Source organism: Antechinus flavipes, chromosome 1 (genome assembly GCF_016432865.1).
Source record: "Antechinus flavipes isolate AdamAnt ecotype Samford, QLD, Australia chromosome 1, AdamAnt_v2, whole genome shotgun sequence".
NCBI classification, from domain to species: domain Eukaryota; kingdom Metazoa; phylum Chordata; class Mammalia; order Dasyuromorphia; family Dasyuridae; genus Antechinus; species Antechinus flavipes.
The window spans coordinates 708,932,022-708,992,726 of NC_067398.1; the positions used below are offsets into that span (position 1 = coordinate 708,932,022).

At 45.2% G+C, this 60,705-nt stretch overlaps 1 protein-coding gene across 1 annotated transcript; it reads right to left on the reverse strand.

Annotated features, from left to right (window-relative positions):
• Nucleotides 1-8,301: 8,301 nt before the first annotated feature.
• On the reverse strand, nt 8,302-33,427 carry TRPV4 (transient receptor potential cation channel subfamily V member 4). Its single transcript, XM_051973006.1, has 15 exons — nt 33,010-33,427; nt 27,590-27,762; nt 26,431-26,583; nt 24,503-24,643; nt 24,106-24,404; nt 21,699-21,878; nt 20,438-20,596; nt 19,727-19,819; nt 17,841-17,914; nt 16,789-16,954; nt 15,887-15,953; nt 14,915-15,231; nt 12,312-12,439; nt 10,666-10,787; nt 8,302-9,478 (listed from the first exon to the last, which is right to left on the reverse strand). The coding sequence occupies exons 1-15, from the start codon at nt 33,393-33,395 to the stop codon at nt 9,321-9,323; spliced, it is 2,616 nt and encodes an 871-aa protein (XP_051828966.1). The 5' UTR covers nt 33,396-33,427; the 3' UTR covers nt 8,302-9,320.
• Nucleotides 33,428-60,705: the final 27,278 nt, after the last annotated feature.

Sequence of the window (60,705 nt, forward strand, 5' to 3'; positions counted from 1 at the left end):
AACTGGGTCAGACAAAACGATCGGTCCAGAATTCTGGGGACAATAGCTTGTGTGGCCACAGCGACACCTGGTGTCAATTTGGGGGAAGTTCCCGGGTCTCTGGAACCTTTCCTTTTGCTCTTGTCCACGAAGGCCTCTGGGCCAAAGCTTTGGCTAAGGAGTCTCTGGACTGATCGCCTCTAACAGGGAGAAAGTGGTGGCCAAAGACTTATTTATAAATTCCCAGAAAGCCACGGGGTTCGGCATGAAAAGCCCAGAGTTAGGAACTCGAGCTCCAGCTCAACTTCGACTAGGCTCTCCGGGTCTGGTTTTTCACCTGGCAAATGGGTATAATCCATTTATCCATAGAACAACACGAGGTCAGTGAGTCTCGAAAGTGTTCAATGTGAGAAATTATGGCGAAATGAGCACTAGTTCTGAAGTCAAGGGACCCATGTTCAAACCCCCAAACTACCTATGTGACAATAATAGCATGTGTATGTAAATAAGGATAATAAATAATTATAACATATACAAATATGTATGCACATATATGCATATATGTAGTGTTTTAAGATTTGCAAAGCGTTTTATAAATATTATTCCAATTGATCTTTACAACAACCCTAGAAAGGAGATATTATTATCCCCATTTTACAGATGAGAAAACTGAGTCTGTGAAAGTTAAAAGAACTTGCCCAAAGTCCCACAGTAAGTATCTGAGCCTGTGGATCGATTTCAGGGAGTCCATGAACTTGGAAGAGGGAAAAAAAAGACTTTACGTCTTTATTTTTATCTATTTTTTACATTTTTAAAAATTTTTTACATTTCTTTCTACTGTGAAAGAAAAACAAACCATTATTTTGAGAAAGGGTCCAAGGACTTCACCAGCCTTTGTCAAACAGAATCATGACACACGACAAAATTAAGAACCTTGGCACGAGAGAATCTGGAAGGTTTTAGCCAGCACTAAGAGCCTCCATTCTAAGACTGACCCTGCTTTTGGCATTTTACATGTTAAGGCCCCACCCAAGCCCTGACATCCCTTGTTTTGAGACTCCTCCCAACTCTGACATCCCTGTTCTAAATCTCTGTCCAGGCCTGATATTCTCTGTTCTAATCTCCCTCTTATCCCCAACAGCCCCTGTTCTAAGGCCCCTAACATTCCCTGTTCTAAATCCCCTCCTAGCCCCCACATCCCCTGTTCTAAACCCCCTTCCAGCCCCTGTTCTAAGTCTCCTCCCAGCCCCAACATATCCTGTTCTAAGCCCCCCCCCAACCCTGACATCCTCTGTTCTAAGCCCCCTCCCAGCCCCCGTTCTAAGCCTCCTCACAGTCCCAACATCCCCTGTTCTAAACCCTATTCCAGTCCCTGTTCTAAGCCCCCTCCCAGCCTCAACATCCCCTATTCTAAGCCCCCTCCCAACCCTGACCCCTCATTCTATCTCTGCTTCCTACACTGCCTTCCAGCTGAGCAAGCCCCGCTCTCCATCTACCCCAAGACCCCACCTCTTCTCCTCCAGCTCTGCCATTCCTCTTTTGTCTTCCCTGATTTAGAGCTTGCTTGAACAAAGGAGTTTTTTTTTCCCTCTGTTTGCCCCAAAGACTCGGCTATATATTTTTTTTAAGGAGGCGGGGAGAAGGGGGAGGAAAAGAGCCAGATTTTGTCTATTTAGTGCAATTTGTGACACCGGGAAGTCAAAAATAATCATAATAATAATCCAGGGAAGAAGAATGAAATGAAAGAGGAAAGAAGACCAAAGGCATTTAACCCGAAGAACAGAACAACAGAAACGATCCGAATCCCACTCATTATCCCGGCAACAGGCACAGAATGGTTTTCAGACGAGAAGAGACATTGTGGCTCTCTGAATGGGGGGGGGGAAAGCATTTGGGGGAGATTAGCAGCTTGGTTTAAAATTGCTTTTGATAAAAAAAAATTTCCAGGCATTCATCTAAAACAATAATAACAGCTAATAATAACAGGAGTGCTAATAATGAGTTATTCACGGCCATAAGAGGCAATTGTTCAATTAGGATCCGAGAGTTTCTTAAGGCTGTCTCTTCTGAGGCACTCCTTTTGTTTTTTGACTTGGGGAACACTAATTACTCCCCTCTTGTGCTTGAAAGTTGAAGGAGAGGGGAAGAAAAGGCCCCCTGTCAAATATGACACACGACAGCTTTATCATTATTAAACACACACACACACACACAATCTGTTGAAATCAAGGTAAGGGTATGATCAAAGCAGGAAGGCTGTGAATGGAAGCTGCCAGTCTCTCTGTTTGCCCCCTTCAACTGGAGAAGTGTCAGGTGAGGTAGTCAGCCTCCTTCTAAAGAAACTGTCTTTCTTCTCCTTTCTCGCAGGTCCCTACCTGTCCGCCCCCCTGAAAGGTCAGGCTCAGGTCCCCTCCAAAGACCCCCAGCAATCACTTTTCAATCACTTGAGTCACTGGCTAGATGCCAGCTCAGAACTACTGACAGAGCTGGAACTAAGATTAGGTCAATGGAGCATTGCCTTCTGGGCACTGATATTTAAAGGACGCATTTTCCTGGGATGGAGGATCCAGAAGGGATTTTAGAGATATATGATCCAAGCTCCTCCTCACTCTCCACACTTATTTTACAAACAAGGCCCAGAGATAGTGTCACGTGTCAAGAGTCAAACAAGGAGTAATTGTTAGAAGCAAGAGCTCTGAGCCGATGCTCTCTCACCCCTGGACGATGTTGTCCATCCTTTATCAGTAAAGAGATAGAGCGGAGCACTGATTCAGCAAATTTGGGGCAGGAAGTGCTGCAGATCTGTGATTTCATTGGCCGGAGGGTAGTCTTAGAGAGAAAACTCCCTTTATCAATACAAAATGGCGTGGGTTTGATTAGTTAAGCCTTGGAGAGCTCCTGGGGCAAGAGAAGAGAGCTGACATAGCCAGAACTCACCACAGACAGTATCTGAACCCTGATTTTATCAGGTTTTCCTGGATTTGTGGCTGTATCTCTGTCTGTTGGATCACACTCATCAAGTTTGGGGCTTTTCATTAAAAAATTGGTGGTTTCATGAGTGCAGGGAACTCCAGATAAGGTGATTCAGACACAGACTTTGAACACCTTGGCAGCTGAAAGGGAAATGATGGACTGAAGTGAGAAGTTTCAGACGGAAAGACCAATTGAAAAAGGATTATTTAGTCCGAAGGGATTGTTTTGCAACTCGGGATACACGAGTGGAGACAAGGGGCCATCCATGAGAGATACCATGACTAGAAACAAGATTTGCTAATAAACAGATTGGAGGAGTCGGGGTAGCGGGAGTGTGAGAGAGAGGAGTTAAGGATGATACAGAAGTCTGTGTAATTGGAAGGGAATGGTGGAACCTTCAACAGGAAGAGGGAAATTGAAGGAAAAGTTTTAAGGGAATCATGAATTCAGCATCGGGCATGTTGAATTTGAGTGCCAGTGGGAAACCCATTTTGAGGTGTCAAGAAGCAATTGGTGATATTTGTATCACTGGTGCTCAGGAGAGAGGCTAGGGCTTGATATACGGATGTTGAAGATATCCAGCATCATTCCTTGTTTAACTCACCCATCACTCCCTATTAAAAAAATAAATAAACCCATTGGCTCCATTACTTCTAGGTTCAGATAGTAATTCTTTTAAGAGAAATTTTAAAAGAATTAAGAGCCTTTCAAAGACCCTCCTAATCCAGCCCCTTCCTACCTTTCCTGTCTTTTTACACCTTACTCCCCTTCCACATTATTACTATGACCACATTATTACTTCCACATAATCTATGGTCCATGGCATTTTCTTGTTCCTGACACAAGACGCTCACCTCCCAAGTCCAGGCATTTTCACTGGCTGCGCCCTATGCTGGACTATTGTTCTTCTTATTTCCTTCAAACTCAGTTCAGGTTTTTCTGGTCCCCCTTAATGTAGTGCCTTCTTTCTGTTTTGTCCCAATGTCCATATGTGCTTTGTAGCTAACTGTTGTCTTTCCCATTAGACTTGAAGCCTCTTGAGGGCTGTGGTTGCCCCTCTTTCTATCCCAAGAGATTAGCATAGTGTCCAGCACACAGTAAGTGCTTAATAAATGTTTACTGGTTAATGGGTTTTACCAAACCAATTTTCTTTCTTGTTATGTTTTCTTTGCTACAAGGGACAGAGGCAGGATATATCTGTAAACGAAAGTGACATAAAAACAGGATAACAATAACAATTTTATTGGCTTTGGGGAGCTAAGGGTCATTAAAACAACTATATCCTTCCCAAAACAATCTTTTTTTCTGTTCACTTTGAGCCTGGCTTATTCTCCATCTGCATCACTATCAGTTCTTGATACATGGACTGATAGACAAGCTCTATGGTTTATCCTTCCAAATGCAGAGTGCTGGACTGATCATAGACTGATCCTCTCCAAGTCAAATATTCACATTCAACAAAAGCAGCAACCCCAAGGCAAAATGACTACCAGAAGAATTAATGTCAACAGATAGAGCTCGAGGGGAAGTCTGCTACTAACTTGAAGGGACAGTTGGGCCAACACACAGTTGGCAACGATGGAGCAGAAGAGGACTGGGCAGCTTTCTGAGATTTAGTGTGCAGTCCCATATTTTTTCATTTGGGCCAGAACATTCATAAACATCAAGACTGATGAAAATGAAAATTATAAGCAAAGCTTAGAGAGATGCAGGACTCTTGGCTCAGTAAGAAGGCAGATGAGGTTCAGTTTTATGCTTATAGTAACAATCCAAAGTGCTTTTATGATGCCCTGAATGCCATTTATGTTGAAGATACCCAGCATCATTCCTTGTTTAACCCACCCATCACCCCCTATTAAAAAAATAAAGACATATGCTGCATCTCAAGTACTTAGTGTTGATGGAATCATATAATGATAATGACATGATTCTAGACAAATGGACCAAACACTTCTATGGTGTTCTCAATTGACCATCATCAATCAATGCTGAAGCCACTGACTGTTTATCTCAGATTGAAATCAGTCACTCCCTAGCTAAAGTTCCAACTGAAGAGATTCTGAATGCCATTAAGCTTCTTTCGGGTGGCAAAGCACCTGGTGCTGATTCTAGTCAGCTGAGACTAACAAAGTGGGGAGGTCTGTTGCTCATATAAAAGCTGACTGAAATTTTCCAGACAAGAATCGGGATCTCCTAAGATTTCAAGGACACCTTCGCTGTCCATCTCTATAAAGGTAAAGGGAAAAGATCATCCCGTGATAATCACAGGAGGAGTGTCTCATTCATTTCTGGCAAGATTCTTACCAGGTTCTTCCTTAATAGGTCAATCCCTCACCTGAAAGATGATAATTTACCTGAAAGCCAGTATGGCTTCAGAAGGAGCCAAGAAATTGTAGGTAGGAGGTTTGCTGCTTGACTACTCCCAGAAAAATTCCAGGAGCAGAACAGGGGTCTGTATACAATGTTTGTATATCTGACCAAGACCTTTGATACTGTCAGTCATGAGAATTTATGGAAAATTATGTCAAAATGTCATTGCCCAGAAAAGTTCATCCAAGTCATAAGTCAGTTTCACAATGGCATGCTTGCCTGGGTTCTGGACCACGGATTATGTTCTTGCACTTTCCCAGTCACCAATGAAGTGAACAAAGGCCGTATGCTAGCTCCCATGCTTCTTAGAATACTTTCGTCAACATGTCAAATGACTTCAATGGGGACATGGCATCAGGGTCAGCTACCATACCAATGGCCAGTTCTCCAGCTTGAAAAGGCTACAAGCCAAAACTAAAGTGGTTATTTGTTTGTGGATGATTGTGCATTCAACACAGCCCCTGAGGCTGAGAGGTAATAAAATATGGATCAATTTTGGCCTAACTATTAACACCAAGAAAACCCAAGTCCTCCATCAGCCAGAACCAATCATCCATCTGTGGAACCATCAATTATGGCAAATGGAGAAGTTCTGAATACTGTGGATAAGTTTACTTACCTTGGCAGTATGCTTTCCAGTGATAATGAGGTTGACACACATATTTCCTGAGCTAACTCAGTGTTTGGGAGACTCCAAAGGAAAGTGTGGGAGAGGAGAGGTAGTAGACTATTAAACCGAAGGACTACAGAGCTATCGTGTGGACTTCATTATTGTATACCTATGAAACCTGGACAGTGTACCAGTGCCATGTCAAGAAACTGAATGACTTCCCTTTGAACTGTCTTAGGAAGATTCTGAACATCATTTGACAGGAGAAGACACTAGACACTGAGATCTTTCTCAGACTAAACTGCCAAGAACTCAAATTCTACTGCAGAGAGCACAACTCCATTGGGCTGGACATGTTGTTCATATAAACTTACTGACACTGGGCAAACACTCAGAAGATGGTCAGAAAAGACGATACAAGATCGCTCTCAAGATCTCAAGAACGAATGGAATTGAAAACCTGGAAAGTTCTCCATGAATACAATGAAATGTATACAAAGTAACAGCAATGATACAAAGACTGTCAAGGGTCTCTCTTAAGAACACTGGAATTGAAAACCTGGAAAGTTCTCCATGAATAAAGTGAAATAGACTGTATACAAAGTAACAGCAATGATTCAAAGATACTGTCAAGGTCTCTCTTAAGAACACTGGAATTAAAAACCTGGAAAGTTCTCCATGAATACAATGAAATGTATACAAAGTAACAGCAATGATTCAAAGATACTGTCAAGGTCTCTCTTAAGAACACTGGAATTAAAAACCTGGAAAGTTCTCCATGAATACAATGAAATGTATACAAAGTAACAGCAATGATACAAAGACACTGTCAAGGGTCTCTCTTAAGAACACTGGAATTGAAAACCTGGAAAGTTCTCCATGAATACAATGAAATGTATACAAAGTAACAGCAATGATTCAAAGATACTGTCAAGGTCTCTCTTAAGAACACTGGAATTAAAAACCTGGAAAGTTCTCCATGAATACAATGAAATGTATACAAAGTAACAGCAATGATACAAAGACACTGTCAAGGGTCTCTCTTAAGAACAATGGATTGAAAACCTGGAAAGTTCTCCATGAATAAAGTGAAATAGACTGTATACAAAGTAACAGCAATGATACAAAGACCCTGTCAAGGGTCTCTCTTAAGAACACTGGAATTGAAAACCTGGAAAGTTCTCCATGAATAAAGTGAAATAGACTGTATACAAAGTAACAGCAATAATCTGGGATGACCAGCTGTAAATTACTTTGTTATTCTCAGTAGTACAATCATCTACAACTACTCTGAAGGACTTATGGTGAAAAATTTTGTCCCTACCCAGAGAAGGAACTGATCGAGTTTGAAGACAGATCGAAGCATTCTCTATTTTTCTTTTTCTTTGTTTTTAATTTAATTTTTCTTGAGGGATTTTATTTTCATTAGGGTGGCAAATCTATGTTTTCTTTCACAATCTGACTTTTATGGAAACATTTTACATAACTTCACATGTGGTTTCTTAATTGTGGGTGAAGATAAGGGAGAGAACCCAGAACTCAAAAATCTTAAAAACAAATGAAAAAATTGTTTTGAATGTTACAAGAGAAAAATATTAAATAAAAAAATTAATTTAATTTAAAAAATTTTTTGTAAAGCACATTGGAATCCATCATGGGACATAGGAGACATTGGCACGGGACCATCCAACATGGAGTGCCTTCATCACAGAAGGTATTGTGTTGTATGAGTAAAGCAGAACTGAAGTAGCTCAAAAAAAGGACGAGGTGTGAAAATGGAGAGAACCCACCCCAAAAGGCCACAGACTATTTGGGCCTGACCTGAGTATTCCAAGCTTGTATTGGCTTGATCATCCCCAGTGGGACACACTGTAACTTGACTCTAACATAGTGACATTATTTTGATCCTCTTTGATAATTAAGGACCACAACCAGTCAGCTCCCATTCACCCCTTCCATTGTCTCATTTGCCATCCTCATCCACATCACCATTATCCCAGTTCCCATGTCAGTCTCCAACATCATATCCCAGTTCCCACTCTCATTCTTATCCCCATCACCATTAGTCATTTCAGTTGTAATCTCCATTTCTACCATTCATCATCCCATTTTAAATCCCCATTATCTCAGTTCTCATCCCAAGAATACTCCCATCATATTTCCATCTCCATTTCATCATCACAGTTATCTTCATCCCCCATCTCACCTTCTGCCTTTAATCTCAGTTCCCATTCTCATTCCATCCTCTCCAGTTTCCATTTCCTTTATCCTAGCTCCCCCTCCCCATTCCACCCGCATGATCCCCCTTACCAATCATCCCTACTACTACTATTACTCCAACCCCTGTATCACCACCATCATGACCACCATTACCAACATCATAAACTAATATTTATTGAGTACCTGCTCACATTGTCCATCCACCAACCAGAACATACAGAGGACACAGTCCTTGCCCCTTGAAGTTCCCTGGCTCTTAAGCAAAGCCATCGGCTGTGTCCGTACCATGTTGGCAAGTGGACATTGGGACATGGGATTGGTAAAAGTAGGACCAGGCGGGGCTCGGAGCTGGAAAGACCTCCACGGAGGTCACAGCTCCTTTGCCCTCTAGCCACAAACTTCCTTCCTGAGCTAGAAAAGAGCAAATAAATAGGCTGAGAGTCTGACCAAAGCCAGGGAAGGGGTGGGAAGTGCCTCCCTGTAGCTGACTCAGGGACAGAGTGCCCCTTCTCCATTGGCCACACCATACTGACCGGTAGAACTCCATGGGAGTGAGAAGAGGCTGAGGATGGGCTTTTCCAGGGCCAAAGGGGCTGGGACCTCTGCTGAAAACCGTTTGCCTTCTTTTCCTTGACTGACCTTCCCCACTGTGCTTAATGTGAATATGGGACAGGGTTCATAAGTGAACAAGAAAGAGTCATGGGCTCAGAGGGTTTACAGCTGCAAGGTCATCTAGTCCACCCCTAACCTGAGAATGAGAAGTGATTTGGCCAACGTCACACAGAAAGTACCAGAGCCAGGAGGCAACCCCAGATTCTCCAGCTCCGGCTCTCTCCATCGTACCATGGTCTGACCTTTCACACGGCTCAACCAGAGATACCACTCGACACTCTCAGTGCCCTCCAATGTACGGCATTGCTGGACCTCTCTTTGTCCAGACCTCTCTGGAGTCAGGGCCAGGAAACTAAGAAGTCCTCGTGGAAGATTCCCTTGGAAATGCTGGCAAACCCTGGGCCAGCACAAAGAGGGTGCCGAGAGGCAGATTACCCAGGGAAGAGCTAGGGCCAGGCAGGAGCCAGCAGGGAATTGCTCTGTCCTTTCCATGCCAACCAGCCAATGCGGGTGCTTGAGTTCCTGGCCGGGCCCTCCCCGAGGCTCCCAGACCCCACTAGAGCGGGGCATCTTCTGTCCTCCAGTTATGAGGGTAGCTCTGTCTCTGAACAGGGGCAGCAGAAGTGCCCATATGGTCCAATGGCACCACCACATCGTCCGAGTGGGCATTCTTGTTCAGCTCAACAACTCGGGGCACCACCGTGGACCAGCGATCTGAAGGAGGAACACACAGAGACAAGGCTCACTGAAATGGGGAGAAGAACAGATCTCTCCAAAAAGGAAAATGCAGGGATCTGTCCTTGGGGGACCAGGGACGAAGGGGGCAGAAAGCTAGACCAGATGCCAGAGGGAGGCAAAGTCATTGGCTCCCAGACTCACCGACTGTTAGAGGTGGAAGGACACTGAATGTAAATTTAAGAGCATAGAACGTGAGAATCCTGAACTTGGAATATCAGAGTTAGAGGGATCTTAAAACTTAGAATGTTAGAATAGCTAGAAAGGCCCTCAGAGTATGAAATGTCAGAGCATATGACATAGAATATTAGAGCTGGATGGTACCTTAGAATACAGAATGTTAAGGCTTAGAATTGAGAAGGTAAAAACAGACTGTTAGAACAGGGAATGTCAGGGCTGGGAGGGGCCTTAGAACAGGGGATGTCAGGGCTGGGAGGGGCCTTAGAACAGGGGATGTCAGGGCTGGGAGAGACCTAAGGACAGGGCATGTCAGAGGTGGGAGGGGTCTTAGAAAAGGGAATGTCAAGGCTGGGAGGGGTCTTAGAACAGGGGATGTCAGAGGTAGAAGGGAGCTGAGAAGTAAGAATGATAGATCCTGGTGATCCTCTATCCTAGGGGTTCCCCCCATTTTTGTCCCAGACTCCTTTTGCCAAGTCTGATGAAGCTTATGTCCTCTTCTCAGCATCATGTTTTTAAATGTATAAAACAGAATACAGAGAATTAGTCAGGGAAAATAATGCTGTAAATTTCTTCCCATCCAACTTGGATGTGAGCAGGTACTCAATAAATATTAGTTTATGATGCTGGTAATGTTAGTGATGATGATGGTGATACAGAGGTTGGGGTAATAGTAGTAGGGATGATTGGGAAGAAGGATCACATGGGTGGGATGGGGATGGGGAGCTACGAGAAAGGAAATAGAAATTGGAGGTGATGGAATGAGGATGGATCTGAGATGAAATGCCTATCCGTAAACTACTCAGGTGAAGGTCTGTGCACCCCAGGTTAAGAACCCCGGATTTGACCCCTGGTCAGTGGGAGAGGGAAGACCAGAATTTCAGAGAGTAGGACATTTAGGCGGAAGAAGCCCCCCCCGCCCCCCGTCTCCTCCTCTCTCTCCCCACCCTCATCTCCCCTCCATCTCTTCCTGATTCCCCTCTCCTCACCCCGGCGAAGGCGGCCCACGGTGTGTGAGAAGCCATAGTACTGATAGGTCTCGTTCTTGCCTGGATCCTCATTAATAATTCCCAGATTTTGGTTCCAATGAGACCAGTTCACTTCATCAACCCTAGGAGGACAAAACAAAATGAAAGAGTGGGCGCCTGCTTGTCTCCCCACCCTCCGTGTCCATCCAAAAGCCACTTGGTCCCTCCCTGGGGCCAATACCCTATGCCAACAATTCTTCCAAAGATCCTATTGAAGTGAATTCTGAAACTCTCCTGAATCTATCGCTCTCCCGAATCTGTTGCTTATTTATCGCTCCCGATTTTACCTTTTCATTTTGCCTGTAACCTCTTCTCTTAAATAAAGGGACCTTTTGATGTCCGTGTCAATTTGTCCCACTTGATTTGTCAAGATTTGTCTGACCTCATCACTATTAAACAGCATTTCAATGTCAGTAAAGCGCTTTACAAAGAATATCTCATTCGATCCTCACAAAGGGAGGCTTCATTTTACAGAGCAGGAAACTAAGGCAAATGGTGAAATGACTTGCTGAGAGTTAGACAGTTGTGTTTATCCAGGCCTTTCTGACTCCAGGTGGACATTCTATCCACTGCACCACCAACCTGCCCCCAATAATAAAGGTTTATTGATTGCTTATTGATTGATTGAAGAAGGTCTCAATGGAATGGGAGAGAACACATACAAACAACCATATGGAAACCAGATCCATACGGTAGCTAATTTGGGGATAGTAAGAGGGCAGCCACTGGAATTGAGGGGAAATTACAATTGGGAAGGAAAGGCTTCTCTCGAAATGGAGCATACATTGTCAAACATAACCAATACATTGTTGTAATTTATAATAAACTACACTAATGATCAGGTGTGGGCTGCTCGGTGGCCCCATAGTAGATAGAGCACGCAGCTCAGGAAGTCCTGAGATCAAATCCAGCCTCAGTTGCAAACAGTTACTAACTGAGTGACCTTCAGACAAGTCATTTCACTCTGTTTGTCTCAGTTTCCTCATTTATAAAATGAGCTAAAGAAGGCAAAGGCAAACCACACCAGTATCTCTGCCAAGAAAACCCCAAAGGAATACCTGAAGAATGAGACACAATTCAACTGAACAAAAAAAATCCCTTCAATCCTCAAGATAATATAAGTCTCCCTATGTCATTCAACAGATCCAACAATTCAGTAAGATTGTAGTAAGTACCAGCTGTATGCATGTTCTCCTGGAGGAATAAGGAAAGGGGTCAAAGAAAACTGGCTGCCCAGGTGCACAGTAGGACTTAACGATGTCCATTTATTCAGAGAAAGTTACTTGAACTGCACAGTCTATCATGGGATCAGTTTTGAGAGTCAGAAGGGACAAATTTATGAAGCTCCAGACCTTTTTTGGAGACTAGCTGGGTTGAAGAGAAAGGACTCCATCAGTTATACAGACTTTTTATGCTGTAGGGAAGGTCGATCCTTGGGGATAGAGGGGCAGGGAGGAGAGTAAGCTCACTCTTCTCTCCAGTAGAAAGCAGAAATGGATAGAAAGCATCACAGCAGAGCATCATGGTGACTCGGCCCACGGATGTGCAATGCAAATTTTCCCAGGCTCCCCCAGGCTGCCCTGGTAGCAGAGAAGTAAAGCAGTTACCTGAAACACCACCTCCGGTCTGGTGTGCCATCCGAGCTCTTGCCCACAGTGACCATCTCCCCAGAGCGGAAGGCCTTCCTCACAAACACCGGGAAAGAACGCTCGATGTCCAAGATAGTGGTGGCCCACTTTGAAGTGAAGAGGAAGGAGGAGAAACAAAAGGAACCATCAGGTCATTGTTGGGTGGAAGCATCCTTATTGTCATGGCTTTAATATGCTTAGTTAAATTAGCCCTCTGCCTGTCAGCTCTACTTGGAAGAAACAGATCAAGGCCAGAAAGAAATGAAAGTGAGGTCCCATAAGACATCCACACACGTTGGTTGGTCCCAATGAGCAAGAACCATAAGATTTATGGCTATAAGAGCCTTAAACCAAGAGAATGGTGACCTCAGAAGACCTTTAGTACACAGAACCAGAATGTCAGAGCTAGAAGGAGCCTCAGAAAACAGAACAGTGAAGCCCTTAGAACATAGAAATATACATCTCGAAAGAACTTGAGGACATAGAATGTAGAATGCAAGAGCTGGAGGGAACCTTAGGATAAAGAGCTTAGAACGTTAGAGCTTAAAGTGATCCTAGAATACAGAATAGCGGATGATCTAGAGATTGACACTGAATGTTAGAACTGAAAGAGATCCTAGAACATAAGTCAGATCTAGAAAAGCCTGCCTGCAAAACACAGAATAGGATGTCAGAATTGAAAAAGGCCTTGGAGACCATTTGGTCCAAACTTCTCATTTTACAAACTAGGAAAATGAAGCTCAGAGAAAAATGACACCCCTAGTGAGGTCTTCTGCCTTCAAATCAGAGGCCTCTTTCCACAGCATCAGGATAGAAGTCATTAGGACTTATAGGGTGGTATTGGGTTTTGTCAAGAGTTAGGGGTTCCTAACCTAACAGGAGAAACACCTAAATACACTGAGCCAGCTGATCAGTTTGGAAGATGATACTTGCAGAAAGTACTATGGGAAAGATGGTTGCTTGGGAGCAAAAGATATGACAGCTATCATAATCCACACTTCCACCTTTCACAGTGCTTCTAGCTGAGGAAGATCTTCCCATAGAACATAGGCCAGAGAATGAGAGAGCTGAAAACTCCTTAGAACAGAGACCAGAGTGGGAAAGTTAAAGACTCCTTAAAACAAAGATCATAGAATGAGACAGCTGAATAGGCCAGAGAATGGGAGAGCTGGAAGCCTACTTAGAACATAGACCAGAGAATGGGAGCGCTGAAGACTCCTTAGAATATAGACCAGAGAATGGGAGAGCTAGAAGACTCCTTAAAACAGACCAGAGAATGGGAGAGCTGAAAACTCCTTAGAACAGAGACCAGAGTGGGAAAGTTAAAGACCCTTTAAAACAAAGGTCATAGAATGAGACAGCTGAAAACTCCTTAGAACATAGGCCAGAGAATGGGAGAGCTGGACCAGAGAATGGGAACGCTGAAGACTCCTTAGAATATAGACCAGAGAATGGGAAAGTTAAAGACTCCTTAAAACAAAAATCATAGAATGAGACAGCTGAACACAGAACATAGGCCAGAGAATGGGAGAGCTAGAAGTCTCCTTAAAACATAGACCAGAGAATGGGAGAGCTGAAAACTACTTAGAACAGAGACCAGAGTGGGAAAGTTAAAGACCCTTTAAAACAAAGGTCATAGAATGAGACAGCTGAAAACTCCTTAGAACATAGGCCAGAGAATGGGAGAGCTAGACCAGAGAATGGGAACGCTGAAGACTCCTTAGAATATAGACCAGAGAATGGGAAAGTTAAAGACTCCTTAAAACAAAAATCATAGAATGAGACAGCTGAACACAGAACATAGGCCAGAGAATGGGAGAGCTAGAAGACTTAGAATATAGGCCGGAGAATGGGAGAGCTGAACTGTTCTAAGGAATATTGACCAGAGAATGGAAAAGTTAAAGACTCACCAAATATTAATTAAAGACTCCTTAAAACATAGACCAGAGAATGGGAGAGCTAAAAATTCCTTAGAACATAAACCATAGAATGGGAAAGCTAGAAGACTTAGAACATAAACCAGAGAATGAAAAAGCTGATGACTCCTTAGAACATACACCAGAGAATGGGAAAGATGAAGACTTTGAAACATAGATCAGAGAATGAGAGAGGTGCAGACTCTTTAGAACAGAAGAGAACGAGAGAGTTTTAGACTTCTTAGAATATAGACCAGAGTGAGAGAGCTGAAGACTCCTTAAAACATAGAAGAGAGAATAAGATCTTCAAACAAAGATCACAGAATGAGAGAGCTCTTAAAAATTCCTTAATGGCTGAGGTGGTTCTAGAATCCAGTTCTCTAGAACCCTAGGTTCCCCCGACTTCCAAGACTCAGGTAATGTCCCCTTAGAGAAATCCTTTCCACCTCTAAATCATATTTCTCTCTTCCCTTTCCTGGGCTCAGGGCAGTGTCCCAGGCACTCTCCAGATCCAGATCTTCAGATAACCCAAATCCTGTCTTCCAAAACTTTTAGGATCCACCTCTCCTAACTCCAGATCTCCTCAAGCCCAGAACTTCAGACTCTCCAGGGCCCAATCTCCTGACCTCCAAATCCCAAGATTTGAGCTTGAGTAGTTCTCCCCACCTGGAGCTTCCAGATGTGCTTGCTCTCCTTGGACACCTGGCCCACTGTCTCTCCCATGAGCGCAATCAACATGTTCAGCAGTAACACAAAGGTAAGGATGATATAAGTGACCAGCAGGATGATGAAGACTACGGGGTACTTGGCGCTGCTCAGCATCTCCAGATCCCCCATGCCAATGGTCAGCTTGAAGAGGTCCAAGAGGAAGGTGCTGAAGGTGTGACTGTCCCGGCAGGATGGGTAGCTGAGGACCGTGCAGTTGGACTGTGCCTCCTTGCAGGCGGCACTGCTGGGGCACGGATTCAGCAGTGAGACCAGAGCTGAGGGAACAATGAGCAAGAATCAGTGACTAAGTCTCCATCGGACCTTCTAGATCGTTCCCAAGGGTCTCTGGAGCTCCCAAATACCCACAATTCCCAAGAAGGCAGTAGGGAGACCTCAGCCCTGGGCTCCTAACTAAAATTCTCAAGCCAGTCAAGAGAATAAGTTCACTGGGTACCCATATAACTGGATGGCCAACTGACTTAAAAGGCACAGATTTAGAACTAGAACGGCCCTTAGAGTTCATTTCATTCAGTCCCAACATTACTGCACAAAGAGCTTGGAATCAAGAAGCCTGAGATGTTTACTGTGTGATCTTAGCAAGTCACTGAATTTCAGTTTCCCCATCAATAAAATGAAGGAATTAAGGCTCAAGGTCCCTTATCTCTGAATTTATGATACCATGACATCCAGGTTACAGACTAAAAATCATTCTACAGATGGGGAAACCGAGGCACAGAGGGATTAAATGATTTGCCCAGGGTCACACAGACATGGGCAGAGCCAGGATTTGAAAACAGGTCCTCTGATTCCAAATTTAGCGCCCATTCCATTACACCACACCAACTGGCAGATGAGCCAGTCCACAAAGAATTCCCTTGGACTCCATGTGGTCCCCATCCTCCAAATCACAGCTGGCAACCCAGAGCTTACCTGAAGCATAGCCAATCATGAAGAGGAGATAGACCAGCAGGAAACGGAAAAGGTCTTTGAACAGGATCTGGAGCCGGGATATAAAGGGAAAGAAAGAAGCCTTAAAATTTGTCTCTCCCCCGATTGTGCTCTCTCTCACACTGCCCCATTCAATGAATTAATCAGTGATGGATAATAAGAACTACAGTTCTTATTATCAGCCTCACTTGAGGATTGGGGAAACCGAGACTCATGCAAACTAATGTGTTCAGGGCCACATAGATAGGAGGAGGATGGATTATCTGAGGAAGAATTCAAACCCACGCTTTCCAAACTCCCCATTGAATGTTCTAGGCACTCCTCCTCTCCCCCATCGATGTGAATTCTAAACGAGTTTGTGAACTCTCAACTAGCTTATTCTCAGGAATTGCTAAAAAACAAACTCATCCAGTTCTCATAATCTGTCACAATCAGGTCAATTTGCCTAGTCTGTCTTGTTAAAATGGAAAGATGGAGGTCTCAGTCATTCCCCAAAGTGAGTTCTCCATTCTCTGAGACTGTCTTGAATTAGCATATCTTTAGATAACTAAACTCCTCCCTGGTTCCTCCCCTTCTTCCCCAGATCTTGCTCCAGCTCCATCCCTCCCCTGAGACTTTAAAAGTCATTTTCCTACAAAAGCACATGGCTTAACCACTGTGCTTATATGCTTCTCTGGGTCATACTTAGTTAAGTCTGTGAAGTATTTCATGTAATAAACAGCAAACCTTTGTAACCTGTAATTTGATTGTTTCAAGTCGAATTGAACCATTACTCTATGATACTATTTTTATAATATTCTTTCACAATCATGATCTCCTAAATCTACTTCTTATTTTAATCTGCTATTATCACCTCCACATGGCTACTCTAGGTCCCAGCTCACCTTCTGGATCATGATGCTGTAGGTCCCTGTCAGCTTCAACCCCCGAGTGAAGTAGAGGGCATTCATCCAACCCAGGACCAGGGCGAAGACCATCACTGCCAGGTAGGCTTCAATGCCCGCCAGGTACAATGCAGCGGAGACAATCACCAGCACTGAATAAATAAAGCTGGGGGGAAATTGAAGGGAAGGGGATTATAAGAAGTGCCTGGATGAAGAACACTGTGAGCCTGTGCCTGGGACATGTTCCGATCCAAGGAAATAGATCACTCACAGACTTAAGAGCTAAAGAGGGCTTGGAGATCCCCTAGTCTGACTCCTTCTCTTATGGGGAAACTGAGGCTCAGAGAGGGGAATTTACTTGCCTAGAGTTGCAGAGCTAGCCAATGGCAAAGCTGGGATTTGCACTCAGCTCCTTTGCCCAAGTCTAAGGTACCAACCTACATATCTGTGGCTATCTGGGCAATGGAAGATCAAGTTCTAACTCAAGTGAAACTCTGATTATAGCTCCTTTCTTCCCTTTAAGGGATTAGCCATACTCCCAAATGTTCCCTTCTTGTTCACCAGAATGCAAATCTAGTTTCCAATTTCTCATGAAATCAGAAGGCAGTGAGGGAGCCTGAATAGGAGGCATGACTTTACAGAAATCATAAGAGCTGCTATTCCTATGGAAGCAGCTAGGTGGTACCATAGTGAATAATGAACTGACCCTCCAAAGTTCTACATTCTATTGGTGGAGACAAGTCAATATAACCACTGTATGGGGAACCGGTAGTCAGAAGGAGAGTCTCAGGATCCTGCAAGATCCAACACAAAGCATCCTCTGTGCTTCTATTTCTTTTTGTCTTGGTATCCCCAATTCCCTGCATAAAGTACCATTGTTTGGATTGAATTGGATCAGAGTACACTGTATTTTATCGATATTTCAACCTAATTCTTTGGAAATTAGACATGGTGATTCTCTGCCAACCAGAATACTGGATTAAACAGCATTCCCCATCTATGCTGGAAAATAGAGATCATTGTATCGCAAAGATGTCCATCCTGAAACTTACTAGAGCAGCTGGAAGGAACCATCAATGAATAAAGAATTCACCCCTGGACACTTCTTCATGAAGAGGTCTTTGATCTGTGGAAGGGAATCAAAGTCAGTCAGTCAATAACAAGATTTATTAACATGTGACAAACACTTACTAGTTGTGTGACCCTAGGTAAGTCACTTAACCCTGTTTGCCCCAGTCTCCTCATCTGTGAAATGCGGAGAAGGAAATGGCAAACCACTCCAGTACTTCTGCCAAGAAAAGCCCAAATGACGTAATGAAGAGTCAGACATAATTGAACAATAACAAATGTGTCAGGCATTGTGCTAAGTGCTGGGGTCTTAGAAGGAACTTCCAGGATCACAAAGTCCAACCTCTTCATTTTTTTAGCTGAGGTAAGTGAAACCTACAGAGATTAAGAGCCGTTGAGAGTCCCAGAGTCACATAGTGAGTATTTAAGGTGGGACTAGAAGCCAGATCTTTCTGAATGTAAATCCAATGTTCTATCAATTATACCATGTTCATGATGCTGAGTGAAATGAGCAGAATGAGGAGATCATTATGTACCTCAACAGCAATACTATATGAGGATGTATTCTGATGGAAGTGGATCTCTTCGATAAAGAGATCTAATTCAGTTTCAATTGATCAAGGATGGACAAAAGTAGTTACACCCAAAGAAAGAACACTGGAAAGGACTGCTTGCCATCTGGGGGAGGGGGTGGAAGGAGGGAGGGGGAAAATCGGAACAGGAGTGCAAGGGATAATGCTGTAAAAAATTACCCTGGCATGGGTTCTATCAATAAAGTTATTTTAAAAAAAGAAAGAAAGAACACTGGGAAATGAATATAAACTGCTTGCATTTTTGTTTTTTCCTGGGTTATTTATATCTTCTGAATCCAACTCTTCCTGTGCAGCAAGAAAACTGTTCGGTTCTACACACATATATTGTATCTAGGATATACTGTAACCTATTTAACATGTATAGGACTGCTTGCCATCTGGGAGAGGGGGTGGAGGAAGGGAGGGGAAAAATCGAAACAGAAGTGAATGCAAAGGATAATGTTGTAAAAAATTACCCTGGCATAAGTTCTGTCAATAAAAAGTTATTTTAAAAAATAATAATAAATAAAAAATTCAAATGTAAAAAAAATTATATCATGTTCAATAATAGATGGGGAAAAGGTAGAAGAAAAAGTAAAAGAGTTGGAAAAGAGGAAAATTACAGAATTTCAGAACTTGAAGGGATCTCAGGGCCATCTAGTCTACGCTACAGCTGAATATTTCCTCTTCAACATTCTGGACAACTGGTCGACCACTTAGAGTTGGGAAACCCATTATATTTTGCAAAATCTCATAATGGACAGAACTTCATGGTTAACCCATACCTGAAAAATAGTCCCTCCTCCCTAAAATATTCCAACAAAAGATCATCTAGCTTTTGTCAGAAGACCTCTAAATGGGTCTTATATTTCTGGAGGCAGCCAATTCTTCCCTACAGTTCTTGTTAGTAGTCAACTTTCCCTATATCCAGTCTAGATGTGCCTTTCCACACTTTCTATTGTTCCCAGCTCTTTTCTTTTGGGTCAAGCAGAACAAAGCTGGTCCTTCTTCAATGTGACAGTTTTACCCCCTTAAGAAAAAGAAAAAAGAAGAAAAGAAGAAAGAAAAGAATAGGAGAAAAAAGAGGAAAAGAAGGAGAGGAGGAGGGAAAGAGAAAGAAGAAAAGGAAAGAAGGAGAGGAAAAGGGAGTGTGGGAGATGAAAGAGAAAATATAAAGGAGGATGAGAAAGAGGACAAGGAACAGTTTAGGGAGAAGATGAAAGGAGGAGAAGAAATATGGAGAAAGGAAAAGGGGTTGAGGAGAGAAGACGAATGAGGAGGGTGAACTTTGTACTCACACTTGAGAGAAAGAATATGACTCCGGTGGAAAGGGTGATGATCTCTCCGGCAAGCCGCAGGTGGTCCCCAGTTGTATGGTATGGATATGGGGGCTGGAGAGAGCAGGAGAAAGGCAGACCTATCATCAGACAGCTGCCCCAGCAGTCTAGCCTTCCCTAGGAGTTTCAATGTTCCCATGGCCTCTGAAGTTCCTTCCATTATTCCAATTCTCCTTTGCTTGTTCCCTTGCTACTTAGCAGCTTGGGCTACCCCAGGCTGATTTTTTGGGCAGGACTGAAGCTAGTTTTAAAAGACCAGAGGTTTAATCCACATAACAATTCCAATATCAATGGCATCTAACAGGACTAGTTGACCAACAGAACTGGTTGGCCAATAGGACTGGTTGATCAACAGGACTGATTGACCAAATAGGACTTGGTTCACTAACAGGACTGGTTGACCAGCAGGACTTGGTTCACTAACAAGACTGGTTGACCAATAGGACTTGGTTCACTAACAGAACTGGTTGACCAATAGGACTTGGTTCACTAACAGAACTGGTCAACCAATAGGACTGGTTGACCAATAGGACTTGGTTCACTAACAGGACTGGATGGCCAATAAGATTTGGTTCACTAACAGGACTGGTTGGCCAATAGGATTGGTTCACTAACAAGACTTGGCTGGCCAACAGGTTCCCAGCCCTACCCTGGGGTGGCCTCTGAACTCACAGTGCCCTCCAGGGGCTGATGGTAGGCAGTGAGGGTAAAGATAATCATGGCACACAGATAAGAGACAACACTGATGTAGAAGGAAACGGCTCCAAACTTTCGCCATTTGTCCCGAAGCAGCTCGTTGATTGGTTCCACAGCCAGCATCTCGTGGCGGTTCTGGGGAGATGAAAATGGAAAGAGAATCAGGAAAAGGCTGAGGCCCTGAACCATCCCCATTTCCCAGACTGGGGACCAGGCTGGTTACAGCATTCTTGGGCTTCTTGAGACCCAGGGACCTTCCTGACCTAGCAGGCCCTTTCTGCTCTTCTGACCCCTTCCCTAAAGTTCTCCAGAGATCTAGTTTGGGACAAGAAAAAATTCTACATTCCCTCACCCGGCCTTCAAGGCCCAACTTTAATGGTCTTTGAGTCCTCTCTCTTACATGTACCAGACACTCCAGCCAAATTGGTCTTCTCAATGGCACACTACACTACTTCAGACCTTCCCATCTCCATTCCTGTGCTAATCTAACCCCCAACTCTGGAATATCCACTACTTTCCTTCTCTTTTCCCTCTCTCCAAATGCTGGATACCTTTCCAGACCAAACTAAAGTTCCCCTTTTTCCATGAGTCAGGAATACCTCCTCCCTCAATTAATCAAGAAGCATCTATAAAGCTCCTCCTATACGCCAGATGTTGTTCTCAGTGCTAGGGATACAAGGAAAAGCAAAACAATCTCTACCTTCAAAGGGTTTACTATTTCCTCCCCACACAATTACTCTTTTTTTAAATTTATTTTTTTGTTTATTTGTTTATTTTTAACACACATTGCTTTATGAAGCATGTTGGGAAAGAAAAATCAGAACAAAAGGGGAAAAATTATGAGAGAAGGAAAAAAAACACAAAAAAAGAGGTGATCATAGCATGTGTTGATTTACATTCAATTTCCCTAGGTCTTTTTCTGGCTGCAGATGGCATTTGCAAAGTCTATTGGGATTGCTTTGGAAAGGGGTTTACTTTCTAATGAGCCAAGTCCTGCCTATGACACTTTTTGATCCTTGCTTCAGGTATCAGAGCTAAAGGCCAGAGGGCCCTTCTCGGGGCTTGGGATAAACAGAGTAGGACTGCAGAATTTAGGGACTCTCACCCCTCATCTTATGGTACAGTGTGAGGATGGGCAGGAAAAAGGACAATGTCTCAGAGCTAGGTCAGACTTTGAACCCTGGACCCCCATAACCCTCCACCCCCAGCCTCAGCCCCGGGGCCAGCAGAGCCTCACCTCAATCTTGCTGTTGTATACGAGGATCTCCAGAACTGAGGACTCCTCCCCACAGGTGTCCAGCGAGGACAGGTCATAGAGGGATGAGTATACAGGTCCGTACGCCCAGTCCTTGAACTTGCGGGACAGATGTCGCGCATCCTCATCCGTCACCTCCCGGCGGATGATGTGCTGGAAAATCTGGGGGGAGAAGGAGGAACGGGGGAGGGAGGGGAGATGTCTCCCTGGGACATCTGAGGGCAACCTCCTGCTCACCCTTCCCATGCTGCCATCTGTGTGGGCACGAGCTGGGTGGATTGTGCAGCTACCGCGGGTCACCGGATCCCCCACAATCCCCCACACGAGGCGCCCACACGCACCACTTCTAGTTCTTATTATGGCAAGGTTATCTGAATGCCATTAGAGCCTCCTGGTGTTATTGATGATATTAACTTAAAGTGGTAGAGCATTTAAATACTCAAATAATACCAATATTATCATGGAATGTCAGAACTGGAAGGGAACTTAGACCGGGGATAGCAGGGCTGGGAGGGAGCTTAGAACAGGGGATGTCAGGGCTGGAAGGGGGCTTAGAACAGGGGATGTCAGGGCTGGGAGGGACCTTAGAACAGGGGATGTCAGGGCTGGGAGGGACCTTAGAACAGGGGATGTCAGGGCTGGGAGGGACCTTAGAACAGGGGATGTCAGAGCTGGGAGGGAGCTTAGAACAGGGGATGTCAGGGCTGGGAGGGGGCTTAGAACACAAACATATATAAAATGCCTGATGGAGAAAAGATCTTAGCACACATATACCTTTCCACTGAGATTTCATGGATCCTACAATCTAACTCTGAGGCTGATGGGATTCCTGGACTCAGATCCAACCTCAGATGTTTATGAGCAGCTCACTTCCTCACTATGAGCCTCAGTTTCCTTATCTGTAAAAATGGCCTTGAAGTCCCTTCCAGCTCTAACCCTACAACCCTATAGGACAACCCTGTGATTTCCCAAGCTAAAATTCCCTTCCCTGGCCGTCACACCCTCATACTTCCACTATCAGAAAGTAAATTCCCCAAGGGAAGGGAAGGGGCTGGTCTCACTTTTGTGTTATATCCTCAACATTTAGCAGTGTTGGACACGGCGTGTGTGATGAATGCTTTATTCATTCATTCATTTTCGTTCATTCGTTCGTTCATTCATTTGTTCATTCATTCGTTCATTCATTCACTCTTCCATCCATCCCTGGCAGCTCAAGGGAAAAGATTTACATCCTTTTGTAAAGTTCATCGGGTTGACTTTTGGGAACAGCTGAGAATACCAGGAAGAGCCAGCAGGTGGCAGCATCGAACAGATACAGCAGTATAATTCTACATAAAGATAATTCTAGAGATAAATGTATCATCATATATGAACTGCTCAAAGAGTTGGGGTAAGACTCAGTTACAGAGAGAAGGAGCACATGAATTATCAGAGCTGGAGGGGACTGGGAAGAGGGGATGTCAGAGCTGCGAGGGGGCTTAGAACAGGGGATGTCAGGGCTGGGAGGCTTAGAACAGGGGGTGTCAGAGGGAGGGAGCTTAGAACAGGGGATGTCAGGGCTGGGAGGGGGCTTAGAACAGGGGATGTCAGAAGGAGGGAGCTTAGAACAGGGGATGTCAGGGCTGGGAGGGAGCTTAGAACAGGGGGTGTCAGAGGGAGGGAGCTTAGAACAGGGGATGTCAGAGGGAGGGAGCTTAGAACAGGGGATGTCAGGGCTGGGAGGGGGCTTAGAACAGGGGATGTCAGAGGGAGGGAGCTTAGAACAGGGGATGTCAGGGCTGGGAGGGAGCTTAGAACAGGGGGTGTCAGAGGGAGGGAGCTTAGAATAGGGGGTTTCAGAGGGAGGGAGCTTAGAACAGGGGGTGTCAGAGGGAGGGAGCTTAGAACAGGGGGTGTCAGAGGGAGGGGGCTTAGAACAGGGGGTATCATTTGAATTCAGGTCTTCTTGACTTGTGGCTCAGTCCTCTCCCCACTGCACCATCTAGCAGCTATGTGATCTGGTCTTTTGGGTTCTCTATATATTATGCTCCCACCTCTCTCATTTCTGAGTGTATTCCCCACCCCCTTACCCAGCGAGCCGTCCCTGTGACAAGGACTAAGGACTTGTACCTATACGTCTGTACTACATATATGTGCACACATGCATGTGTGTGTATGTGCATCTCCCTACACCTGCAGAGGAGGCATGTACCATGTGTACAAATTCCTGTCATCTAACTGGCCCTCCTCTGCGCTCTGAGCGGCGAGTCGAAGCCGCGTGCTGGGGGGGCTTCTGCCGACCCAAGAAAGCCTGGAACATGTGGGGGTGACTGTGCTGGGTGGGGCCAACGCCCGCGAGCCCTTCTGCAAACCTGAGAGCCTTTCGCGGCCGCCCGCCGCGCCCACTCACCCCGATCTTGCCCGTCTTGGCGGCCATCATCAGGGGCGAAAGGCCGTCGTTGTTGGCCACGGCCTCCAGGTTGCTCTCGGAGAAGAGCTTGGCGCACTTGATGAGCAAGAGGTCGTACATCTTGGTGACGAACTTGGTGTTCTCCCGGGTGTTGTCGGCGATCGCCACCAGGGCGTGCAGCACCGTGTTGCCCCGAGAGTCCTGGCGCCTCATGTCCGCCTTCTTGTGAGGGTTCTCGGTCAGGTAGTTCACGATGTGGGGCTGGTTGGTGCAGGCAGCCAGGGACAAAGGCAGCTCACCTGGGGGGGGAGCTCTGGTTGGTGTGTGTGATGAGGGCTGAGCTTCCCTCCCGCGCTTCCGCTCTCCCGACTCTGCCCCGACTGGACCCCTGCTTTACCAAAGTAGAAGTAGCCCCCCTCATCTTTGGGCTGGAAAAAGCGCCCGCGAGCCTGGGCGTGGACGTCGGCCCCCTGGGCCACCAGGAGCTCCACGTAGTGTTTGCAGCGGCGTTCGATGGCGATGTGCAGGGCGGTCTGACCTGGGGGCAAAGGGGATGTCACCGAGAGCCCCAGGATTCAGCAGCCTCTCCTCTTCCCCTCGTTCCCCACCCCCACGGCGGGGAGCCACAGACCCCAGGAGTGACCCTACGAGTTAAGTCCAACCTCCCACCAAATGCAGGAATCCTCCGCGGGGTAACCCGGGGGCACACGGCCATCCAGACCTGGCCGGAATCCCTCCGCTCACGGGAAACCCATGAACAACCTCCAACTGGTTTTATCTCTATCTATCTAAATATACTCACATGTGTGTATGTGTATGTATGTATGCATGACTCCCTAAACATACTGGTTAATTTTGCTGAACTATTTCTTCCCCCTTTTTTTAGTCTCTGTTCTAGTGTGTATGATTCATTGGGAAAAGGAGTGGAAAATAGAGTAACCCTGCAGCACGTGGCCATCCAGCCTTGCCTGAATCCCTCCACTCATGGGAAACTCATTACTCTGAACAACCTCCAACTGTTTCTATCCATCCATCCATCTATCTATCTGTCTGTCTGTCTATCTATCTACTATCTATCTATCTATCTATCTACCTTTCTATCCATCCATCTATCTATCTGTCTGTCTATCTGTCCATCTGTCCATCTATCTATCTATCTTTCTCCCTACCTATCTATCCATCCATCCATCCATCTCTATACCTACCTATCTATCTACATACATATGTATGTATGTGTATGTCTACGGGTGTGTATATATACATGCATAATGTATATTTTGGTTAAACATATTGGTTAATTTTGCTGACCGATTTCTTCCCTTTCTTTTTTTCAGTCTTTATTATAATGTATGATTCATTAAGAAAAGGAGTGGAAAATATATGCAGAAATAAAAGATATGAACAAAATAGACAAAAAACTAGCCATTTTTAATAAGTCCGATACATCAGACCGAAGTCCGTCTCTCTGCACCATTAATCCACTTATTCATTCGAGCACTAGCAAGCATTAAGTACGCATCAGGCGCTGTCCTGGGTACTGAGGGAGGGGGCTATCTATATTCCCCATTCTTTTCCAGATCCCCTACTCTTACCATTTGGAAACATGGTTCTACATGTTAATGTGATGCAAAGGGATCCCACGAGCAGGCTGGGGAAGGGTCCTGGCCTCTACTTCTTCGACACAAGGTCCCGAGGCACAAGCCCCGGAGACGGCCCAGTGGCCGTGGTACCGGATGAGTTCCCTTCACCCACATTGTAGCATCAGAGATTTGGGCCTAGATGAAATCTTAGAAGTCGGTACCCGTCATCTAACAGATGTGGAAACAGAGTCCCCAAGAGAAGTAAGCAGCTGAGCCAGGATTGAAACACAGGCCTTTGCATCGCAAAACACACCTGTAACTTTCTAGACCCGAGTACCCTGGGATTCACCCTGGCCAGGGACCACTACTCCCTTATATCTGTGTGATCTCCCGCTATTGAAATATAACCTTCTCAAAAATAAGCTCTGTCTCTGCTTTTCTATTTGTGTTTTCACCACTTAGCATCCTACTTGGCACAAAGTATTTAATTTCTTCATTAAAGTCATTGTTTTTCATTAATTCATTCATTCATGCCCTCATTCATTCCTACAAATCCTTGCTGCCTCTTTGAATTGGATGGATTCACTTTCTCTGCTCTTTCAACCTATTCCTTTCTCCTCCTTTGGAATCCACTAAGGGTAGAGAGCTTAGTTTCACAGAAAATCTGGGGTGATAAATGATCAAGAGAAGCGGATGGCTGGGCCCAGGCCCTCCCTCCCTCCCTGTCCGACTCGAGGCTCCCTACCTCGGTAGTAGACATCTCGGAAGGGCGAGTTAATGAACTCCCGCATGTTCCCAGTGCGCTCCGCGATGTCCAGGAGCACCGGGATGGTGTCATTGCGTCCACCGCTCAGGTTCAACAGGGCCTTGGGCAGACACGTCTTTCCCGTGGAAGGTTCTACAAAGGCAGACGGGACCGAGGCGAGCCGTGAGCAGGTGTACAGAGGTTCCGGAGCCGGCGGGGAGAGGGGCAGCGTGGTAGAACAAAATAAATCCCACTGAGGAAGGGGAGGGGAAAAGAGGGGGGAGCACCTGGAATCAGGGTCTAGCTCTGTCCCTCATTGGCTGTAGGTCCTTCAGCAAGACAATCTAGCCCTTTGAGCCTCATCCAGGCAACCTCATCAAGGGGTGTTGCGTGCTTTGCAAATACAGGGTATTAATCAGCAGGGAGCCATGGAAAGGGCTCCAGTTGGGAAGTCGAGATCCCTGAGATCTAGTTCACAGATAGAAAGAGATCTCCACAACCCCGACCCAAATAAGAACTCTTAATGGAAATCCAGCTTCAGCATAAGAGCTCCAGGGAAATAGAACCCACCACTTTCTGGGACATCTCAATCTGCTTTGGGGCAACTCATTTCGGGAGTGCCGAAATGTGTGTGTGAGTGTGTGTGTGTGTATGTGAGTGTGTGTGAGTGAGACTGTGTGCGTGAGTGTGTGCGTGTGTGTGTGAGTGAGACTGTGTGTGTGAGTGTGTGCGTGTGTATGTGAGTGTGTGTGTCTGTGTGTGCGTGTGTGTGAGTGTGTGTGAGAGAGTGTGTGAGTGTGTGTGTATCTGTGCATGTGTATTTGTGTGTGCGAGTGTACGTGTGCATTCACACACAGTCCTAACAGCAAACCCAAATCTGCCTTTTTACAACAGCACTCACTGCTTGTTCCTGGCTCTGCTCTCAGGGGGTCAAGCTGAGTCTCGATTTCTAAGAAGCATGGGCAGTCCCAGTTATTGCTACACTGGGGAAAGTTGGGGGGACAGGGAGCCCCCCAAAAAAGGTTAAAGAGGGGAAGAGAGAAGGGAAGACACAACCCGGGAAAGCCCAGGCAGCATCACAGAAGGAAGCGCATCAGCAGCCCGGAGCTGCGGGTCCATCACCCCCATCCTCGTCATGAAGCTCCTTCCCACAGCTCACCACGAAACTCCTCATCTGTCAGGCGCTTCTTGTGGGTGAGCAGGAAGGAGAGAAGTCCGTCCAGGTCAGCAGTGGAGCCCCGGGACACGATGTCAAAAAGAATGGGCCGGTTGAAGACTTTGAGGATGGGGGGTGGATCAGGAGCCGGGGCTTTGGGGTTCTGGGGCTCCTTCCTACAAAGGAAAAATGGAGGATTTCCTGAGCCGCCGTGGAGGACGTCAGCCGGGTCTCACGGCTCCCACACATGGAGACTCCGCCGCTTTTGGCCTCCACATCAGGAGGTCTGTCTGGGACGGTCTAAGGGAACAGCCCGAGGGGAAGGAATGGGAGACACACAACCGGGAAGGAGAGAAAAAGAGGAGATCTAAAGGGGGAGAAAGGCAGGGTGGGGTGAGCGAGACAAAGATGGAGGCAGGGAGAGATGGACAAAGGCTGAGAGATAAAAAGAAAAAGAGAAAGGGAAAGGGAGAAAAAGAGGGAGAAAGAGGGAGGGAGAGAGAAAGAAACAGCACAGAAAGACAGGAGACAGATAGTGAGACAAACCTAAGGAAGTCAGCAGCCATCATGTGGAGTTAGGAAACCCAGATTTTTCCAATATTTGTTAACTGTGTCAGCAGGGACAACTAAGTGCACCTCTCTAAGCCTCAGTTTCTTTATCTGTAAAATGGAAAGAAATACACTTATACTACCACAAGCCAGGATCAGTATCATTGAAAGGAAGGAAGGAGGGAGATAAAGCTGGGGGCTCTGACAAAAGCACACAGTTTGGGTTCAGGAATCCCAGCTTCGTGGGACTCTGGACAAGTCATTTCCTTTTTTGCACTTTAGCTTCTTTCTCTATAAAATGAGGGACTTGGACTTAATAGCTGCTGAAGTCTCTTCCCACTGTAGGATTATGATTATCTTAAAGAAAGAACGACATAGAGAAAAGAGAATCAGACAGGAAGATCTAGACTAAGAACTGGGAAAGAAGGAGGGAAGGAAAGAGGGAAGGAAGAAAAGAGGGAGGGAAGGAAAGAAAGAAAGAAGGAAGGAAGGAAGGGAAGGAAGGAGAGAAGGAGAGAAGGAAGGAAGGGAGGGAGGGAGGGAGGAAGGAAGGAAGGAAGAAAAGGAGGGAGGGAAGGAGAGAAGGAAGGAAGGAAGAAGGAAGGAAGGAAGGAAGGAAGGGAGGGAGGGAGAGAGGAAGGAAGGAAGGGAGGGAGAGAGAAAGGAAGGAAGGAAGGAAAGGAGGGAAGGATGGAGGAAGGGAGGAAGGGAGGAAGGAAGGAAGGGAGGGAGGGAAAAAGCTTGGTTCCTGCAATAAGAAAGAACAGAGGACAGAGAGGGGAAATAGAGCTAGAGATCATTGTTATAATGATGGAAGTATACATAACACTTTAGCAATAATGACAAAAATGGCCCATTTTCTCATCTGGTAAAATGTAAGCTCTGTGAGGGCAGAGATGACTTCCTTTTTGTCTCTGTGTCTCACCATGCCAGTACGCAGTAGGTGCTTAATAAGTGCTTATTGGTTGGTCTGATCCGACAAGTTAGAGGCCGGAAGCATTATTACCTCCATTTTTATAGCTGAGGAAATGTCCAGGAAGGAAGAGACATGTTAGATCCAAGGCTGGGCAGAGTCATCCATGACTACCCAGCCTCCTCAGGGACAAAGCAAGCTAGACTGGCTGTGGGGGTCCGACATTACTCCCTACAGACAGACACACACATACACACACATGCTTACACACATGCACAGAAACACACAAACACACACAATCTCCACACATACAATGTCTATAAATACACATATGCAAACGCACACATAAATACATACTTAGACATAATGCATGTAAACCTACATAGGTTATATGTCTATATAAACACATGTATGAAAGCACACATAAGTGCATCCCTATAAAGCAAATGTCCACATACGTGTAAACACACACACACACACACATTAAACATGTCTCTACTCGCCGAGAATGAGGAACAGCAGCTGGCCACGAGTGGGAAGACGGGGTGTCCTTCTCCCACATGGGACCCAGCCCCCCCCACGCAGCCCCCCACCCGCTCCCCAGCCCATGCCCACTGAAGCGAGAGTGGAACTAGCAGGAGCAGCCCTGAGCCACCTGGGGTTGGTTCCCAGAAAGCAGTCAGACAGAGCCGGACCCGGACCAACACAAGGCTGACCCGGCCACTGGACCCCGGAGCAAAGACCGGCGGGTTAGGAGCCAGAAGAGAGGGGCTCGAGCTTCAGCTTCACTCCCACCTGGCTCTCTGGGCCTCAGTTTCCCCATCTGTCAAATGAGAAACTAGACTCCCCAAAGTGTCCCCCAGCTGCCGACTCAGTGGCAAAGCCCGGGCCTGCTCCCAGCCCCCAGACCTCAGACTTGGGGTCCTGAGGTCATTCTAAGAGGGCTGCCTCCTTCCCCAGCCCCCAGAGTAGCAAGAGCAAGTGTCTGCCCCGCCCCCACTTCTCCCCTCCCCAAGGGCCCCCCCAGCCTGAAGCGAGTGGCCCCTAGCCCAGGGGGCATTCCTGGAGAGCAGCGAAGCAGGCTCCTGGGTGTGTGGGGGAGGGGGGAGGGGGAGAGCCTAAGCACCAGGCTGGTCCTTCTACACCAAGCCGGCCCCCAGCCTACCAAGGAGGAGAAGCTGGGACACTGAGGGAGAGAAGGGTCCCAGGATGCAAAGTGCCATGCAAGCCACCATGTAAATGACATGCAAATCCTATGCAAATTCATGCAGAAAGTGGTGCCCCCAAACTTCATCAATTGTTTCTGTGTCAACATAAATGAGCCTGATGGGACGGAGAGACCCTAGACTGGGGAGTCAGGATCCCTGGGCTCTGAGCCAGCTTTGTGACGGCCCTGCAACGTAACCTCGGTCAAGGCCCCCTCTCCGAGACTAAGCTTTTCAGTTTAGGTTTTTTCTTGCATTTTTCATTTTTAATTTCTAAAATAAAAGGATTGGACTAATAGAGGTTCACACTGATTTACTCCTTTAATTAAAACTTACCTGATCTGAAGTCTTTCCCAGCCCTGACCTTCCCTGTCCTAGCCCCCTCCCAGCCCTGACCTTCCCTGTCCTAGTCCCCTCCCAGCCCTGACACCCCCTGTTCTATGTCCTAAAGGCCCCTCTGGCTCTGCAGGCCCAGAAGCCTTTGGGAAGCTGCCAGCCTCAGAGAGGAGCTGGGGGCTGGGACCCGTTGGGCCTCTTCCAGGCCCAGGAGCACACAGGTCTCATTCAGGCTGGAGCCAGACCTGGGCAGGGTGGGCGCCTCCCAGAGGTGCCGGGGGAGCTCACAAAGCTCCGTCTGTTCTCGGCCCTGGGAGGACCATCCCTCGAAAGCCACACGGCAGTGGTCAGGGGGGGTGGGGGCAGGGAGAGCAAAGAGAACGAGCCCCCCTGCCCCGTCCCGTGGACACGCTCCGGCCCCCTCGGTGATAACCTCCCAGCTTCCCCTCGGCCCACTAGCAGCTCCTTCCCAAGCTCGGCCCCCAGAGAGCCGTGGCCTGACCCCGTTGGGGGAGACACGCGCCTGCTTCTGGTCACCAGCTGGGCCGTCCCCCGGGCCAGGGAATCCCCAGCCAAGGGACATTTGGGAAATCCTGAGAACATTTCACTGCCTTTCCCCAATGTCTCCAGATGCCCAAGCCCACCCCCTCTCAAACTACCTTCCGCGTACACCTTATGTCTCTCCTGTTATTTGTTGCCTCCTTCCTGAGGCAGCTCTTTGTATACGTCAGATTTAGCACAAAGCTTGGTATACAGAAGGCCCTTAATAAATGCTTGTTGACTCAAAGACTGTCTCCCATCTGTTTCTATGTAGAAACACCTTGTCACCTCCAAAAAAAAACCAACTGGATAGATTGGATAGACTGGATAGATCAGTCCGGGAGATCTTTATAGAGGACACAAGCTGCTTTACAATCACCAGACATTTACTTATTAAGCGCCTTCTGTGTGCCAGGCAGCATGCTAAGTGCTAGGGACGGAAGAGAGGTAAAATCCAGTGGGCTCAGAGGCTCAGTCTGATGGGGGGGGGGGGGAGGGGACCATGTCCAGCCAGGCTGCGTGCAAGAGAAACTGCAGTAATTCAGAGAGGGGAGGTACTAGATGTAAGTAAGAGGGCTGGGAAAACTTCCTGCAGAAGGGGACATTTGGGCTTCTGTTGGGAGGAAGTCAGGCAGAGGCGGGGAGGCAGAGTGGTCCAGGTGGGAGGGATGCAGAGCAAAGAGCCCAGGAGAGATGGGGGATACAGTGAGGGGCTTGGGGAAGGAGCTCCAGGAAGGAGGGGCTTGGGGAAGAACCCCAGGAAGGTGTGTCACTGGATGGGAGTTGGTATGAGAGTTTATGGAGGATTTGGAGCTCTAAAACAGAGCTTTTCTATTTGATCCTGAAGGCGATAGGGAGCTACTGAAGTTTCTTTAAAAGAGGAGTGGGAGGAGATGATATGGATAGATCTGAGCTTTAGGAAAACTACTTCGCAGCTGAGTAGAAGATGAGAGTAAGGACAGTAAGGAAAGACTTGAGACAGAGACCAACCAAGCTCAAGTACTGTAGGTAGTAAGGTAGGAAAGAAGGAGGGAAGGAGGGAAGGAAGGAAGGAGGGAGAGAGGGAGGGAGGGAAAGAAGGAAGGAAGGAAGGAAGGAGGGAAGGAACAAAGGGAGGGAGGGAGGGAGGGAGGGAGAGAGGAAGGAAAGGGAGGGTGAAGGAGGGAGGGAGAGGAAGAAAGGAAGAGGGGAGGGGATAGTGTTAGGCTTGGAGTCAGGTGGACCTGAATGCAAATTCCACCTCAGATATTCATCAGCTTTGTGATCCTTGGTAAGTCCTTTGTTCTCTCTGGGCCTCTGGGCCTCAGTATCCCTCTTTGTCAAGTGAAGATGGTTGGACTCAATCAGTTCTAAGAACTTTCCAGTTCTGAATTGTGGTAACCCCCAGGTTCTCCCCATCGAACCACCCACTGGATGCAACATGGCCCTCGCATTCTCACCCGGGAGACAGACCAGCAGCAGAGCCCCTCTCCCTGCCAGGATCCTGCCCTCCCTGACTCCCTCCCATGGGGGCAATGATGGAGACCATTACTCTCTCACCAAATCCCAGGCTCGGAAGGAAGGAAGGAAGGAAGGAAGGAAGGAAAGAAGGGAGGGAGGGAGGAAGGAAGGAAGGAAGGAAGGAAGGAAGGAAGGAAGGAAGGAAGGAAGGAAAGAAGGAAGGAAGGAAGGAAGGAACCTCAGGGACTGAGCCCAACCTTTTCCTTTGACAAAAGAGGAAACGAAGGTCCCGGGGCACACAGGGAAGTGACCCGATCTAAAACTGCAGAGGTCAGAGGCCGTCTTGCCAAAGTCCCTCATCATCCAAGGGAAGGGCTAAAGCCGGGGCAGCGCGGTGGCAGGGAGCCCCCCAGAAGGCCCCGGGGCAGGAGGACACTCACTCTGTGATCTTCTTCCGGCGCCGCTTGTTGTTGTCACTGGGGTGGTGCCGGTAGGTGCCGTAGTCAAAGAGGGAGTCCATGGGGGCCTTCTTGGGGCCTGGCACGACGGAGGACTCGTAAATGGTGGACTCCAGCAGGTCCATGGGGTTGGGCATGCCCTTGCGGAACGCCCCGTGGAACTTCATGCGCAGGTTCTGCCGGGCGTCCCCCTGGCCCGGTGGGCTGCGGCTCGGCTCCCCCCCTGCCGAGGGCGAGCCATCCTCCCCTTCAAACAGGTTGGCCAAGGAGGAGAGGGGGAACGTCTCCGCAGGAGGCCCGCTCTCCTCCCCGGGGGGCTCGCCCGCCTCCCCGGGGCTGGCTCTGGGGGGGTCTTCAGGGTCTGTCATGCCTGGCACCCGTTCTCTCCCCACTGATGGCTCACTACAAGAAAAAAGAGGCAAGGTGAGAGGGGGTGGGGGTGGGGGGCAGAGGGTGGGGGCGGACTTTCCTGGTGAGGGAGGGCCAGACCCAAGGCCACCCAGGGCTCTGGCTGCCAGGGCCCGGGACCACCCAGCCCCCCCTTCCCCGAGAGGGAGCCTGAGCTAACGGCCCCCTGCCCGGGCGGCCCATGTCTGCAGACGCTGGGACCGGAGCCTGCCGTTGTCTCAAAAGAGCCGTTGTAATTAGAGGGGACTCCAGCCACGGGCGGGCGGCCTCTCCAGATGTGGTTGTGCCGGCCCAGCCCTGCGAGGGCCAGCGGGCCCGGAACAGGCCCCTCTTTCACAGGGCCTATAAATACCGAGAGACCAGGGAAGGGAGCCTGGGAGCCACCGAGCGAACGCCAGCATTTAGAGGAGGAGCCGAAACCCCACCCAGTGCCCACTGAAGCCCCCAGATGGGGACACTTGGCAAGAAGAGGGTGGAGCTCCCCTAAGGGAGAGGGGACAAACCTGGCAGCCAGGGCATGTGAGGGCAAGATGGGGAAGACCCTGGGTAAAGTCTGGGGTCAAAAAACCTGGGCAGGCCCCTGGAACACGCCTCCAGTTCAGGTTCAGATACTGATTCTTACTAACCAATCTGAGGCGAATTACAACTTCTCCGAGTCTCAGTTTCCCTAGTTGTAGATAAACTGCATGAGAGGTATCTTGCACAGAGGGATGAACTTGGAAATGGGAAGACCCAGATTCCAACGCTGTCACGGTCACTTAGCATTCTGAGCCTCAGTTTTCCTATCTGTAAGATGGGGGAGGGGGTTTGGACAAGGTAATCTCTTCCAACTCTAAGTTACTTCCTGAGGTGAACCTCTATGGTCCTCAGTTTCCCCCTCTGTAAAAACAAGAGGATGGATTATTTAAATCAATGAATCTATAAAGGTTTTGTCTCTGACAGGTCCTCAAACTGAGCCCCAGAGACTGAAGAAGGATCCAGTGAACTGGTTTGGGAGAAACAGAAGTATCTAAGTGATGCAGTAACAGAATGCTTGGCCTGCAAAGGACATGAACAGACAATTCTCAGACGAAGAAATTGAAACTATTTATAAACATATGAAAATATGCTCCAAATCATTATTAATCAGAGAAATGCAAATTAAGACAACTCTGAAATACCACTACACACCTGTCAGATTGGCTAGAATGACAGGGAAAGATAATGGGGAATGTCGGAGGGGATGTGGGAAAACAGGGACACTGATACATTGTGGGTGGAATTGTGAACACATCCAGCCATTCTGGAGAGCAATTTGGAACTCTGCTCAAAAAGTTATCAAACTGTGCATCCCCTTTGATCCAGCAGTGTCACTACTGGGCTTATACCCCAAAGAGATACTAAAGAAAGGAAAGGGACCTGTATGTGCTAAAATGTTTGTGGCAGCCCTGTTTGTAGTGGCTAGAAGCTGGAAAATGAAAGAATGCCCATCAATTGGAGAATGGCTGGGTAAATTGTGGTATATGAACGTTATGGAATATTATTGTTCTGTAAGGAATGACCAGCAGGATGAATACAGAGAGGACTGGTGAGACTTACATGAACTGATGCTGAGTGAAACGAGCAGGACCAGGAGATCATTATATACCTCAACAACGATACTGTTTGAGGATGTATTCTGATGGAAGTGGTTCTCTTCGATAAAGAGAGCTAATTCAGTTTCAAATGATCAAAGATGGACAGAAGTAGCTACACCCAAAGAAAGAACACTGGGAGATGAATATAAACTGCTTGCATTTTGGTTTTTCTTCCCGGGCTATTTCTACCTTCTGAATTCAATGCTCCCTGTGCAACAAGAGAACTGTTCGGTTCTACACACGTATATTGTATCCAGGATATACTGTAACCTATTCAACATGTAAAGGACTGCTTGCCATCTCGGGGAGGGGGTGGAGGGAGGGAGGGGAAAAATCGGAACAGAAGTGAATGCAAGGGATAATGTTGTAAATAATTACCCTGCATGAGTTCTATCAATAAAAAGTTATTAACAAAAAAAAAAAGGAAATGTTAGCAACAAATGGTTAATAACAAAAAAAAAAAAAAAAAAAAAAAAGAATGCTTGACCTGGAATCAGGAAGACCTATGTTCAAATCAGGAAGACATGTGGCTCTGGACACGTCACTTAACCACTTTCTGCCTCAGTTTCCTCAATTATAAAACTGGGATAAACATTGCATTTATTTCCTAAAGTTGTTGTGATGATCAAATGAAATATCTGTCTCTCCTATCATGACGCAATATTGCATCATGCTGACATAGCATATGTGTTAAATAAATGCTTATTTACATTCTTTATATTTTGTCTTAAAAAATAGGGCAGCTAGGTGGCGCAGTGGATAGAGCACCAGCCCTGAAATCAGGACCAGACACTTAACATTTCCTGGCTGTGTGACCCTGGACAAGTCACTTAATTCCAATTGTCTCAGAAAAAAACAAAAACAAAAAACCTGAGCCCTCAGAAGCTGAGAGACTTCATCAGTGTTAAGAGGATAGAAATGGGGGAGACAATCCAGTGAGTAAGTGGGGGCAGGTCTATGGAATCTAGGGCTGGCCAGATCCTTTGAAATAACCCAAACTCTTCATTTCACAGATGAAGAAACAAGAGACCTATAGAAGTCAAGACTTGTCCAAGATTTTGGTATTTTTTGGGGGGGGAGTCTGGATCTGTGAATTTATCAGGGTGAAGGGAGGAGGAAGGGAACAGACTCTCAGTATGGAAATTGCAGTCACACTCATCCATTGCATTGTCTCACCCATTCCTATGCTTTCTAGAATAAGAGTGGGAAGAACCAAGAGTTGCACAACATTGAGAGCTTAATTTGGGGTCAGAAGCCCTGGATTCAAATCCTGACTCTGCTACCCACTACCTGAGAGACTGGCCAAATCTTCGTGGGCATCTGTTCACTCCTCAGTAAAAATGAGAGGGTTGAATTTATTTTTAAATAGAACATAGCTCAGAAACTGGAAACTGAGTGGCTGCCCATCAGTTGGGGAATGGCCGAGTAAATTGTGGTATATGAATGTAATGGTTCTGTAAGAAACGACCAGCAGGAGGATTTCAGAAAGACTTGGAGAGACTCACAGGAACTGATGCTGAGGGAAGTGAGCAGGACCAGGAGATCATTATATACTTCAACAATGATTCTATATGATGATCAATTCTGATGGACGTGGCCCTCTTCAACAATGAGAGAATCCAATTAATCAATGATGAACAGAACCAGCTAGACGCAGGGAGAGAACTCTGGGAAATGAGTGTGGACCACAATATAACATTTCCACTCTTTCTATTGTTCTTTGCTTGCATTTTTGTTTTTTCTTCTCAGGTTATTTTTGCCTTCTTTCTAAATCTGATTTTTCTTGTGCAACAAGATAACTGTATAAATATGTAGACATATATTGGATTTAACATATACTTTAACATATTTAACATGTATGAGTCAACCTGCCATTGGGGGAGGGGGTGGGGGGAAAGAGGAGAAAAGTTGGAACAGAAGGTTTTGCAAGGGTCAATGTTGAAAAATTACTCATACATATAACTTGTAAATAAAAAGTTATATTAATCAAAATAAATAAATAAATAGAACACAGCTCTAAGAAATGATGAGCAGGATGGTTTCAGAAAAACCTGGGAAGATTTACACGAACTGTTGCAAAGTGAAGCGAGGAGAACATTGTATCCAGTAACGGCAACACTGTATGATGTATGAAGTTAGTCATTCTCAGCAAGGCAACAATTTAAGACACAGCCAAAGGACTCACCATGGAAAATGGTATCCACACTCAGGGAAAGAGCCGATGGCTCTGAATTCAGACCACAGTCTATCGTTTTTCATTTATGGCGGGGGGGGGGGGAATAGGAGGGAGTTTCTTTCAATCTCTGTCATCTTTCACAACATGACTCATGTGGAAGTACATTCTGCATATGTATAATCTATATCTAATTGCCTTTTCAAGGAAAGGAAAGGGGAAGATGGGAAGGAGGAAAGAAAGAATGAATTTAGAACTCAAATTTTTTCTAAAAGAATATTAAAATTGTTTTTCATATAATTGGAAAAAATGAAGTTTTGTGGGAGTTTTTTAAATGAAAACATAAAAGTAGATGACTTCTGAGTTTTCTTCTAGTACTCAATCTAATCCAAGTCATTTCACCTGAGCTTCAGTTTCCATATCTGAAAAATGGGGTCACAAAGGCCAGTTATCCCTATGTCATGTGGAAAAAAATGAAGTTTTGTGGAGTTTTTTAATGAAAAGATGAAAGTAGATGACTTCTGAGTTCTCTTCGAGTGCTCAATCTCTGATCCAAGTCATTTTAGCTGAGCCTCAGTTTCCATATCTGAAAAATGGGGGTCACAAATGCCCGTTGTCCCTATGCCATAGAGTTGTCACAAGGATCAAAGGTGACACTTTGTAAAGTGCTTGTAATGCGTAAAGTGCAATTGACGGTTCAGCTCTTTTTTATTATGGATTTAAAGGAAGGTCAGAGGGCCAGCCTCTGGGTCAGAAAGGGTTCAAGTAATTCTTCTGATAGATTTTGCTTGTACAGTCCTTGATGAATCATTCGACCCCTCAGTTCTCTGGACCAGTCTCTAGAACTACAAGTTCCAATGGAATGGCTGCTCTGCACCAAAGTAGGAATTTCCATACTGGGAGTCTATCCTCTTCCCCTCTCCTCAATAAATTCACAGGTCCAGACCCCCCAGAAATCCAATGACAAAATCTTGGACAAATCTTGACTTCTGTGGGCCTCTGTGAAATGAAATGAAGCGTTTGACTGGATTACTTCAAAGGACCTGGCCAGCCCGCAATCCTATAGGCCTGCCCACATCCTTCCTGGACCATTAGTGCCACCCTCATGGCCCACCTGTGGGGGCCCAGGCCAAGGTCCGGGCAAGCAGCCCTCTGTGGAAAGAAGGCCTCCTCGTGGCTAGGCAGCTTGGCGCTGGGTGCAAATTTCCTGGAGCTTTGAACCATCCCACTCTTGGGTCGTCTGAAAATTCTTTGCTTGTTTTTCTTCATCAGCACAAACACATTCCCCGTGTCGCTCTCTTCCCCACCAAAAAAATATACACACATACACAAGGTCTTAAATCAATAATTTGACTTGTTTGCCCTGTGGACGGCCAAGGGCAAAAATTGCTCAGAGCCCCTGGGTCAGAGAAAGTCAATATTCACCCTACAGGTCAGAAGTAGAGAGGAAAGATCATCCAGGACCCAGTCAGGGAGGGAGCCCTTTAGAGAGGAAATCAGAATATGTTCCCTAACCTGGAAGCACTTTTCCACAGAAAGACAAAGGGAAGGGGGGAAAGAACAAGCATTTATCAAGCACCTACTATGTGCCAGATACTGAGCTAAATACTTTACTAATATTATCATTTGATCTTCATACCAAGCCTATGATATAGGTATTATTATTATTATTATTATTATTCCCATTTTATAGATGAAGAAACTAAGGCAGATCGTTAAATTTGTCCAGGGTCACATAGCTAATAAGTATCTGAGGTTGGATTTGAACTCGATTCTTCTTGAATCTTGGCTCCCACTGGACCACCCAGCCACTAGAATAGCAGGCCAGGAACCGCTAGACCTGGTGGCCAGTCATTCTGGGAATGGACAAGCCGGTTCTTCTCTGATACACAACCCTCCTCTTTCAGGAAAAGCAAAAGGGGATGTCAATCATGTCATTAACAGGAATAACTTGCTAATTACATATCTTCATTTCCTGGCCAGCCAAGGAGAGCCCAGAGGGGCAGTGAGATGTTTAATATAGTCAGAGACTGCCACAGTGGTATAATTTAGATATCTTAGCTAAGAGTCAAGGCAGGGCTCCACTCCTGGGTGCGACCCTTCCCCCTAGATATAAGCCCAAGTCCTCAGGGGCCCCTCATTCATCAGGAAAAGCTTCAATATTCAATAATATTTAACATACATTTTAACATATTTAACATGTATGGGATTACCTGCCATCTAGGGGACGGGGTGGAGGGAAGGAGGGGAAAATTTGGAACGGAAGTGTCAATGTTGAAAAATGACCCATGCATATGTTTTGTAAATAAAAAGCTATAAAATAATAATTGTATTAATAATCCATGCCATGAAACTCTTCCCTATCATTGATACCTTGAGTCTACTCTGTACATATCTTGCAAAGCCCTAGTTATGTACATGTCATTAGAATGTTACCTTCTTAAATTGCACAGGTTTATTTTATTTATATTGGATGACTTGCTATCTAGGGAAGGAGGTGAAGGAAGAGGAGGGAGAAAAATATGGAACACAAGGTTTTGGAAGGATGAATATTAAAAACAATTTTTGCATATATTTTGAAAATAAAAAAAACTTATTTAAAAAGAAAATAATGTAAGCTTCTCGAGAGCAGGCGCCAATTTTGTTTTTTATTTGTGACCCCATGCTTAGGAAAATGTCTGGTACCTAAAGGGTAGTTGATAAATGCTTATTGACTAATGGATCACTTGATTGATGCTTTATAAATTGTAAACTCCTTTCGGGCAGGGACTAATTTTGGTTTTATTTTGAGTCCCAGTTCTCAGCACAGTAACTGGTACATAAGTGGCAATTAATCGGTGGCTTGCTTGATCAGATCCTTGATAGAAAGTAAGCTTCTTTAGGGCAGGGACTAATTTTTTTTAAATTTTGTTTTCCAGTTCTCAGCAAAATGCCTGGTAAATAAGTGGCAATTAATTAATTCTTACTTATTGATGGCTTGCTTGATCAGCTCCTTGACAGAAGCTTCTTGAGAGGAGATGCTATTTAATTCTTGTCTTGGTATTTCCCAGAACCTAACATAGTACATACATAGTCACTTAATAGAGACATGTGGATTGATTTGATTCTTGAGCCAAGAATGAGCTCTTGGCCACTCTGACTGCTTCCAATCCAGGCACCAAAATTCTTGTTTTTACTCTTTCTGTCCCGATACGCCTCCAAGTGATTCCTCTACGAGAGTAACGATCCAAGTCCTAAGCCAGAATACAGTCCATTGGACCTGACATCAGAAAACTTGGGGAGTTGGCTCAGTAATTTGGCCAGGCTGGAATCACAGAACATGAGAGGTGGACAGACGTTGGAAACCATCCGGTAGGATGAGGAGGTCCATCTACAGGGTTCACCTGAAGATCTCCAGTGAGGGAGATCTCTCACCCCCTCCTAAGGCAGCCTGGGAGATAGCTCTCAGGAGCTTTCCTTGGCCATCTTGCAATTTCTACCTACTAATCCTAATTCTCCTCTTTAACATCTGTCCTAGAATCTAAGGTCCTTCAAACACTAGTCCCTAAGGCCTTCTCCACGATGGCCACAGTCAGCTTCCATCTACCTACAAGTCTGTGAAATACCCACTGTGTGCTTCAAACAAAATGTCATCTTCACTGTCCAGTTTACACACCAAATTCATGCCCATGCTATAAATCTCTGCTCACAAATCCTAGATCTGGTTTGGGAGGAGGGCATCTAGTCCAACTAATTCATTGTAGAGATGGGGAAACTGAGTCCAAAAAAGTAACTACAGGGGGCAGGGGTGAGATTTGAAACCAGGACCCAATGCTCTTTCCCCCGGATCACAATGACTGCCCTTCATATTTCAGGCTCATAAATATGGACTCCAAGATAATACCCAAGGACTCATGATGAAAATTGCTATCTACCTCCAAAGAGAGAACTGAGAAATCTGAATGCAGACTAAAACATACTCTTTTTCATTTTCTTCGTTTTATTTTATTTTTTGGTTTGCGTTTTCTTCCACAAAATGACTAATATGGAAATGCATTTTATGTGTTTACATATATATAACCTGTGTCGAATTGCTTACCATCTCAGGGAAGGAAGGAAGAACAGAATTTGGAACGCAAAATTTTAAAAACAAGCATTAAAAATTTTATATGGGGTAGTATTAAAAAAAAAAAAAGAACTGCTGTTTCAGAAAAAGATTTAGGTCTCCACTGATTAAAAGTATAGGAATGACGATCAGCTTCTGGCTGGGACTCAATTACACCTAAAAAGAGCTTTCATAAACGTATCCTCCTGGCTCAGCCAAGCTAAACAAATGAAGTTGAAACTGAAAGAGAAGCAAAGAAAATTGTTGACACACCATCCAAGGAAAGAAGGCCGCAGTCGGTGCCATGGAAAATGAAGGGAAAATAGTAGACACCCAGAAATTCACAGTAAACAAAAATAAAGAAAAAAAAACCAACAATAATAAAAATCCATCATGCATAATGCATGGTTGGTGGAGCTGTGGACACCTCCACCCACTCTGGAAAACAAACTTGAATTACACAGAAAGCGACTAAAACGTGCAGGTCCTGAGAGCCAGAGAATATACTACTAAACACGTACTCTAAGGAGAACAAGGACAAATTGATTGACGAAAAGAGGGGATACGTCTACGCCAAAGTATTTGGGAAAGCAGTTTTTTTGTGTGGCGATTGGAAACCAGAAGATATTCCTTGATTGGGGAATGGCTAAACAAGTTATGATCCACAAATAGATGGACTGTAATGGTGCTTCAAGAAATTAATATAGGGCAGCTAGGTGGCGCTATAGTGGATAGAACACTGGCCTTGGAATCAGGAGGATCCGAGTTCAAATGTGACCTCAGACACTTGACATTTACTAACTGTGTGAATCTGGGCAAGTCACTTCATCCTGCTTGCCTCAGTTTCCTCATCTGTAAAATGAGCCAGAGAAGGAAACCCCTCAGGTATCTTTGCCAAGAAAATCCCAAGTAGAGTCACAAAGAATTGAACATGACTGAATAACAAAAATGTACATAATAATTTCAAGTTTCCAGAGAATGTCTGGTTGATTTTCTTATTCGATTCTCACAGCCACCCTATATTGCAGATATTATAAGATAGAAGAAAAGGCCTGAGCCTGCCATTTCATTGATTTGGGGAACTCCTCAGGGAGGGACCTCTCTTCACTAGGGCAGGTCAGCACGTTCTCTGCAATTAGTCTTAGAGCAGGGGTTGATATACTGGACTCAGTTTTTTAATAATTGGATAAAAGCAACTCAATATAATTAGCAGCCTTTACAATCCTGTGTGTTTTATTTTAAGCACCTAAAAGCATTATCCTGAGAAGGGCTGCAAAGGCACCATCGAACTTCAGTCAAAGGTCAAGAATCAGGCAATGATGTTGCCTTTCCCCAGGGACACATGGCCAAAATGTGTCACAGGCAAAAATAGAACTTTCTGGCTGAGAAGTCTGGTCTATAGCCATCTTGCCACATTCTTACAGATGTGGAAACTGAGGCCCATAATAAGTGACTTTCTTATGGGGCTATCAGTCAGGACAGTGGACAGTGCACTGGGCCTGGAGTTTTGTCAAATCTTACTCAGATACTGACTAGATGTGTGATCTTGAGCAAGTCATTTAATTTCTGCCACGGTTTCCTCAAGTGTAAAATGGGAATAATAACAGTGCCTACCTCCCAGGGTCAATGTGAGGATTAAATGAGATAATATTTGTAAAGCGCTTAGCATGGTATCCGATGCATAGTAGGTGCTTTATAAATACTAGCAATTATTATAACTGGTGAGTATAGGAGGTTAAGTTGGAACCCAGCTCTTTTCTATCTTCAAGTCTATCACTCTGCCCACTTTTCCCTGTTATCTCCGAGACTGATGGGAAAAATCAAGCTCATTCCACAAAAATTCAACTGGTCCAAGTCAGAGGGTAACAATGGCACCAGGATGAGAAATTGCTGTCCCTCCAACCCTTCTGGAGAGCAATTTGGAACTGTGCCCAAAGGGCAACCAAACTGTGCACACCCTCTGACACAGCAGTGTCTATACTGGGCCTGTATCCCAAGGAAATCACAAAGGAGGGAAAAGGACCCACATGGACAAAAATGTTTGTAGCAGCTCTTTTTGTGATGGCAAAAAATTGGAAAATGAGTAAATGTCCATCAGTTGGGGAATGGCTGAACAAGTTGTGGTATAACGGAATATTACTGTTCTATAAAAATGATGAACAAGATAATTTTAGAAAGGCCTGGAAAGATTTACATGAACTGATACTGAGCGAAACAAGCAAAATCAGAAATACATTGTTCAAGACTATGCGATGATCGACTGCGAAAGACTTGATTCTTCTCAGTCGTTCAGTGATCCAAAGTAATCCCAATAAACTTTGGATAGAAAACACCAGTATCCAGAAAGAGAACTTGGAGACTGAATATAAATCAACACATGCTATGTTCACTTTTTTTCTTTTCTTCCTTTTGTCCTGATTTTTCTCTCCCACCATGATTCATAAAAAATGTATATTTAAAAAATTAATGTATATATATAACCTTGAAAAAAGTAACAATTATTAAAAAAAAAAAGAAAGAAATTGCTGTCCCTCCCCGTGGTGTCTGGCTGGCACCCAGAGCACCCACTGGTGCCATCTGCACCCTTTACCAAGAGAGCTGGGTGAGCCAAACCTAGCTGGCCTTGGAGAGAACTCATCAGAACTTAGGACAGTACCCAGCACACAGTAGGAGCTTAATCACTATTTATGAATTGATTGATTGATGCAGAAACCAGTAAAGAAGGAGACTCATTCATCGTACATTGAAACGATCCTTCTCTTATAAATGGAGCCCTGTCAGCTGTGATTGGCTACCAGCTTATTTCTTGTTCAAATCAGTCTTCCAACCATGTAATTTGACATTCTATGCTGGAGTCAAATGACAGCTTAGCATGGGTGTGTGTGTGTGTAATACACTGAATGTTTGTGTTTACACGTGGGCAGAGAATCAAGCAGTTAACAAAGAGAAGGGACGTTATTACAGAACCTCAGAGCTAGAAGGGATAGAACACAAACTCTCAGATTAAGAACCTGGGTTCAAATTCTGTCTTTCACTGTTAGCTGGGGATATAACACAGCTTCCCAACAATTTAGTCCTCTTCACTCTCGTTCTGCTAAGGAACGTACCTAGGTGATTGAGTGATTTTTCACCATGCTCAGATGAACCTAGCACCTAAAAAAAAATGGTTCTCTTCCTAGATCTAGAAGGACGAGTCCTCAATCTAGATGGATAGTTGGGTCAAGGATAGTATTCTTCTTCTAAGAATCCCTTGGTTCCTAGGCTAGTGCAGCAGAAAGTGTGGACATTAGAATTCCCAGTTTAGTTCTGGGAGATCTTTCTAGGTCACATCTGAAATTTTTCTTCCCAGCCCAATCCATTTTCTTGGGCCATTTTCCAGATGAATTCATGGAAGACCATCCCACTACCCACCGATCACAATTAACATTGCGAACCAGCAGTTCTTTCTTTCTTGGGCCGCTATTTCCTCATCCATAAAATGAAGGAGTTGGAGTAATGACTGGATAACATCTATAATCAGTCTGATGCCATGCTCACAAGCAAGTCATTCTCTGAGCCCCAATAATCTCATCTGTAAAAGGAGACACAATTCCTACCTCATAAGGATGTTATGAAGTTTAATCGATAGTGTTTACCAAAACTCAATCTCTCTCTGCCTCAATTTGTTGTTATAGGGATCGTTTCACTTGTGGCTGACTTCTGGTGACCCCGTGTGGGTTTTTGGAAAGATATGGAGGAATTTGTCATTTTCTTCTCCAGTTCATTTTACAGTTGGGGAAACTGAGGCAAACAGGGTGATGTGACTTGCTTAGGGTCACATAGCTGATAACTATCTGAGGCTGGATTTGAATTCAGTAAGATGAGTCTCCCTGACTCCTGGTCCAGCACTCTAGGCACTATGCCCCTCCTGCAACTGTCCTAAGCCTCAATTTCCTTGGATTGGAATAGGTTAAGACTCATCTTCCTGTTTATGTCACCGTGAGTCCTGAGATGACATAGAATAGATGGGGAGGGATCCAAGGAGTCCCCTTTGGGGATCACATGGAAGAGTCTTTGACCTTTCCAACAACTCCTCTGCTTGTTGACTTCCTTGACTGACTGTAGCTCCATCCCACTTCTTGCTAGCTCAGGTCACCAAGAGTGCTCACGCCCCAGATCCAGAAACCAGCCTAACCAGTCCCCGGTGAGAGCAAACCAGGGTCAGGGAAGAGAGATCTCCAGCCTCAAGGCTACTTAAAACATCAAGAGCTTATTCCATTTCCCACCTCACCCCAGGGCTGGGGAGTCCTACACCTTTCTAGCCAGAAGGAACTTCAAGGTCATCCACTCACTTTACAAATGAGGAAACTGAGGGAGGAAAGTGACATGGATCACTCAAATCTCCACACTTATTGGCGAAGCTCTGACTGGCTTTCCACTGTAACCATCCTGGCTCAAACATCTGGTAAGTTTTTGGAGATAGCGAGGGAGAAGCATCTGTATCTCAGCTTAGGCTAAGTCTTCTTCAAGTCATAACTGTAATAATTATTATTATCCATAGAAGTTTAATATAATGTTATAAAACTATAATTTTAATATTACATAGCTATAATGTAATAGTATATGTCACATCCTATCATATTATATATTACATAGTATAATTGTACTGTATTATATAACTATAATATATAATTATGCATTATACTGTATTATTATAATATTAACGTTGATATTAATAACAACTAATGTTACATAGGGGTTTAAGATTTGCAATGTATTATCTCATTTGTTCCTCACAGTATCTAGGAAGTATGCCTTTATTATCTCCATTAGGTACAACCAGCCTTAAACAAAAGGCTTCTTTGCAAAAGGTGTCTTTAGTTGGAGCTTGAAAGCCCAATGGTTGATAAGTGGCAGCTTTGGGACTCTCTGTGACGAAGGTGTTCCATGGCACAATGCTTCGTGCATATAAACGTATCTTGTTTCCATATGAGCAGTTTTCATGTTTTCTCCCATATTGGACTGTGTACTCACAACCAAGGAATTGTTTTTTGCTTTTCTTTGTATCTTAGAACTTAGCACAGTCCTTGGCATACAGTAGGCACTTAATAAATGCCTAAACTTGGCACAACATGGTGTAATGAAGAGAAGGCTAAATTGAGAATCCAAGATTGAATCTTGAAGATCAAGAATTCCTGTGTGATTTTGGTCAATTCATCAGAAAATCCATTTCAAGCTACATGGGATCTTTGAGACCATCTAGTCCAACCCTTTTATTCTATAGAAACATCAGAATCTGTTACCTAGAGACATTCATTAAGTCGGAGACAGGCAGGATCACAGGCCATATTTTGACAGCAAATTCAATCTCATTCCATTTCATCCCACTGCCCCTGCATTCCGGGCTCGGCCACTTCTATCCACATGGCCATCGATCCCTCAGTCTTCCCATCTGTCAAATGGCCATAATAGTATTTGTACTCCCTCACAAAGAAGTTGTAAGACTGAAGTGAGATCAAGAATGTAAAATTGAATTTGCAAACTATCCATCCCTACCATAATCTACTTTATTCTTTTTAGTATCAGGTAGCTAGGTGGTATAGAACAAAATTTCTTAAACTGTGGTTCTCGACCCCATATGGCGTCTGTAACTGAATGTGGGGGCCATGTAATTATGATTTATTATCAGTCATTGTTTTATTTGTACATCTATTTTATATACCAATATACCATGTAAACATTTCTCAAGGGGTCACATGTAGAAAAAAGTTTAAGAAGCCCTGGTGTAGAAAATGTAAAGAACATGTCTAGAACAAGGAACCTTGTTACAGGAGCCACCTGCTAGTGGCTGCTGGGGATCTAATTCTTTTTTTTTATTTTAATATCTTTTTATTGATAGAACGCATGCCAGGGTAATTTTTTACAACATTATCCCTTGCATTCATTTCTGTTCCGATTTTTCCCCTCCCTCCCTCCACCCCTTCCCCCAGATGGCAAGCAGTCTTTTACATGTTGAATAGGTTACAGTATATCCTGGATACAATATATGTGTGCAGAACTGAACAGTTTTCTTGTTGCACAGGGAGAATTGAATTCAGAAGGTATAAATAACCCGGGAAGAAAAACAAAAATGCAAGCATTTTATATTCATTTCGCTGGGGATCTAATTCTGAGCAGCAGAAATGTGAGGGGATGATAATGATACAAGGAGACTGAGAGGCAGTTGCGTTCTCTGACCTCTCTCCTCTTCCCTCTTGCCTCTGGTTTATTTCATTTTCAATCCACAAGCAACATCTGCGTCAGTAAGGGCCGTTTTTCAATTCCTTCAAGTGTGTTAGGATTCACAGCTGTGGGGGCTTTCCGAGAACTGATCCGCCCCTTAATGGTACAATCCCCTTCCTAGGTTTCACAGTTAGGTGTGGTCCTCAACAGGACCTGAAGTTGGGAAGACCAGAATTCAAATCCTGCCTCTGACCCACTAGCTCTGTGACCCTGGATAAATCCTTAATCTCCCAGTTTGCTCATGTGTAAAATGAGTTGAATCTGATTACTAAGCTCCCTTTAGTCCTAAATCAATGTTCCTAGGACTCTATTTCTTCCTTATTCACCTCAGCTGTGTGACTCTGAGCCAGATTCTTATTACTGCTAACATTTCAATACCATATGACTCTTCGTGACCCCATTTGGGGTATTCTTGTCAAAGACACTGGAGAGCTTTAACATTTCCTTCTCCAGGTCATTTTACAGATGAGGAAACTGAGGCAAATAGGATTAAGTGATGAGCTAGAAAGTGTCTAAGACTGGATGAATTTTCCTGATTCCAAGCCCAGCCCTACTTCACTACCTAACTATTCAGCTCTATATAATCCAATGGGTTTTCTTGGCAAAGATACTGCAGGGATTTGCCATTTCCTTCTCCAGATCATTTTCTAGAGGAGAAAACAGACCAACAGGATTAGGTGCTGTGCCGTTAGTAATTGTCTAAGGTTGCATTTGAACTCAGATCTTCCTGACTCCAGCCCCACAGCTCTATCCATTGAACCCTGTAGCTGCCCTCTGGGCCAGACACTTCATCTCTAAAAGGAGGATCACAGAACCTCCATTTCAGGTCTAGCAAATGAGCTAACCTATGTAAAGCACTTTGCAAACCTTAAGGAGTTAGAAAAAGTTGAGTGATTATTATTGATGTTGTTAGTCCCAGGCCCTTTGCAATGTAAGGTAAGGGATGGATGCTGCTGCTTCCCCCTCCTCCACTCTGGCCTAAACAGAAGCAGTGTGTCCCCCAACAAAGAACTCTCAGGTTTTGTCGATCTCATGCTAATATTGGCAAGTATTTCTGAAATCCCTCTCTCCTGATGATGTGATGGAGAAAAGCTCCTTAAATCAGGGACAAGTTCTGACAAGCCTGGAGCCCAAAGGTCCCTGAAGAGAGGATGCCGGAGCTCTGGTCCCTTCCTCTAGGAGCCAGATTCACTAAATTTCTCCAGCCTGCCCAATCAGGGCCCATTCCTGGGGGGATGGGTGATAAGCCTCCCTCCAGAAGGGAGCAGCACACCCTGCTCCTACATAGCCCAGGTGAGCTCTAAAAGATTATGGGACTTTAAGGTTACAGCCCTAAAGAAAGGCCACGGGGTCCTGAACGAGGCAACAAGAGCTCCAGTACTAGTCAGAACTGGACTAAAATCTCACCTCTGAAATCTCCTATCTGTGTGACGCAAAAGTCACCTAATTCCCCCTTCTGTAAAATAGGGACATTAAATTAGATAGTCACTGGGATCCCTTCTAGCCTTAGCCCTAAGAGCTTATGAGTGAAGAATGACTTAATTTTCCTGAGCTTATTTCCTCATCTGTAAAACAGACACTAAATTGGATGAGGTTCCTCCCAGCTCTAGATTTTCTATGATTTTCCAAAAAAGGTCAGTGATTTGGACTTCTTACTCCTGAAAAACTGAGTGTAACATCAAAGGGATGGTTAGTGAAAACGCAAAAAGGGAAGCAACGCTCGAGAACCTAAGTATCCGGCATGGCATTGTCAAGAACAACTCATGGAGGAAAAATGGATCAGGAAAGAAAATAAATATTTGTTAGCTGGAAGTAACATTGTTGTTGCTGTTTTTAAACTCATTGCCTTTTTTGAGAGAATTAAGAGACTGGTAGGTCAGGGAAAGGGGAGCCTAGATGGTTCAGAGGATAGATCTGGTGTTAGGAAGCACCGAGTTCAAATCTGGTTTCAGATACTTGCTAGCTGGGAGACCCTGAACAAGTCATTTAACCTTGGTTTACTTTAATCCATTAGAGGAGGAAATGGCAAGCCACTCCAATATCTTTGCCAAGAAAAACCCTTGGACAGTATTGACATGCTATGGTCCAAGGGGTCACAGAGGGCCAGCTGTGAATGAAAGACTAAACAACAACAACCTATCAGGAGAAAGCTATAATTAACATTCACCTGGATTTCAGCACGGTGTTTGAAAGTCTCTCATGTACTTCTCATAGAAAACATGAAAAGATGTGGGCTCGGCGATAGGATAAATAGGTAAATATGGAACTGGAGAAAGAATAGTCTTTGAAGGTTCAATATACATTTTCCTGCCTTTATATCTTTCCGTTCTGATCCCTCTGGTCCATTCATTCAGTCCTGTCTTGCCTTATTTGTCTTCTTGCTTCCATTCCCTTCCCTTTCAAATCCAACTTCCATACAACACCCTTCCTAGGGTATATGTCCAACCACACACATATCACTCCCCTTCTCAAGAATCTTCAGTGGCTCCCTATTATCCCTAGGAAAAAAATACATTTTTTTTGGTTTGGCACCTAAATCTCTCCACAATCAAAAACCAGTCCACCTTTCCAGATCTATTTCACATTAACACTCCCTTTACATGAAAGACATTCCAGCTAAAATTGTCTATTTTCTGTTCCCTGTGCATGAACTCCAACCTCTCACCTCCACAGCTAACCCCATGCCGGACTGCTCTCCCTCCTCCTCTCTGATCCTTCCTTCAAGGCACAACTCAAGTGTCAGCTCCTAATACTGCCTTTCCTGACTCACTCTGACTGTTTTTGGCACTCTCCTCAACACATTGAAATTACTTTGGATTTTGTTATTTTTTGCATCGCCCTACCCCCAGCAGAACACAGACACGATTTTCATTCCCGTCTTTGTATTCCAAGAGTTTGGCACATCATAGGTGATGAATGAATGAATGAACGGACTAAGAAGGAGGTCTCCTATATGGTACCTCAGGGACCTCTGCTTGGTACCGTGCTATTTAATATATTTCTCTGTGGCTTGGATAAAAGCAGAGACGGCATGCTGATTAAATATACCAAAGGCACCAGACTGGGAGGGATGGCCAACTCCTTGGATGAGGGAATAAGAATCTTTAAAAATCATGACAAGTTAGAACAGGGTCTGAATCTAATTGGATTAAATGCAAAAGAGAGATGAAGTCTTACCTTTGGATTTGAAAAATCAACTTCACAAGTACAAGATGGCGGCTAAATAGCCATCCATTGGGAAGGATCTAAGCTTTTTAGAGCGCTAGCTCAATTTGGACCAGCTGTGTGACATGATCACCAATCAAAGGTACATGATGAGAGACAACATCCAGGAATAAGAAGGTGAGAATCCTCCTATAATCTGCCCTGACTGACCACGTACTGGAGAACTACGGACCACTTTTTAGGAAAGGCCGGAGAGTACACAGAGGAATGGTGACCAATTGACCTGGAGTCAACCTGGGCAAGTCATTTAATCCTGTTTGCCTCAGTTTCCTCATCTGTAAAATAAGATAGAGAAAAAAACGGCAAACCATTCCAGCATCTTTGCCATGAACATTCCAGATGGGGTCATGTCAGACATGACTTAAAAATGACTGAACAATAGTCCAGAGGAAGATGACCGGGAAGTTCTGATTCACGTCAATAAGCACATCTTAAGTACCTACTCTATCCTAAAGTCTCTTCCACCTCTGAAGGTCTATATCGTAAGGTCCCCGCCAATGTTTGTGCTTCATTTAAGCCTCTGCCCTGAGCCCTCTCATCACTTCTCTTGGATTCAGCGATCACCACTCTACAGGCAGCCAATTCTCTTTCTATATAACTGGCCCTGGACCCAAGCTCCCAGAACTCCAGTCTCCCATCACCAACCACCTCAAGTCACATCCAAAACCGAACTCGTTATTTTGTCTTCTCTTCCCTATTTCTAGGAACCTCCTCCATTCCTGTCCGGGCTGCTTGCCTGCTGGCCCAGAGTTTCTTTACAATGCTGCAGAACCACCCGCATTTAATTTGTAAAGCCCTTTAAAATCTAGTTCCCAACCTACCAGGTTGACTGCACCTGCTCCCCTCGCCAACATCTAGGATATTTGTTGCTTTCTATATATAACAATTTCCCACCTCCATGCCTTTGTGCAGGAGTACACGCCTGCCTGAAATGGAGAAACCAGATTTTCCTTCTCACTTCGGCCTTGGAGAGAGCTCTGGTTCTACCTGTGTGCTAACTCTCACTCATGGCTCCAAGGAGCTGCACACCTTGACTTAGAGCAGGCTAAGGGGACTAACTGACAGACAGGGAATGAGCGGGATGTCTACCCCAAACTTCCCCTGATGGAATGGGAGGATGAGAATAACTTGTTCCAACAGACATGAAGGCGGTTGAAACAGGTGCTTGCTTGGACACAGAAGACACCCAGTGCATCCTGGGCCATCGCTGACCATTCTGATTTTTGTTCTGCCACTGGACTTGGATGACTCAGGAAAAAAGAGGGAGGCTGATGACTGAAATCATTCTCTCTTAAATCCAGCTCAATTTAATCAAGACATCACCCAGTTTGTCACTTCAAAAACAAAGGACAAACAATAACTCATTCTATTTCTAGTGACCATTCTAAACTATCCAGGACAAACAATGGCACGTTCAACTTCTGGTGGCCATTCTAAGCTGACCAAATTGAACAATAACATGTTCGACTTCTGGTGGCCATTCTAAATTGACCAGGATGAACAACATGTTCTTTTTCTGGTGGCGTTCTAAAATGACCAAGACAAACAGTAACTCGTTCAACTTCTAGTGACCATTCTAAACTGACCGAGATGAACAATGACACGTTCAACTTTTGGTGGCCATTCTAACTGACCAGGACAAACAAAAACACGTTTGACTTAAAATGGCCATTCTAAACTGACCAGGACGAACAAACTGACCAAGTCAAACAATAACGTGTTCAACTTCTAGTGACCATTCTAAACCGACCGGGATGAACCATGGCACGTTCAACTTCTGGTGACCATTCTAAAATAATCAGAATGAACCATGACACGTTCAACTTCTGGTGACCATTCTAAACTGACCGGGATGAACAATATCATGTTTGACTTCTAGCAATCACTCTAAACTGACCTCTGGGATTCCTTGTGCCCCTCTCTTTAAAACTGCTTTGCAAAAATTTTGCTTTTTTTTTTTTTTTTTTGAGAGGGATCCATCTTGCCTTTCTTCTCCCTGAAAGCATGTGGCAAGCTCCTTATAGCCGGGGCCTGCCCTATCTGTCTGTGCAGTCCCAGCTTCTTCCATACTGCCTGGCACATGAACAAATAAAAGATAATAAATGACGGCATGAGTGAATGAAAGAATGAATAACATCACGGCTCCCATCACATGTCTTCGAGCACATTCCTGGGTGGTGTGCTAACCTTTACTGAAGAGATGCCTTAGGTCAGTTGTGCTGATGGGCACAAAGAGGTCAGTCTCGCAGGAAAGGGCAGAGATTGAGGACGGAACACCGAATGGCTCCCTACACTGAACCAGGGCCAAGCACATTTTTTGGGAACTGTACAATCTTCTCAGAGATGGGACCTCCTGGTGAGGGGACACCCTTTGCCAGCATCTTTTCCACAGGGTTACGAAGTGATGAAGAGATACGCAGCCAGTTTTGAGTCCCTGACTCTGAGATCTCTTTGTAAAATCAAAGTTTGGTGATCGACTGATTGATGGCAAAATGGAATGGGGCCGTGAGCATTAATACTCAGCTCTGTGGAGCCATTCGTTCCTCCCCCTGGAAGGGACGCGGTGACAGCCCCCCTTTCCCTGCCCTTCCTGGGACATCCTCTGCCTTTGTTACCCTCCAGTGGTAGCTGATGAGGAGGAAATACAGAGGGAAGAGAGGGGGAAGCCAGTAAGTCAACAATGAACATTTCTGAGTCTGAGGAAAGAAACCGAGTTTGTCGCGTCCAAGATGCTTTAACACTGAAGGGGGTAATGGCTGCCCTGGGAGGATGGCAGCCAGGAGGCAGGGATGGGGAGAGCTGGGAGGCTCCACTGGAGGGGCAGGGTGTAGCAGCACAGGATCACGCCATCCCTGAGCCCAGATTGCCTTTCCTGGGCCCTCCAGCTTATTTACTTAGTGAGGCTCCGTTTCTGGCCGCCCTGGGAGGCTTCCTGCTTGCTCAGACACAGGAGCTGTTTGTCCCCGGCTGCCCGTTACCGAGCTCCCTCTGCACCCCGCCCGCAGCCCGACCCTGGACATCCTGTGTTCCCTCCAAACGCTGCTTCCCTCACACAGAGCTCCTGTGTGTGCCCCGGCCCGGCCCGGCCCGGCCTCTGAGGGCACCTTTGAGAGGGACCAGCCCAACACAAACAGGGCCCTGCCCGGCGCCCAGATCCAAACTCTCTGAAGCAATGCTGCTATTCTGTGGGAGTGACTCACTGGGATCCCAGCCATCCCAGGTCCGCCACACTGAAAGCTGTGAGCTCAGGGGCTGGGCAGAGGCTGACCCAGCCAGGGAGGGAGGCAGGGGGCAGGAAGCTGAAGGAGATGGGGCCGTGGGGAGGCCGGGGGCTGGAGGGACTTCGGAAGGCCTCCCAGGAGGCTTTTCTTCAAATGCCTTTTGAAATGCTCCCCAGCTTCTCTGGGGACCTAAGAGAAGGAGAAGGAGAACAGGAAAGAGGAGGAAAAGGAGGAAGGGGGAAGAGGAAAAGGAGAAAGAAGAGGAAATGAAGAAGATGAAGGAGAAAAAGGAGAATAATAAAATGATCATGCTCATGAGGATCATGATTATGACAGATACAATCTATCCTGTTCTAAACTTTGAACGTAGAAAGTCTTTTCATTTTCCCCTAGGATTTCCTTTGTCATGGATATCAAGCTTCTACTGCTGCCTCCAGGTACTGAGCCTTTTTCTCTCTCAGTTCTACCCAGAAAGGCCAGGCAGGAAAAAAAAAGGCTAATTCCCCTTCTAGAGGAGAGCCCCTGCCCTCCGAAGCTATCCCATCTCCCTATCCCCTAATCTCCTCTTCTTCCTGTCCTCCAGATTCCAGTCCCTTCACCACTCTGATTGCCTTCCTCTGAATGATCCCCACCCGGGGAGACAAAGTATGAGGAGATAGGAGAAAAGGAGAAAACAAGGGACAGAATTTACCTAATTCCCACTCCTTTCCTCCTTCCCCAGTCCCGCCTCATTGCTCTCAACAGAAGTGGGAAGGGAGGCTTTAGGAGAAGCAGCCATTGAAAGGAGGAGCTAAAAGGGTCTTGTAGGATCATATAACCCAATTTACAGAGAAGGAAACTGAGTTCTCCCTTCGATTATTGGAATAGTTTCCTAATCAGTCTCCCTGCCTTTAATCTCCCCCTTCCCCCAGAGCTGCCAAAAGATTTTCCTGCTCCCTTTTACTCAATAAACTCCTGGGACTGTCCAGGTGCTGGAGAACCAAATACTTATTCCTTATTGACATTTAAAGTTCCCTCTGAAAACCTGTCCCTGTCCTGCACAGTCCAGTGGAACTGATCTCAGAGTTCTTTCTCTCAGATCCAGACTGTTGGTGAATTCACACCTAGAATGGGTTCCCTCCTCACCCTGCCTCATAGAAACCCTAATTTCCTCCAAAGTTCAGCTCCTACATAAAGTCTGTCCTGCTCTTCCTAGCTGAGGAGGCCTCCAGCCAATAAGGCACCATCGGATATATTCTGTATACTTAGAAATACTCCCTTAGTGTTTTCTGAGGCTGTTTCTTAGTCTTTCCCACCCTACACATACCTGGCTGGGATCAGATAAGACCTTGAGGCCGGAGGCTAGATCAGGGCTTCATAAACTTTTTCCCTTTTCACCTGAGAAACTTTTGTGACTCTGAGTTGTATATAAAATAGCTCTACAAATAAAAGATTTACTGATAATGAACCATAATTCTGCAATCTCTTATAAGACCTCCCATGAGATCACAAGTCAGAATTTAAGAAGCTTTGGGCTAGAGAACCTTGGGAAAAGCACAATGTATAGCAGGTCACATGTTTCAGACTTAGGACCTAGATCCAGCTAGGTCACAGGAGACTTAACATACATGTGGTCTCAAACCCAGGTAAAGTGGCTGACTACCTACATTGTATGATTGGATGGACACTAAAGGGTCCTCCTACCAATAATATCCTACTATGGATGCCTAAAATTCTTCCCCTTCCCATAGTCCCCCACCAACTCACCTCTCCTTCAAATTTCTGGGACCGCCATGACCCTTCTAGATACTGAAGTTTGAATTTGTCACCTTGCCTCCTCCTTCAGCTTTGACTTCCATATCCAGTCAGTCGTTAAATCCTCTCATCTCTATCCCTACAGAGTCCTCCATTGATTGCCTTTTCTCTCCTCCCCACACAGCCATCCCCATGAGTTCAGGCCCCATCACCTCCTGCCTGGACTACTGCAAGTCTTCCAGGTGTAATTCCATCTTTCTCTTCTTTCCCTTCTCTAATCTATCCACCACATAGATGCCCAAATCATCTTCTTAAAGCTCAAGTCTAACCAAACCAGTCTCTAGCTCAAAAAAGTTCAGGGACTCTCATCTTCTAGGATAAAAAACAAACTTCTCTGCCATTTAAAAAAAATCCTTTGCTACCTTCCCCCCGCCTGCCTTTCTTTTTTGGTGTACAATATTCCAGTTCAGTGGTATCACAGAAATGGACCCCTGTGGGCTGCATATTGACTTAGATAATCACAAATTAACATGATCTGTGTTTTATTGTATTTTTATTTATTTTTTTCATTATTTCCCGATTACAGTTCATTCTGGTTCAGAATACACTGGGGAGAACTGTGTTTGTATTAGATTTCTGTTCTAAGCAAACTATGACATTTACTGTTTCCAGCCTTTTCATTAGCTCTGCCCTCTGCATGGAATGCACCCTTCCTGAAAGCTCTTGTAGCTTCAAAGCTCATCCTGGGGTCCAACTTTCAATAGGGAATATGTCCTAATTCTCTTAGTTATTAGTGCGCTCTGTGCTTCTCCTCAAGATATAGATTTATAATCTATTTATCTGATCTATTTCTGCCACAGAATATAAGATCTTCGAGGGCAGAAGATCATTCTCCATCTTTTTTGCCCTATGTTTCCAGTGTCTTTCACAGGTAGGAACTTAATAAATGTGTATTGGATTGGATTGCAATAAAGTAAATTGAATTGGATTGAATTGAGTTGGACTGGGTTAAATCTGGACTGGGTTAGGTAAGAATGGGTTGTTAGACTGGATAGAATGAGGTTGGATTGGGTTGAATCAGATCAGGGTTAGAATTGGCTGGGATGGGATGTATTGGATGAGACTGAGTTGAACTGGATCACGTGAGGTTGGGTTAGAATGGATTGGATAGAATTGGGTTGGGTTGGATTAGCTATGGATAAATTAGAAGACTGGGTTGAGTTGGATTAGACTGGCTTGTGTTAGATTGGTGGGTTGGATTGGATTAACTAGGGTGACACTGGATTTGGTTGGGTTAGATGAAATTGGCTTGGATTGAGTTAAGATGAGTTAGATTGAATTGGTCGAGGTTAAACTAGGTTAGAATTAGATTGAAATGGGTTGATTGATTTGGGTTAAGGTTTGCTCTTTCTCCACCAGCCTTTTTAAAATGTAAATGCCCCTAGAAGGAAGAATACAAAATAATTCCCAAACCACAACGTGAATAAGTTGCTCAACTGGTTTCACTTATTAGCTGTATGTTCATGGACAAATCACATCTCTCTAAACCTTTTCTCATCACAAAATAGGGACAAGAGCACCTGTAGTCTTTACTTCACAGAGTTATGATGGAGGTTCATATAAAATGTTGGAATAGGTTTTGGAAACCTTAAAGTAATAAATAAATCAATGCCAGTGATTATTACTATTACTATGATTATCTCACTTCCCTGAAGTTGTGGTTGTCTCATTAGTCCCACCTCATTGAATATCCCCACAACTACTCAGGCTAACAGTTTCAAACAAAGCTAGGCAGTGACATCACCGACCCCTCGCTGGAGAACGATCTCTCTGTGGTCAGTTAACACCAACTCTTCTGTCCACTCCACCCTGTGTGAGACATATACCTAAGACTAGACAGCAATCGTTTGTCCTCAGGTAGCCTGGAAGGAAAGGACAGTTCCCATTACTCATTGCCAGAGTCCTCACAAGTATTTCATTAAGGAACAAATGACCAGACAGCCCTCAGACTCAGTTCAAGGAAATATAAATAATATACCAAGTGTGCTCCTCCCGGCCTCAAAATTCACTGCTTTCAAACTTCTATGACCAACAGTAGACGTAGACTTCATTTCCTTTTGGGAAATCACCTTCTAGAATAAGGATTCCAGTCCACCCAGTGCACTCTAGGGCACTTCCCAGAAAAGCAGAACTCACCCTCCAAAGACAGAGTGGCTAAAGCCAAGAGGAAGCTGGGGTCCCAGTCAGGATTGTGCTCCTGACTCACAATGAAACTATAAGCCACAGCCCTATCACGAAGAAGAGACCAGTTCATTCTCACACCTCCCAACCTCATTATGATCTATGGCACAGCTTTGGCCATAGTGTCTGGCACAGAACAGGTGCTTAATAAATCAGTCATTTTTTTTTTAAATTTGGAGTCAGAGGACTTGTATTCAAATGCTCACTCTGCCACTTACTACCAATGTGACATGAGACAACTTTTTTTTTTCTTTTCTGAACTTCTGTTTCTTCATCTATAAAAGGAGTTGGAATATTAATGACCTTTATGATTCCTTCTAGCTCTCATTCTACTAAGCTAAAAAAAACTACTGGACCTTGAGTCATATAGATCTGGATTCAAACCCTGCCTCAAACATGTAAAAGTCATGTGACCCTACACAAGTCCTTCATCTCAGCTGCCTCATCTTTCAAATGGGGACATTAACAGTGATGTTGTCTATTTCACAAATGCCACAGAAAGAAAATAATGTATTAGACATTAGGTTATATGTGTCCTGGGCTCCTGAGGGAAAGGTGCCAGTCAAATCCCTGAGCAAAGGGGAGCAAAGGTGGCTCTGAGGTCTCCTGATCCAAGCCATAAGGGACTTTTATGACTTCCAAGAAAGGTGGTTCTTCAGATGATGAGATCACAGGAAGAGGGCTGCTAACATCCTTCAGATGTTCTAGGTCAGGGGTAAAAGGCCCTGGAAAAAAATTGTCAGAGCTAGAAGGGGTCTCAGAAAATGAATGACAGAAGTAGGATACGTCATGGAACAGAGAGTGTGTGAGACATATATCTAAGACTAGATAGGAGTCATTTGTCCTCAGATAACCTAGAAGGAAAGGGAACTTCCCATTATTTACTGACACAGGGAATGTCAGGGTGGAAGGGCCTTAGAACAGGGACTGTCAGAGTTGGGAGGGATCTCAGAACAGAGAATGTCAGAATTTTGAGAGAGGACTTAGAAGAGGGAATGTCAGAGCTGGAAAGGGCTTTAGAACAGGGAATGTCAGAGTTGGGAGGGGCCTTAGAACAGGAAATGTCAGAGCTGGGAAGAGCTTTAGAACAGGGAATGTCAGAATTTTGAGAGAGAACTTAGAACAGGGAATGTCAGAGGTGGGAGGGCCTTAGAACAGGGGATGTCAGGGCTGGAAGAACCTTAGAACAAGGAATTTCAGGGCTGGAAGAAAGAAGTCTTAGAGACTGAGGTCGAAAAACAGGAAATGTTTTGCCAAGAAGCAAGCAGTTAGTTCATAGGTAGGAGAGGGCTAGGACTTGAACCAAGAACTTCTGATTCCCAGCCCAGCACTCATCCCACTGTTCCCTGGCTCCCCTCTTGGCTGTCCACTTTTCAAGGCAATTTGGGGGCATCCAGACCAACAGCTTGAAGCCAAGTCATTTGCTACCACAAGACAAACAGGAGCAGAGGGCTGCTGGAGTGCTACCGGGCTTGTGCAAGGGCCTCCAAAAGCCCGCTACTTTGCAGGATTCTATTCAATTTCCAATCCTCGTTCCAGAAGCCCTGCAGCTTGTAGTCACCTAAGAGGTTCAAGCCCTCCTCTCCAAAGCCCAGTGGACTTCCCCCAACACTCACAAGGCCTCCTTGAGTCCCCACTCTCTGATACTACTTTTAACCTGTCCTCCCCACGTTTATCTCGCCTGCCTGGAGTGGAAATGTGGGGCTGACCAGCACTGAGGATGCTCTAGTCTCAAAGATGGGATGATGGGCAGAGAGACACCCAGGGGAGGGCCAGGTTTCAAGCCAAGGAACAGACAGAGTGACTCTGGAAATCACTGCTGCCTATCAGGAGAGCTGGACACTGAAAGAATTTTTATAAACCTTAAATCAAAAAAATCACTTTAGATATATTTTATCCTCACAGTGATCCTGTCAAGCAAATCTATTATTATTCACATTGAAGGGGAAGTTGTGTCATGTGCCCAAGATCTCCTAGTAAAAATGGTCTGGACAAGGATTCTCACTCACTTTTGCTGATGATAAAGTCTATGCTTTCCATCCCCGGGTAGGATAATGTAGACAGGAGGATAATAGACAGAGCTGGAAAGGGCTTTAGGTGCTGGATAGTCCAATGGTGAGGAAAACGAGACCTGAGAAGCAAAGTGACTTATCCAAGCCACACTGGTGGCAACCACCAAAGATAGGATTCAAACAGAACTCTTGCTACTGGATCCCTTGTGTGAACGTGTCTCGGCCCATTGCACCTTTTGAGTCCGCTGCCCCTGGGTTTCTTCCTCGGCATGCTGGACAGATCCCTGATATTCCCCCCAGGTGATTGTGGGTGCAGCCTGGGCTCAGTATAGCTCACATGCCTGGACCTTTCATGGGCATGTTGATAACTGGTGACCTCTCTGTCCTGGTGTGGCCGTGACCAGGAATCACAGCAACCTGGTCCTGGGATCTTCCTGAGAAACCCTAATATGTTCCTTGCTCAGAACGGATGGTATTAAAAAGTACCCAAAGCCCGTCCCCCACCCCAGGCCTAATCCTATATAGAGAGCTGGAAGGCCATGTGGGTGAATCTCTCCATTTTACAGAGGAAGAAACTGAGACCAGGGGAGGAGAAATCTAGTCAATTCAACAAGGATTTATTTAAAATCTCCTATGTGCCAGACACTGTTTTAGGCCTTAAGTATATGAAAGCAAAAATGAAATCTCCTCATCCTCAAAGAGC

What these genes read in the sequence shown, in the direction of transcription:
- TRPV4 (XM_051973006.1), bottom strand. Translation starts at nt 33,395, where the DNA reads ATGACAGACCCTGAAGACCCCCCCAGAGCCAGCCCCGGGGAGGCGGGC. An exon ending in CGCCGGAAGAAGATCACAGA is followed by an intron (nt 27,763 to 33,009) that starts GTGAGTGTCCTC and finishes TTTCCTTTGTAG; the next exon opens with GAAGGAGCCCCAGAACCCCA. An exon ending in GGTTCCTTCCAGCTGCTCTA is followed by an intron (nt 16,955 to 17,840) that starts GTAAGTTTCAGG and finishes ATTTCCCCCCAG; the next exon opens with CTTTATTTATTCAGTGCTGG.